Raw genomic sequence first — 72,089 nt, 5'->3', positions numbered from 1 at the left:
ATCTATAAGCAAACATGAAGCACACAGCATCCAAAGAGGGAGGAATCTCAAAAGATTTAAAGCAGCTGTATAATCCTTCATATCATCAAACTTCATAATCAACCGACTGGTTGAAAATGCACATAGGTAAAAGCAACTTAGTCACAACAGAACCTCCAGAGGGGTTTCAGCTGATATCTCGACAGATTCATTGCAGGACAGGAAGCAGGGACAAGACACAGACCAAATTCTGAATGAGAAAAAGCTGTAGTCTAGTGTGGCCTATGCCACAAGACTGCCATTTAAAATACTGGACAATGTAGGGAAATTCACAGACTGACCAATCGTAAAAGAATACAGCAGTTCGAAATTTATCCTAAAAGAAAGATTGAGAATCCTACCCTGAATAGAAAACAAGGAAGATGATCTGGAAATAAGAGAACCATCATTGGAAATGCAAGGGGTGCAATGAGTTGCAAAGAATAATCGAAAAGTAAGCAAAGAGGACGTCAAAATCCTAAGAATGGGAGAAGGAAGCAGGAAAACATAGGTGATTTTCAGCACTTTATATTCCGAATCAGCTTATGTGACTCTCTTAATCAAACGGAGTGCTAGTTGGTGTAATGTGTTTGCAAAACAAGCAAACAACAAACAAACAAACAAACAAACAAAAGTTCACACACCAAAAGCATACGGTTGACTGACATATATCCGAAGGAATGAAGAAAATTCAAAAGAAAATACTCAAAATGATGTCAAGGACCATTCAGCATGCTCTGACACAGTTTCGCTGCATGCATGTACACAACACACTTGTATTTAGAAAACAGATGCGTGCATTAATATTCGTAAATATTGATTCATAAGAGCACATCGTGACCTAAACCAAATGACTATTTTCAATAAAATGGATCCATAGTCCATGATATAGGGTTACAAGCCATCCATCAGGAGGAATGAATGGCATATTCAGGCCTACGGAGAGAATAAATGGCATATGCCTACAACAAAGACAAGCTGCTCTGCCAAACCACACTAAGAGCAAAAGAGACAGACAGTAAAGTGTATATTGGGATTGGTTTCGTTTCTAGGAAATTCAGCTCCCATGAAACAAATGGATCTATGTTCTGAGAGTGTGGGTGCTTCAGCAGAAAAGCAACAGACAGATATGCATTCTGGGTGAATGGATATGACTCAAACATAAGATTCCTGTTGTGGGTCTTTGGGTACTGTTAACTGTTAGAAAGTTTAAAGACACGTGAATCCATAAAGTTAACATGGACATACTTCCTCCATTTGTACTGTGTATAGAGAACTGCACACAAGGAAAGAGGAATGGAATATAAGAACCATGGGGCACTAATGGAGAGAAACACACTTACCTTAGGAAACTCTTGTCTGATGCAGCCCCTCCCCCAACACTGACAAGATGCAGCGACCATCGGGGATGGCAGTTACCGGTTGAATTCCAGGTGGAATGTTGGTGTGTTCCGAGTGGCTTGTTGTGGCTGGTGGATCCAAGGTAACTGGGCAGAACCCTGTGGGTGGATCAGTGTCATGGAGGGGCTGCCGCCCTCTGTGAAGCTTGGGTTATGTCTCCTGTTCGGGAAGCTGTGTAAGTTCGAGATACTGCTGCTGCCCAATGGCCTGAGTTCACGGGTCTGTTTCCAGGACCTGAAAGGTCAGACAGTGGAATTTCTGCCTGTCTTCAGCTTACTGGTGTGACTCCGAGTTATTTTGAGACATGCCCAGTCCTGTAGAAGTCAACTTTATGGGAGACTGAAAGAGAAGTTTACGGAAAAGCTGGATGCGTTGTTTGAGGGGTGATGCGAAAACATTCATGTGTGTGGTTCTGCTACAATTGAGAATACTGGCATGGAGACTTCTGTACAGAATGCTAGGCTCGAAATTCTTTCATGAGACATACTGATCCTCACTGATATTGGCCTAAACCTGTGGAGGGTCAACGTGCACTTGAGGAAAGTACTCAATTCAATTTTACAAGAACAGTTCCAAGATTCTGGACTTCTAAACAGAGGAAATGGCAGAGATCATAAAAGCACTCATGTTCTTGGAACAGGTCATGAGAATCCACATATCACAAGGAGCAATTACAAACCTCTAAGACCTCCAAGCACCAAGCCCTGGTAAGCCTTCTCCCAGGGTTGTGCCTTGCTATGAAGCACTTTCTCTTCCCTCCCCACCACTGAGGCATCCATTTCAAAGGATCAGCTCTGAGCTGAATGAATCCATTTGGAGCAGAGTAAGCCCCTCCTAGAATCAGAGTTCAACCACATTCACATTCTGTGCACGAAAGTGAACTCCTCCATGGTCAACTACACTCAACTAAAATAGAATGGAATTGAATTCTGAGATCACAGCCTGAAATGGTAACCTTCCCGTAGATTCAGCAAATGCTAGGGTTATGTCTTCTTTGGAGTGAAGGGAGTGTGGTAAGTGAGGGGAATCTTTGACTGAACTTTAATATGTATTAGGCTTCAGTTTTTCAAGACAGTATAGGTAGCTATTATAAGTCAGTTATTGAAATGACCTGTAAAAGTCACCATAGACATTTAGGGACACATGTTTTGTGGGTTGTCTTTTCCCTTCAGTCAAGTCCCAGGTGCAGGATATCATGGTGGTACAGTCGTGGATGGGTTAAATCGCTTTACCAAACATGATCAGATGATTAAGTATTCTCATGGTTGATAGAAGAGCACCTGGTTCTGCATAGACTAGCAAAGCTGCAGCAGTCTTCTCATAGCTATAATGCCTCTAAGTGCTTTTGGAACCAAGCCTACATATAAATATGTTGTTTGGGTTCCCTTCTTTTTTCCTAGAGAGAAAAGTTGCCCCTTGAATTACCAACATTGGCCAGTACGTGTTAGTTTTAGGAAATTGCACCACATGCAGAAGGGAAATCCAGAGTGGTGGTTATTTCATGGTTCCAATATTCATATCATGGTTCCTCTTGTTGTTGAAGGCGTCAACAGTAAATGGTTCACCTGTCCCCTTCACCACTTTGGACTGCTATTTTACATTGTTTCTGTCTATTTTTCTCTTAGAGTTGACAAACTGGTATCTGAAAATGACAAGTCTGGTTTGTAGCTTGATTCAGTATGTTTCAAAGATTAACTTCATTTTCATACAAATTCCAAAATATGTAGATCAATTCCATTAACCATTTGAAAGACTGCATCTGAGGTATCAACACAATGTCAAAACTGGAGTCTTCAGACTATCCCTCCCACCATGGCTGTACAGATAAAAGAGCTAAATAAGAATCACATATCTGTGAGTTATGTCTGGAAAGTGTTGATTTATCGATGTCCAGTTGGAAGAGAACAAGTGCAAGCTTCGCTTACTCGCTGCCATGTACACAGCAAGATAAACTTCGACTCACCCAGGCCTTGGCTCAGGACACTTGACGAAGAGTGGTCTCTTATTTCCGAAGACAGAAAGAGACCTCCCAAAACCTGAAAGGAGGAGAAGGCAAAGTAGAAAATGGAAACCAGTGCAGGACCTGGCCTCTGGTGAAGGAGCAGCAAAGGTGAAACTCTGCATTACTTGGACACACACTCTCAAGCGGACAGGACGCATGGGATTGAAAGCACTGCACTGAGTGTTAGGAGAGTGCACAGCAGATGCTTGACTGACAGAACTTAAAAATTCAGCCAGAATATCCCCACCATTGATTCCCAGACCAAGAACTGAGCTGCCAAGTTTGAGCTAGCAGAGGCTGTGCAAGATGTGGGACAGGGGTATGGATGATGGCACACACTGAGTCTCACTCTGATTACCTCCCAATTCTGTGAGCTCTGTGAAAGCCCTGGGCCCAATGTGGAAAGAGACTCAGAAAAATGGGGCCAAAAGGGGCTAAGAAAAATGTTTCTAGTTCTCTATTACAGAGAAGGGCACCGAGCAGAGAGAGGGCAGTGTCCAACCAAAGTCACAGAGGAGGGTCTCAGTGAGCCCTCCCATGGCCCTGTTACTAGTTCTCTGTTACAGATGAGGACACTGAGGCACAGAGAGGGAGCAGGGCCCTGCTATAGCCTTGGCCCCACAGCCTGTGTCCTTTATAACTAGCTCTATGCTGCCAGCAGGGGTGTGGGCCTGGAATAGACACTGAAAGCAGCCTGACCCCCAGGCCCCCTTCATACACAAAGTCAGTCTCAGGAAACACCCCTCAAGACCTACTCTACACCCCTGGGATTGGGACCTGACTGCTGTTCCTGGAAGCTGGCTGGGCTTCCCTGTGAATTGGCCCAGGAGATGCCTGGGACAGCCACAGGGCCCCTGAGGCTTCCTGTTCCTAGCTGAGCAGCTCTGGTCCCCTTGACTGTCCCTGGCAGAGGCTTGATGACACGAGGTGTTGGCCGGGTAGCCAGGTGTGCTGTGGAGATGAGGAAATGGGGCACCATGCAGGTACATGCAGAGGTTCAGGTATTCACTCAACAATCATTGATTCAGGCCTTGCAGGGTGGCTGGCCTGGGCCCAGGCCTGGGTGTCCAGTAGTGAATACAGTCAACCCCTTGAGCCTTCTGGGAAAGCAGTGCTCAGAGAAATGGGCCCTTAGTGCCCCCATCCTTCTCCCCATGAACAATCACACTGAGATGAAGCTGCGGCCGTGGGTCCCAGTGGAGGGTGAAGGGAGGGGGGACACCCAGAGTGGGCACCAGCCATGAGCCTGAACACTGGAACCAGATGGCCTGGGCTCTGTAACCTGGGGTGGTCACCTCACCTGTCCTTTCTGTGCCTCAGTTACTTCTTCTGCAGAAATGGGTGACAACGCCCATCCCTGCCCCACAGATTTCCACAAGGAGTCAGTGAGCTTCTCTTTTTTAGGCGTGTAGGACAGTTCCTGGCCATGGGTCAGGATCCTGCTCACCTCACAATAGTCTGTCCCACTTTAAAGATGAGAAAGCCAAGGCTGAAGGGGTTATGAGACCAGCCTGGGCTAGCCCCCTCCTCATGCTCTGCTGCCCAGCTCTCCTGCTTTCACATCATCCCTCTGCCCCAATATCCACCCAGCAAAATAGGTCCTGAGAATCTCTGAGAAAATCAGATTATGAACGGAGGCACGCCCTCTCCCCATCTTGGGCTCTTGGGGCGGTGGGCAGGATGGGGATATTGGGAACTCCTAGACAGTCCAAGAGGCCCAGCATGTCCACCACCTCATTTCCACTCAACACGGAGTAGGTGTGTGGCCAAAGGCCAGAGGGCACTGGAATAACCCAGGGTGGGTGTGTGCCAGGTAGATGTGGGAGGCACAGAGTGGCCCCTGGGAGACAGTGTCCAGGCAGCCAAGGTGCGTAGAATGAGGGTGCGCAGAAGTGTCAGAGGACAGAGTCCAGCCTGGACATCACCCCCTGCTGGACCCTGAGCTGGGGTGAGAATTGGGACAAGCCAGAGCCCTGCTGGGACTCCTCCTTATCCAGCAAAGAGGTGAGGAAAAGATAAGGAGACAATGGAAGCTGACCCCAGAGTGCTCCCTGAGTGAGGGCACTGCTTCCAGGATCCTGGAGGTTCCTTAGAACCTTGCAAAGTGGCTGCTGGTTCCAGCCCCATGTGGGCAGAAGAACTGAGTCAGAGAGGACAGAGTGACTCAGGACAGAGCTAGGATTTGGCCCAGAGTGTGTGCTGGGCCTCTCGCTGAGATCAGCCTCTGGGCATCATGGACTCAGGAAGTGTCTTGTCTTCCCTCTTAAGGCTCCTGGCATGTTAGGCAGGAAAGGTCCCAGTGCCCATACCTGGGCCTCTCTGGGTGATGCTGACATATGGGATCATGAAGGTCCTGGGAAAGGAGAGAGAATATGGGCTGGGTGTCAGGTCTGCATCAGACCCTAGTGATGCCCCTAATGTTGTGTGACCCGGAAAATTTCCCTGACCTCTCTGTGCCTGGCTTTCCAGCCCTGACCCAGATGACTGCTGTGTTTGGCACACAGTAGGACCTCAATCAGAGGGAAAAGCCAGCCCTTCCCCAGGAACCTCTCCTCTTGCACGCCCAAAGCTAAGCCCATGTGCCACACGTCACCAGAGCTGAAACTTGACAAACAAGGCAAGTGAAATCCAGTAACTCCTCCCTCCTGCCTGAGGCCCTTCCCTCCTCAGTGACAGTGGCTCAGAGCAGGCCTCTGCATCCCAGAAGTCTGAACTGAGCCTTGTGACCTGGGGGAGTCCCTGTTCCACACAACTTGGTTTCCAGGTCCTTCCAACAAGACACAAGAGCACCTGGTCAGTGTCTTAGCTGCAAGGTCCTCCCTTTGCAAATTGCCCCATCACATCCAGGCTAGATGTGAGTTCCAGGGCACATGACCATCCAAATGATGACTTCAGGGAAACATCCCTGCCTACACTGCACTCTTCAGAGACACCTCCTAGAAGAAGGGGTAGTGACCCACGATTATGCACAGTTTTATCAGAACACAGCCCTCACCCACCCACCATTGGAAACACATGAGAAGCAGAGATTCCCAAGAGCCTGGACCCCTGTCATCCAGAAAGCAGAGGTCAGGGTAACAGACAGAAGGGGAGAAAGTACTTTCAGACCATATATCTGATAAGGGGTTAACACCCAAAACATATAATAACTCTTACAACTCAACAGTAAAAAACAAGCAATCTGATTTAAAAAGTGGGCAGAGGAACTGAATAGACATTTTTCCAAAGAAGGCACACAGATGGCCAACAGGTACATGAAAAGGCGCTCAACATCACTCGTCATCAAAGAAATGCAAATCAAAACCACAGTGAGATATTCCCTCCCACCTTTCAGGATGGCTGTCATCAAAATACAAGAGATAACAAGTGCTGGCGGGGGTGTGGAGAAAAGGGAAACTTGTGCAACTTTGGTGGGAATGTAAACTGGTGATGTCACTCTGGAAAAGAGTAAGGAGTCCCCCCCAAAATTTAAAATTAGAACTCTCATATGATCCAGCAAGTCCACTCCTGGGAATATATCCAAAGGAAATGTAATCACTATTTAAAGAGACAACAGTGTCCTCATGTTCACTGCATCATTATTTACAATAACCAAGATATGTAAACAACCTAAGTGTCCATCAACAAGTGAATGGATACAGAAAATGTGATGTGTGTGTGTGTGTGTATATATATATATATATATATATATATATATATATATATATATATGGAATCTTATTCAGACATTAAAAAAATGAAATCCTGCCATTTGGTTCAACTTGGATGGAACTTCAGGGTGTTATGCTAAGTGAAATAAATAAGACAGAGAAAGACTAATACCCATGATCTCATTTATATGTGGAACCTTCAAAATAAACCAAAACCCATAGAAACAGAGATCAGGTTGGTGATTGCCAGAGGTGAGGGAGGGGGTGGTTGAAATTGGTGAAGATAATCAAAAGGTACAAACTTCCGGTTATAAGACAAACAAGTCCTGAGGTCATAACATACTGCAAGGTGACTGTAGTTAACAGCACTGCGTTGTGCATTTGATAGTTAAGAGAGTACCTCTTAAAATTTCTCATCACAAGGAAAATAGTGTGTGACTATGGGTGATGACAGACGTCAGGTAAACTTAATGCACTGATCATTTCACAATATGCACATGTAAAAAGTCATTATGCTGCACACCTAAAGCCAACAAAGTTATGTGAAAACTGTATCTCAGGAATACTTATGTCAGGAAGCGGGGGTGCGAGACTGGACTACCTACTGCAGGAGCTGTCTTTGCCCTCCAACAGCAGAGGGTGGTAGTTGTGACAGGGACTGTAGGTCCCTCAAAGCCTAGAATGTTTACTGTCTGGACCTTCACAGGGAGAGAGTGCAGACCCTGCCCTGGAAGACAGTGGTCATGGCAGCAACAACGGCCTGCCTGTATGCAGGCTCAGCCCAGACAGCTCCTGTGCTCTGCTGTCACCGCATTTACTTCCCTCCACACCCTCAGAGGGAGAGGCTTCAAAGTTCTCATTTTACACATGAGAAAACTGAGGCTCATTTGCTTTGAATTATTGACAAAGCGGTGGGGGAAGCTTTGAACTCCAGTGTTCTGATTTCAAAGCCACATCTCAGTCCTGATTTTTAGAAGGTGGAGGTCCAGGCACTGGGGACCCTCCACCTTCCTCACTTGTAGTCGTACTCCAGGGCTGCCACCCCCAAGGCGTCTGGGTGAACACATTTAATCCGCTTACTCTGCACCAGCTGAGCCCTTGGCTGCCAGTCTGTTGTCACTGCCTGAAACCAGCTGAGGTTTTGCAAGTGAACCATCACCCCCTGCCAGCCCACCTGCCCTGCCATGTGGGGCAAACCCCTCCTAGCCTGGACATTCTAAACACTTAGCTCACACATTTGCACAACTGCATCAAAAGGGCCCTACTCCCTGTGTGGAGATATCGACAAGGGGAAGGGAGGGGAGTTTGGGGTGGCCGCTTACTGTGAAGGTGACACATGACAGGGACATGTTCATGTTCATAATGACACTCAATTTGAAGCTAAGAACATGGTCACAGCGAGGGGTAAAAGCTGAGAGGCTACAAGGCTGCCTAGAAAGGGGCTTGACTATTGAATTGTAAATGTGTAATTTAATTTAAAAATCAGCCCCCTGGGTGATAAGAATTTGCCCCTAAGGCCAGAATTGGCCACCTGAGCCCTGCGAACCCCTCAATTCCAGGATGTAATCATCTGAGCATGAAGGGGGCTTAAATTGGAGTGTTGTCCTCTCAGTCATGGTGTACCTGCCCACGTGTGCACCCATGATCTGCAGTGCTCACACATCAAGGAGGTCCAGGTCATAAGGAAGGGATGACAGACTGTGAGGTCACACGTGTGCCCCTGCAGGGGTGAATGTTGTATAGAGAAGAGCCCCCCACTCTCACCTCCAGGAGGGGTGCTGGAGGGAGCAGGACTCCTGAGCCCCTAGGCTTAGCAAGCATCCTGGCTGAGGGTGGGGAGGCTGTCCACTCTGAAGTCATAGGTCAGATTGTAGATTGGGGTCCCACCCCCACATCTCACCAGTGAGACCGTCTAGTCTGTTTTCTCTGTAAACTGGAACCCAGTCACCCTCACCCTCAGAACTGGGGGCAGCCTGTGTAAATTACAACACAAAGCCCTGGGCTGTTTCAGGTGCCCGGGGGTGTCCAGCCCCCCTAGGCCCGGCAGGTGGGAGAGGAGAGGTGTGGGTTAGCAGGTGTGATAGCAGAGCTGAGACTTGGCTGAGTGCATGCACTCTAATATCCAGGAACTGGGAGCTACCAGTAGCAAATCTGTTCACTGAGGCCATGTGTACTCTCCCTTGTCATTTACAATCCCCTGTTTGAACAGAGGCCTCTGGAGTCTATTAGCTACATTGTTGCCTGTCACCTCACTGTTGCAGTTCCAGGGTCTCCATTTAGCCAGCTTGAAGGAATAGTCAATCTTTTTCTTAAAACCAGTGACAGAAAACCGAAGTGGCTTAAGGAAACAAACAGGGCAGGAGAGAATGACTTACCTGAGGCGTCCACAGGGAGACAGCTTCAGGCAGGGCTGTACCTGGTGCTCAGTGACATCAGCAGAAGTCATCCTTCCCCACCTCTGGGCTCTGCCACTGGTGTCATCTTCACATCACCCTGCCTTTATGAGAGCAAGACAGCCACCAACTGCCACAGGCTGACATCACCACCACTCAACTCCCATCTGAAATAGAACTTCTCTTCCCCCAGGATTCCAGCACCAAGGCCTGACATCTGTGGAGCCTGATTGGGCTGGTGCCCAGCCGTGAGCCAATCACAGTGGCCAGGGAGGATGGAAAATGCTGATTGGCCAGATCAAGGCCATGTGACCATCCTCTCCAGGAAACCTGTGAGCTGTTCACCTGTTTCCAGGTTGGGAGAGTGTGATGTCTCCCAGAGGATCCTGCTACTAGCACAACCTGCAGGTGGCACAATGAGCTGGAATGAGCCTGTCTGCTTGGTGACAGGTGACAGGTCACTTAGTGGTTCCCTGCTCAAGGGAGGGAGGCATATCCACACAGTATTGGGGCTTCAGGGCCAGAATACAGCAGAAAAGTCTCCCAGTCTCCCAAAAGGTGGGAAACTAAGCAGTGACACTGGAAAGGCACTCCTCCCTGTGGCCCTTGGCTTTCTCCTTGTTACAGTGGCGAGTGCAGTGCTGCCCCTCACAGCCCACCTCCCTGCTGGGAGGCCTTTGTAACAGGTGGAGAGTGCTTGGAAAAGCCCACTTATTCTGAGGAACTGTTGTTGCTCCTGGTGGGATTATTATTTCATGTCATTTGTGAGGTGAGCCCCAAGGGGTCCCTGATCTGGGGGCACAGACACCTACAGAAACTGGACCCAGTATTGCTATTCATTAAAAAATGACTTACCTAACACCTTCTGTGTGCCAGATTCCCAGGGTAGAGCAGTGATGTTGACAACACAGTCCTCTGCCTCTCCTCCTCTCTGCATCCCAGGTGGGGTCACCAATCAGAGTGGGAGTTCAGCAAGCCCAGGACGTGGACAGAGCCTTGTGGGAATCCCTGGGGTTTTCCTCTGTGCTGAAGGCACTAGCAGAACACCAATTGTGGGACTCAGTACCCGCAGGACCCAGCATTGGTGGGTAAAGGAGAGGGGCATTTCTACAAGCCCATCCTCACTAACCCCAGGCTCCGGAGGGCAGCTCCACTCTACTCAACCCCAGGGGGCATCTTCCACCATCCTAATCACCCTCTGGTCTGACTCCCTACTCAGATGTAATTTTCCCTGTGGCAGCTACACTCAGAAGATGTGTTTGTTTCTCTCCCATGTGGTTAAGTGGACTTCAGATGCGTGATAGCGATGGAGTGGCTAAGCCTCTGGGCAGATTGCTGGGTGACCCGCGGAACTTGCTGCACATGGTGAGCTCCCTTCTGCTAACAAATGGGCCAGGCCCAAGCCACTGTTCTATCTGTTCTATCTCACTTAATCTTCACAGACACTCTGTGCAGGACATCCTGTTATCCTCCATCTCTGCTGACATCGGGTGGACAGAGAAGGCTTGGGTTTGAGAAAGTTGCCCAGGTCACATGGTTGACAAGTAGGGAGCTGGGGATTTGCACCCTGATCCCAGGAGTCTGGATCATGGAAAGGCCTGGGTGGGCAGCTTATTGCAAAGGGAAGCCCTGCCCCAGCCCCTCCCATGACAGCCCACCCACCCGCAAATGTAGCAGAGTCAGCATTTCCTGGACCAGGTGGACAGAACCTCAAAACTTCTTTGCAAACAGATTGTTTCCATGTTCTTTTGCAAACACAGAAAGGCCACAGGCCAGGGAAGGAAAAGGCCAAGAGTGTTTTCATTGGGGAGAGTGAAGGACAAGTGTGAAGACACACAGCACTCCCAGCAGCCCTCTCGGCAGAGCCTGCCACTGGGTGAGCAGCTACTGTGACTACCTACCATAACCCTGTGAGGTTCATGCCTGTACAACCCTGCCTGTGAGAAGAGCAAAGTGAAGCTCAGAGAGGTGTGGGGACATTCCAAAAACAAACAGATAAGGTGGGATCATCACCACCATGCTGTGCTGGGACAGGCAGTCACCTGTCACACTGCTCATGCATGGCCTGCTGGGAGTAGTGAAGGCCTGGTAGGAGCACAGAAACACTGTGGTGGAGGTGATGTTTCTACCTGGGACAGCTGGTACCGGGGACTCTAGCTGATTCTTCATTGTGCCTGCTTTGAGTGTCAGCATGTTGCAGCCTCATGCAGGGGAATGGGCTGTCTCCTTTCCACACCGGTGCACAAGGAAGGGTATGTACACACTGGCATCACCATAGACCACTGGCAGGATCAGGATCTGGAGCTCAGAGCAGAAACTGCCAGCACCTTAGGAACTGGTGCTTTAAAAATATATTTGATTAGAGGCGAGTGATAAAGAGTTGATCCGTTCAAAACATTATGTTATCTGAGGAACAATAGCACCTGCGCATTGTAAGAGCATAACTCAGTTAGTCGTCAATAACCATCACTATAGGTATGAGAAGACAGAGTGTTAGGAGTTACAAAAGCGTCTCAAGATCATGCAGGTCAGAACTGAGGACTGTCCAAAACATTGTCTGCATGATAGCCCCTTTAAGCTACCTGAGGCTTGGTCTGCTCCTGACACAGGGCAGATGATTCTGAGAAAACCACACTCCTCAGAAGACCCCAGGCAGTTGCCAGATTTGAGTTTGGGTTCCTGATCATCTTCTAAGTCAGGTATTTTGAGATTCTTGGGCACCTGTTCTTACTCCAGAACAGAATATGATTCAGGCGGGATTCCAAGGACTGAGGCATGTGCCAGGCAAGAAAGCAGGCATGGCTGGATGACAGCATCACCAGTGCCATCAACAAAGAGGCCAGGGCACTGAGATTTCCAGTGATTTAGCATCTTAGCTGGGAGGGGTCACGTGTTCTACAGTGAGTGCTGAGTATCCTGCACCGCCCTCGAGGGCCTACAGGGGGCGCGCGAAGTCAGCATGTCTTAAGTGGTGGTGCGCATGCGCAGTCAGCGTCAGCAGCCAGCGTCTTCCCTGGGGGCGGAGCTTGTTTTCCTCAGGACGGAGCGGGGGCAGCCATGGCGGTTCCGGGACAGCGCGGCCCGCGTGTCTGCGGGAGAAGGACGCTCCCCGCCCACTGTCTGAGGTTATGCCGGTTTCCCGCGGCCTGAGCCCGCTTCCTGCCGGGGTTTGTGTGGACCTGACCGAGCTGGGACCCCGGCCGGGCAGGAGGTGACGGGTGTGCTGTCGGGCCCGCTTCGACTATTCTCATCGCCCTCCGGGAGCGGGTGAGTGTCCGTGTCCATCCGGGCCGCGGGGGTGTTCACGCCCCTGGTCCTCGCCGCCCGGGTTCCCCCTCCCCCGTGTGATCGGAGGTGTGTACAGCGCGGGTCAGGAGCGGGGACGCGGGTGTAATGAGAAAGGGGCTGAGAAAGTAATGAAAGAGTTAAAGAGAAGTGTGTAAAAACACATTATGTTAACTTGTATATTTTAAGTGTGTCGAAGTCAGAGTTTATTATGCTTTTACTTTCCTGTCTTTAAAGGAATGTAATCATTTATTTTATACGTAAAATATACTTCTCAGCTTATCTCGTTTTCAAGTCAAAATACTGCCACGGTTGACGTTTTCTCAAAATATAGTGACAATCTTAAATATGTGTAAATATAAACTCATTGAAAAAAACTTGCAGCATTCCAGGGTGAGTAGTCTTGTTAAAATAATATCCAGGCCACTACCAAATTATTAAAAAAAATAATTAAAAATTTTTTGAATCACTTTCAGAAGTTCCAAACACAGTAGTATTTTTAAAAACACCAACCACTGCATAGTGCTTAAGACCATTTAAGATGAAATATATTCAAACCTAAACCTTCAGAATACTGAAAAGGCAGGACAATAGCTGCTTTTTCATTGCAAATACATTTTCTCTCCATAAGCGCAAAATACGAAGGTATTCAGCTTAATGTATATCTTTATTCAAAAGGTGACAGACTATAATCTCCTTATTTTTTATTTTAAGCCTATTTCCCATAAAATTGATATTTTTATCTGTAGGATCTTAACTGTCCATTCGGTTTTTCCTTTGGTTTATTTTCTTTAACAGAGAGTGCATTCTTGTGTCTTGTCAGAGTTTTTAATTCTCCTAACCTATTCCAAGTGACTTTCTGACACTGATAGTAAATAAGGAAAGAGGCCTTATAGTAACTGTGCATCTTTTCATGTAGTCAGGTTTTTTTTTTTTTTTGGATAACTTTTTTTACAATTTCTACTTGGTTCACAATGTTATCCCATTATGATAACTCAATAAAAAATTGTAATCTGTTTACACCAAGACACATATCAGCACAGTGCTTTTGCTGATACAATTTTACATTAGATTATAATATAATGTTCTACTTGATTTATATATATACCAATACACATTTTATGTATGCACACATATATGAATATCTGCTAAATGCCATTAATTTGCATGGGGTGGTAACTGATTGCATGTGATCTTTCTGAGCATTGGCTATTCTTATGTGTGTCTAACTCACTTCTTAGAACAGATATTAGAATATCACACTTCTCATTATACAGTATTTTAAAGGTTATATTTTAAATTATAGAAGCAGAAATGTCTGTCAAGTTTATGAAATGATTAAGTCACAATTTGGTGTAATGATATTCAGTGGAGGAGTGATAGCTTCTACATCTTCATACATCTGCCACAGTTGCTCCTCTATAGTATCTGTGACCATAAGCATTTTTATGTCAACATGATCTTTTTCCAATTCTATTTTTTTCCTTTTATTTTCAGTACAATCAGTAAAGCTTTCCTTTGTGGTGATGGTATTTTTTTTTAACATGAAGATACCTTGTCATCTGACGTATTTGTACATGATGGGCTACTACTCATGCATAGAGCAAGGAAAAGCATTTTCATATCTCCATCTGTATTCCAGATCTAACCTGAATTCTTCAAAGCATTGTATAATTGTTGTTAGTTATTTTAATTGTACTAAACACAGAGGAACAGATCACTTTTTATCTTCACCTACCTCATCAGCTAAATGGACACGGACATTATAATAACATGAGTTTAACAAAATTGGGAAGCATTCCAGGGTTTGAGCTTCAAGTTTTTAATGAAACTTTCTAATAGATAATTAATTTCTGGCATAAAATGTAGCAACATCTATAATCACATACAGGATCATCTGCCATTTTGGGTTCTCTGATTTTGTCACTTTCAGCTGTCACCTAGGAACTGGTGAGTTCAAATATTTTTAAAAACACTTCTGATTAGAAAACACCAGAAAGAAACATTGAATCTTTGTGTTCAGGACTCTGTTATCATTGTTCTAATGTGCCATTTGTGATGGCTCATATTTGATTTTGTTACAGTAGTGTGAAATGTAAGCATGGGAACAAAAATTTTAAAACACATTCTGGGAGCCATTCACAATGAACTATTAGTCATTATATTTTTATTTTATACACAGGCCATTTGAATATGTTCACCCATGAAGTGAAACAGACTACCTGAAGTCTGAGTCCTGAGAGACATCTCCGGTGAAATGCTTCTTAGACAGTGACCCAGGACACAGCCCTAGCAGTAAGTAATGTGGCGACTTGATACACATATATGTTGTGAGTGATTTTCATAGTAAGGCTGCTTCCATAAACTCACCTAATTCCCTTTTGTGGTGAGAATTTTTGAGATCTGCTCTCAGCAACTTTCAGATAAATAATACAGCATTGTTAGCTGTAGTCACAGTACTGTTCGTGAGATTTCCCAGAACTCACTCATCTTAAACCTGGACACTTGTGCTCTTTGAGCATCTTCTCACTTCCTGACTCCCAGGCCCTGACAACCACCACTCTGTTCTCTGTTTATGTGAATTTGGCTTTTTTAGATTACATGTGTAAGTGAAATCATGCAGTTCTACTTTTTCTTCTTTCAGTCTGCAGTGTGTTGATTTGATCCACTTACATACAGCAATGTGACCACAAACAGCTTTAACTAACACCTCTCACATGACTCACAAGTAAAATTTTCTTTATTTTTTATGACAAGAACATTCACAAGATAGTATCTTAGCAACTTTGAAGACTGATACATCACTGTTTTCTGTAATCACTGTGCTGTGCATTTGATCTGCATGACTTATTTATCTTCAGGTTGCAAGTTTGTACCCTTTAATGTCTCCACAGTTCCTCCACCCCAACACCATTCTACTTTGTTTCTAAGAGTTTGTTTGTTTTTTTACATGTATACCTGGTATCTTACATTTATCTTTCTCTGTCTAGTTCATCAAGCATAAAGCCCTCAATGTCCATCTGTAATATTACAAATGGCAGAATTTCCTTTTCTCAATGCAGAATAATATTCCATTCTGTATAAATGCTACTTCTTCTTTATCTGTTCATCCATTGTTGTACACTCAGGTCATTTCCATATCTTGGCTGTTGTGAATAACATTATAATAAACATGCAAGTGCAGCTATCTTTTCAATACCCTGTTTTCACTCCCTTCAGATGCTCACCAGGAAGGAGGACTGCTGGAGCATATGGTAGCTCTGTCTTTAAGTTTTGGGTAACCTCTGTAGCTTTTCCATAATGGCTGAGCCAGGTTACATCCCCACCGACAGTGCACAGGGGTTTCCTTTTGTCCTCATCCTGGCCAGCACTTGTCTCTTGTCTTCTTGTTGATGATCATTCTGACAGGAGGGAGGGGATATCTCATTCCAGTTTCGATTTGCATTTACCTAATTGTTAGTGATGTTGCACACCTTTTCATGTACCTTTTGTGTATTTGGGTGTCTTTGGAAAAATATAGATTTAATTTTACTGCCCATTTTTTATATTGGATGTTTGGCTTTTTTTTTTTTTTTTTGCTATTGTGTTGTATGAGGTCCACATATGCTTTGATATTAACTCCTCATCCCATATATGATTTGCAGAGATTCTGTCCTACTCTGTATTAGGCTTTATATTTTGCTGATTGTTACTTTTGCTGTGCAGGAGCTTTTTAGTTTGATGTAGTCCCACCTGTTGATATTTGCTTTTCTGACTTGTGTTTTTGGGGTCATATCCCAAAATTATTGCCCAAGCCCGTGTTAAGTAGCTTCTCCTCTATGTTTTCCTCTAGGAGTTTTGTAGTGTCAGATCTTACCTCTCAGTCTTTAATCCATTTTAAGTTATATTTCTGAGTGGTAGAAGATAGCTGTCCAATTTCATTTTTCTGCATGTGGTTTTCCAGTGTAACCAACATCATTTGTTGAAGACACTAGACTTTCCCCTTTCAAAATAGCCTTAAAACCAATAAAATACTTAAAAATAAACTTAACTGAGGAAGTGAAAAATTTGTACTTTAAAACCTATAATTAGACTCTTATGGAAAAAATTGAAGAAGTCAAAACAAGTAGAAAGATATACTGGACCAGATGTATGGTTAATGGACCAGAAGAATTAATGCTAAAATGTCCATACTACATAAAGGCATTTATAGGTTCAGTGCAATTTCTATCAATATTCCAATAATATTTTTCAAAGATAGAAGTCCATCTTAAAATTTTTTGATGTGACCACAAAAGACCCAAATACCAAAGCAAGCCTGAGAAGGAATAAACTGGGAGCCATCACACTTTCTGCTTTAAAACTATATCATAGTGCTATAGTCATGAGACACCATGATGCTGGTATTAAAATACACACGTAGTCTAACAAAGGAATAGAACAGACTACCCAGTAGTAAACACAGGTATAAAATGTCAATGGATATTTGAGATGGGACTAAAGCACATTCAGCGGCCAAAGGACAGTCTCTTTGACAGATGGTGCTGGGACAGCTTAATACTACTTTTAATTTTTGGCAGAACCTCCAAACTGCTTTTCATAGTGGGTGTGGTAATTTACATTTTTACCAACAATCCACGAGGATTTTCTTTTCTCCACATCCTTGCCAATACTTGTAATCACTTGTCTTTTTTGACTATATCCATTGTAACAGGTGAGAGATGGTCTCGTGGTTTTGATTTGCATTCCCCTGATGATTAATGACATTGAACAGCTTTTCATGTTGTACATTTGTATGTCTTCTTTGGAAAATTTGTCTATTCAGAGCCAGTATTTTTAACTTAGATTTTTTTTTGGTTGTTAAGTTGTATGATTTATTTATATACTTGAGTAACTACCATTCATCAAAAGATGGTTCGCTAATAGTTGCTCCCATTCCATGGGATGCCTTTTAATTTTTTCAATTTTTTTCCTATGCTAAAGATTTTTACATTGACTTAGTCCCACTTGTTTCTTTTTGCTTTTGCTTTTGTTGCCTGTCCTGTGGAGTCATATCCAAAAAATCATTATTCCCAAGACCAAGGTCAAGGAGAATTTCCTCTATGATTTTTTAGGAGTTTTATGGTTTCAAGTCATACAGTTGACTCTTTAATCTATTGTGAGTTAATTTTTGTGAATAGTGTAAGATGGAGTCCAGTTTAAGTCTCTTACTTTCATTCGACTGTACCAATTTACATTTCCACCCAAAAAGTGCATGAGTTACCTTTTTTTCATATTCTTGCAAATATTTGTTTTTTATTTTTTATAATGGTCATTCTAATAGGTGTGATGTGCTGTTTCATTGTGGTTTGGGTTTGCATTTCCCTGATGATTAGTATATTTTCAATATCTGTTGGTGATTTGTATGTCTTTTTTTTTGGGAAAAGAAAGTCTACTCAAGTCCTTTAACCCATTTTTAATTTGAATTTTTTATTTGATTGCTAGTATTTTATGAGTTACTTACATAGTTTATCAAAAATGTTTTTTTGGTTAAAAAATGAAAAAATGGTTTGTGTATATGTTCTCTGTTCTGCAGCTGCTTCTAATTTGCTGATTATTTTGCTATGAATTTTTTTTTTAAGTTTGCTGTAGCTTCAGTTGCTTATTTTTGCTTTTGTTTCTTGTAACTTTGGTGTCATATCCAAAAGATATTTGCCAAAACCACACTAGGGAGCTTTATCTTTATGTTTTCTTCAAGTAGTTTTACAGTTTTAAGTCTTACATTTAAGCCTTCAGTCCACTTTGAGTTAACTTTTGTGAGTGCTGCAAGAACAGGGTCCAGTTGTGTTCATCTGTAGGTCATTATCCAGTTTTTCCCGTGCAGTTTATTGAAAAGACTGTATTTTCCCCATTACTTCTTCTTGGCTCCCTTGTGAAATATTTGTTGACTGCATTTGGATGGGTTTATTTCTGAACTCTGATTGTTTCATTGGACTTGGTCTCTGTTTTTCGCCATTACCTACCATTTTGATTACTATAGCTTTGTAATAAAATTTGAAATTAGGGAGTGTGATATGTCTAGATTTGTTCTTAACCAGGTTGACTTGACATTAGGGGTGTTTTGTGGTTCCATACAAGTTTTAGGATTGCTTTCTCTATTTCTGTGTAAAAGTCATATGAGTTTTGATAAAGATTGCATTGAATCTATAGACAGCTTTGAGTGGTATAGGCATTTTTCAGTATTATTCTTCAAATTCATAACCATGGAAACTGTTAACATTGTTTCTGTTTTTCTCAGTTTGCTCATTACCGTTTTGTCATTTTAGGTGTATGGATATTTTATCTACTTAATTTGATTTATTCCTAAATGTTTTATTTATTTCTAATGCCATTTAAAATATGATTGCTTTTTAAGTTTTTTTTTATTGAGTTATAGTCAGTTTACAATGTTGTGTCAATTTCTTGTCTACAGCACAAGTTTTCAGTCATACATGAATATACATATATTCATTTTTATATTATTTTTCACCATGAGCTACCAGAAGATCTTGAATAAATTTCCCTGTGCTATACAGTGTAAACTTGTTTATATATTCTATATTTACTTGTCATTATCTGCAAATCTCAAACTCCTAGTCTGTCCCTTCCCACTCCCCTTCCCACTGGCAATGACAAATTTGTATTCTATGTCTGTGTGTCTGTTTCTGTTTTATATTTATTTGTCTTCTATTTTTTTTTTTAGATTCCACATATGAGTGATATATGGTAGTTTTCTTTCTTTTTCTGGCTTAACTTCACTTAAAGTGACATTCTCCAGGAACATCCATGTTGCTGCAACTGACATTATGTTGTCATTTTTATGGCTGAATAATATTTCATTGCATATCTGTACCACAACTTCTTTACCTGGTCATCTGTTGATGGACATTTAGGCTGTTTCCATGTCTTGGCTATTGTAAATAGTACTCATGTGAACATTGGGGTGCAAGTGTCTTTTTCAATTAGGGTTCCTTCTGGATATATGCCCAGGAGTGGGATTGCTGGGTCATATGTTAAGTCTATTTTTAGTCTTTTGAGTAATCTCCATACTGTTTTCCACAATGGCTGCACCAAACTGCATTCCCACCAGCAGTGTAGGAGGGTTCCCTTTTCCCCACAGCCTCCCCAACATTTATCATTCATGGACTTTTGAATGATGTCCATCCTGACTGGTGTGAGGTGATACCTCATTTTAGTTTTGATTTGCAATTCTGTTACAATTAGTGTTATTGAGCACTTTTTCATGTGCCTATTGGTCATTTGTACGTCTTCATTGGAGAAATGCTTGTTTAGGTCTTCTGCTCATTTATGGATTGGGTTTTTTTTTTTTCTTACTAAGTCATAGAAACTGTTTATATATTTTCAAGATCAAGCCCTTGTTGGTTTCATCTTCTGCAAATATTTTTTCCCATTCCCTAGGTTGTCACTTTGTTTTCTTTATGGTTTCCTTTGCTGTTCAAAAGCTTGTAAGTTTAATTAGGTCCCACATGTTTATTCTTGCTTTTATTTCTATTGCTTGGGTAGACTGTCCTAGAAGAACACTGCTGAAATGTATGTGAGATAATATTTTGCCTATATTTTCTTCTAGGAGGTTTATTGCATCTTGTCTTATGTTTAAGTCTTTGATCCATTTTGAGTTCATTTTTGTGTAAGGTGTGAGGGATTATTATAACTTCATTGATTCATATGTTGCTGTCCAGTTTTCCCAACACCATTTGCTGAAGAGACTGTCTTAATTCCATTGTATGTTCTTGTCTCCTTTGTCAGAGATTAATTGACCAAGTCTGTGGATTCATTTCTTGGCTCTCTGTTTTGTTCCATTGATCTACATGTCTGTTTTTGTAGCAGTACCATGCTGTTTTGATTACTGCAGCTCTGTAGTATTGTCTGAAGTCTGGGAGAGTTATTCCTCCAGCCTCTTTCTCTTTCTTCAGTAATGCTTTGCCAATTCTAGGTCTTTTGTGATTCCATATAAATTTTATGAGTTATTCTAGTTCAGTGAAAAATGAAGGACTTTTATTTTTAACTTACCAAAGAGGTTACAAAGGTTATTTTATCAGTTAAGTTGTTTAACAAGTGTATTTGAAAACATGGAAATCTGTTTCCTGAGGTATGTTTAAATATATTCTGTAATGAAGAAAGTGCTTTATTTTATTAATTGATAAACTTTTGAATTTTAAAGCAAGATTTCAGTGTAAGAACACCTGTGGCCAGCATGGAGATTTATCCTGCCCCTCACCCACCCAATATATAATAAAAAGAAGGATGTAAAAGATATTTACTTATCACTTTGATAACTGCTAACTATTGGTAAACCTGTAAAATTCTGTTGAATTTATTATTGAAGAAATTCCAAACCATATATATTCACCTATTTTCCTTTGAGGGTGGCCTGCAGTTAGTGACTTGAGTGCACAGAATAAAGTAGGGAAAGTGAAATGGAACTTTCAATGAAGAAATCTGGTACAGAGGTCCATGACCAAGTGATCAAGTTTAATGTCACCAGTGGTGTCATGTGGGGACTCTGACTTGATATGAAGAGTAGGGTGCTTCAACACTGCTCTTCCTCCCAAAAGTTTATAAGCCCAAATCAGTCATAAAAATATAAAAAAGTTCAAAATTGAAGGACAGTTACAGAATACCTGACCAGTACTTCTCAAAACTGTGAAGTTCATGAAAAACATGGAAAGATCAAAAGGATAGTAAGGAGACATGACAATTGTGCAGTGTGGCATATGGATTGGATTCTGGAGTAGAAATAGGACATTAATAGAAAAACAAGTGAAATCTGAATAATATCTGGAGGTCGAGAGTAGAATGTACAATCTGAGTTCTTAGTTTTGATAAACCATGAAAATGCAAGAAAATAACATTAAAGAAAATTAAAACTTGGTGAATGATATATCCTTTTGGTACTATATTTGCAACCGTTCTATAAATCTAAAAATATTCTTAAATAAGATTAAAATCTTACTAAAAATAGTCTGTCAATAATTGAATGGTCAAGGAAACTGTTAACATGTATACATTGCAATATTTAGTAGAGGCTGAAAAGACATTCTCTTTATATACTAATATGGAACAAGGTTACATGTTGTATTTATGTAATGGAACTACAATTTAAAAAATAATATACTTATAATTGTACTTTTGCAAAAAAACCCACGTAAACTGATGATTCTGTTGCAGGTGGCGTGGTGATGTGTGGAAGCCTGATTCAGACCTGCGTCTCTGAATCCCCATGGCTAGTACTGCTTTTCTTCTCAAGTCTGCTCTATGTCCATCTTTCAGAGGTCCTGGCCTCTCTTGCCTACTGCCTGGGGAGGATTAGCCCACACACCTGAAGAAGTATGTGAATTTGAATCTTATGAACATAGGTAGCTTCGTCCAGCAATTTCTGCACTGAGTTCTTCAATACATATCTCTGCAACACAGGACAGGGAAAAATACCTACTTAACTTCGGATAAAGGGGCACAGGAAATCACACTGCAATAAACATTAGGGTGTATGTACCTTTCCTAGTTGGTGGTAGTTTCTCAAATACCCAGAAGAGATGTTGTTGGATCATAGGTAGATGGGAATCACATGGCAGTGGCCTAATTCACATTTCTGTTACATAGTATCCCCCCATTTTCCCATCTGATTACACTTACATTTAATGAGCTTTTTAACAGTGATACAGCATGTTTTTATTCATGACCTTGTACATGTATTAATTTACTCAGATATATTTCCAGCAGGCAGGTCTTTGCTATTTCTTTGGAATATATCTATCCATAATGTTGATATAAACCTTCTTCTAATATATCAACTACATGGAAAGGCCAATAGTAGGTTCTGAGTTTTAAAAAAGAGAAGTATAAGGTGTGCTGAGACCCTACAACAAGATGGACTCATTTAGTCCAGAGGTTAACAATAATACCATGAAGGAGATTTTAAAACTGAGATTTGATGAAGGAGCATAATTTATAAGATGCACAACAAGGAGAAGAGAATTCCAAGTCTGCTCTTGAGAAGAAACCTGTGCTCTTGCCTTAATCTATTAAGCTGGGGAAACACACCCAAGGTCTTCTGTTACCTCCAGCCTCCCTCAAAATCAAGTGAAATACCAAGACATAGAATAAAGATCACACAGTGTTTCAAGAGATATTATTTTTATTTAAAGAAAATGGAATTTAAACAATTAACATATCAACCCTTTAAAATCAATCAATACATTTCACAAAGGAAGGTGAAGTTAAAGAAAATCAGGCAGGCACTAACTTAGTGATCTCAGTCATTGACATTCCTGATGCCTATGGTCAGATTTCTCACTTGTCCCTGATCATGGGTGTCCAGAGCAAAGAAAAGGCTTCAGAGGAGATGAGAAGGAGTATGAGAAAACTACAAATGAGGGAACTGCTGGCCACATTGACAAAGCTCACCACACCACCTTCATAATCTAGGAGCACCCCTATGTGGCCGAGAGGCCTTTTGACATATTGAGGTAAATACTGAGGTAATGGTGGGGAGGAGGTGAGGAGGTAAAGAGACAGCACTGATTGTTCTCTTTGATACAAAAAAGGAGAAAAATTCCCTAAGTCAACCACCATGTCATACTTCCTTGTCCGAGAATCATTACAAACCCCAATTGTCAAGTTATCACAGTCTGCCACCTCCCAGTAATGCTGACCGGAAGTGAATGCCTCAGCTCCCCAGGCAAGAAAATACTTAGATCTTGGATTGTTGGCAGCATCAGGATGATCAGGACCAGACAGCAGACATCTCAGATCTTCACACAGAGGGACCTGGCAGGTGACTGCTTCATCATCCAAGGCAATACACACTGCAGGAAGAAGGGGGAAAGTGTATTAATGTGTCATACATTTCTGATGGGCCTGATCTTTACATAGTGCCTGGGTTTCCTAGTTTATTACTAGAAATAGGAGGCAGGACAGCAAGAGAGATCTAGGTTACTGGTCTGTCTTCATAAGATTTTAACCAGACAAAATGGAAAAAAAATCATGATTTTTAAAAAAATATATAAAGAAGAGACATATTGCTAAGTTTTGGCCATGATTTTCCATGGAACATTTGAAACTGGCATTTAATTAACATTTCACGGTCAGGAACAAAGTAGCCTACTCACCTCCTCAGAAGATGTACAAGAAAATTAACAGTAACTCTTGAGGAGTTTGTATTTTCATAACATAAAGATTTTTTATTAAAAACTACAAAGTTAAAATACAATGAAAGAAAAATTACATTTTTCAAGTGGTTCTTTGTGAGAATTTTCATCCCTTCCTTGAAAAGGGTGAAATCTAATGTTATGGGTTGTCAGCTTACTTTGCCAATGTTGCATATAAACTGTGTATATAATTTCATATTGTTTCTAATAAAATTGGTCATACTATATTTTTACATCATGTGAATAAAGTATGTTCTTTGTAAAATGGATGCATTACAGGGAGTTTTACAAACCAAGTTACAGCTCTCTAAGCATCTCACAACCAATGATAAGGTCACTTACCTAGAACTTGGAATGTACTGAATGTGCATGCAGATACCTGCTCCATGTGAACGGCCAACACTACACCTCAGCGAGCTGCAGGTCATCAGTTATCTTTCCCTGTTGCTTACCATCCAGAAACCTGATTACTACTGACCATAAATGGCCTTTTTCCCAGAAAACAATTAACTTTTCTTCCATACTGACCAACCTCTGCAGCTACACCCCAGTCTGGTTGGCCATCACTGCCCTTCAGCTCCACGTATGGCTTCTCATGCACTCAGATGAGATCTTCATGAAGACCATCCAAGAGAAAAGCCAGAAGTTCCTGGGAGTCCTGTTGCTGGAACCCATTAAATTGGGGAGCATATGTTGCTATGGTCCACTATAAATATAAGAGGAATCAAACTCATTACTTGCTATCTCTATATCTCTATATATGTATATATCTATATATCTATAAAATTTAGAATGAACATGCCCATAATTCAATCTGAGCATTAGAAGAAGGTAAATAGTATTTAGTCTGTGTCTATTTCAGCAAATATATTTTAGATAATCATGAAATCTTTCTAATCTTAATCTCAGATGACCCCTCTTCTCCCTCTAAAAAGTATTATGGCCAATACTGGGTTCCAGTTTAGTATCATGTGAGCAAACATTTCTTTAGGTACACAGATGCTACTTAAGACAGAAATATTAAAATAGCATTTTCTCACACCAAAAGATCCCTTATACTATTTCTTTTACAGTTAGCTTTGCTGGTCTTGTTGCATCCTAACTTTTATTATTAGAGGCAAGATAGCCTTGTGTTTACCTGTGGGGACTTATACTAGCTTGCAGCTTTGGACAAGCTATTTAAACTGCTAAAAGCCTGTTTCCTGAGCCACATGGTGAAGATAATAACACTACTTTATATTATAGGGTCATTTAGAAGATTAAATTAGTTAATATACATAAAGTAATTAGAAAAGTGGCTGGTAAGTTGTAAGTAGCCAATTTTAACCTACTATGATTATTAATTTTTGACCTAAAAAGCTTTTGTCTTGCTTTTAAAGATAAAAAATAATGCTAATTTCACTAAAAGTCACCATATATGATACTGATGTCAAATTTCTATCCATTAATTACATTCTTTCTGCTACATTTTACCCTATAGATAAAATTAATTATCTTAGTAATGTTAAAAATGGATTGAGAATCATTAGACTCAGAGGTCTACCTTACAGTTAGAACACTGTAATAGTCAAGGACTAAGAAAGGAAGGTTTCCTGTACATACAAGACACTTGATAAATTAGTAAAGTGAATGGCATTCTAAATTTAGACTGTACTTTTGATCTTTTTCTACCCACTACATCTGTAGCAGTATTTTGCATATATGTGAACAAGTAAAACTATCTGACATCCAGTTTATGCCTTGTGAAGGACCCAAAAACATTAAATTAAAACTAAAAAGCTAACTATAAAAAAACATGTAGAGAAAAATAATTACTTAACCATCTAGGACTTAAAAGTAGAGAAAAATAATTACTTAACCATCTAGGACTTAAATACCTTTATATTACTTTAACATGCTCATCTGAAGCTTTCATGGGGTGACATTCTTTTGAGTTCCACTCCAAAGCTCCTGTACTAAATCCCCATAGCATTTAGCCATATGCCCCTTCATACCAATGGGATTTGTCCTAGAAGTTTGAGAAGAAAATTTGTTGCCAAAGATTTTTAAATTACAATCACATGGCAGAAAATTACCTAGCATCTGTTTTCTCACATCAAAATATCTTTTCAAAATGAGAGTAGTAACTCTTGGTCCTTATTTCATACTAAATAGAGCCAATAAGATTAAGACTTTTCTCTCCCAGGGTGAAGAAAGAGGAGATTTAGATAATATTGGATTTATAACAAAGTCACAACAGTTGAGTGGTCAATGACTCAAGAAAATTACCTGTTGAGTTCATAAAGACGTCTCCCTGAGAGAAAATACTGTGTCAGTGGCTGTATGAACTAATACACTGGATGCTTGAATCCATGAAGCATGTGTTTCCCAGGTTACTCAGACCATTGGCTCCCTTTTCTTTCAGAACTGGAACAAACAATATGAGAACTGATGCCTAGTTGTAGCTAAATGTTATAAACCAGTTAGCTGTATTCAGTGCAATGATTTTTATGACTCTTCCAATCAGCTAAATGGAGCTAGCATTTCTCTATCTGGTCTTGCAAGGCTAAAGTAGATGTTTTTCATGGAGCATCATTGGCAATCATAATATCTATACTTATTTGTAATCTAGAAGCAGCAATGATTCTAGCTGTTATAACAGTTTTCTAACATTCAAACAATTCTCTTCCAGTATTGTATCTTTAAAAAAATGTATACTTATTTAGTTGCAAGGTTAAAAAGAAATTTGATGCCTCAGGAAAAAGAAAAGAGGAGGCCTAATCACTTTTGATCCAGAAAGCCACAAGTTGTTAACACCTCAATAGTGAGAGAAGGAAAAAAAAATAAAAGAATGATTTTAAGATAATTTCTTTAAAAAGAATACACTGGAGACTTACCCTTGTGTCTATCTATTTTACTACTGTTTGCTATAAAGGACATTTCCTCAGGCCAACTCATATCTTTATTTCAAACTGGAAAGACAGAGATAGCAAAATGTTAATTTCTTATCCATTCAAATCACACCCAATTACTTTTAAAAACAAAGTTCTTATTTCTAAACCAGAAACTAGAGAAGAAAAATCAAGTTAATTTTAGTAACTGACTCTGAAACCATTTCAGTTGTTTATACTGGAGACTTTATAGCCATTGATAAGAATTAATTAGTAAGCTAATACATCAGTTACGTACCTTAAGTAAAATACTTAAATGATGGGGGGTACAGCTCAGTGGTAGAGCGCATGCTTAGCATGCAGGTCCTGGGTTCAACCCCTAGTACCTCCATTAAATTTTTTTGAAAATATTTTAAAAATTTATACCCAACCATCTATAAGACTAATTAAAGCTCTTAAATTTAGTACATTAGAACTATTACAATTTTTTCTTACCTTGTGACACATGCCAGAGTAATTATTAATTTTAATACAAAAGCTGTTAGCAATATTTCATGAATCGTGATAAGAAAAGACACACCAGGTTTTCAGTGACATGTGCATGCCAGTGTGTAAATCTGTGCTTATACAAGTTAAGTTTTGTTGGTGAGTGATCAGTGTTGATTAATGAAAGCCTGCACCATTAACTATGCAACAAATTTAGTCTCCTTATTTTTTGGGGGGGAGGGCTAGGGGGTAGGGGTGTGTGTGTATATGTGTGTGTGCATGTGCTCTATCACTGAGCTATACCCTCCTTGCTAGTCTCTTTAACTTAAAGAGGCAGCTTGAAATTTTTAAAAAACTTTGTAAATTTATAACTGAATTCACCTGTTTTTAACTCCTGTTCTCACAATTGCCAGCCAATCAATGTAGACATATTTATCTTTTCAAGCAATTTAAATAGTATTACAATAGGATCACATAAAGGTTTCATGGTTTTCACTACCATGAAAAATATAATGATCTAATAATAATTGGAAAAATTATAAAATGGATTATCAGTGAGTAACTAAACCTTTAAATTCTTCCCCTTCATTTGTACCTTCAATTACCAGGTGCTGCTCATCCTGGATTTTCAGATATTCCAATCTATGATCCACATCATCCAGAAGAGTGAGGCAATTCTGTATATGGAGGAGGAAATGGTTTGTTAATTTAACTACTAATCTTGAAACAAATGCAGATATAAAAATGAATGACAACTAAAAATGTCCTTGTAGTTATATAACTCATGTGACATATTTAGCATATTACAGTTATTCAGAAATACTTGTAATTCTGGTCATAAAATGATGGAAGGAAAATGTGTACTTTGTAAACATAAGCTCTGTGTCTCTAAAAGAGTTATGTAGGATTATGGGGAGATCAGAAAAGACTTAACACATATCAAACCAAAATTCATTGAGATTTAGATTTTTCTGAAGAGCTTACAGAAAAATTTTTTTAGTATGTAGTATGAAATTCAGTAAGTGGGCTTGTGATCAAGATGGAACTTGACTGCTTACTAGGAACTGAAAATGTAAAACCAAATGTCAAATAGAACTATACATTTTTGTTGATGCTCACCCTGTCTAAGGCACTCACAAAGTTAATTCATTTAAATCTTAAAATGACCCTAAGGGAGAAACTATTATTTTTCTCATTTACTCATAAGAAAACTGTGACAAGAGAGTTAAGTGACTTGCCTTTGGTTATTCAACTAACAGATGTCAGAGCCAGGATTTGATTCTTGGCAGCATGGCTCCAGGGGCTGCGCTCTTAACTCATGACACTACACTGCCTTTCTACGGTGACCAAAGGAGGGTACAGTAGAGAAAGAACTAGGGACTACAGAATTGGTTAAAACTATGTATAATCCAAATTCACAGTGCAATGAAAACCTACTGCATGTGTCAGAAAGAATATAAGCAACTGACAGCACTACCTCTGAAGAGAATGGAAGACAGGGGTCAAAAGATGGGAAGGCAGAATTTTCACTATATACCTTTGTGTTGCTTGAGGTTTCTTTTAACATGTGTATGTTATTTTAAAATAAATCCAAAATAAACTCTATTAAAAAAAGATATTTGCTGTTACTTTATAATAAATTTCAGGTGACAAATATCTAACTGTGCATACAGTACTTTAAAAGTTGTAGTTTCCACTGAGATCCTAGATATGGCTTTCAGCATAATTACTGAAGACAAAAACCCCAGACACATGAAACATGGCTTTGACACTCAGGTCTTTTCAGGACCCTGAGATCCTCTCACCTCACTGCTATAAGCCACAGGTGCATGCCCTTCTCTGTGATGCACAGCCTCTGAGACAGATATTCATGACTTTCTTTGATGGTCTGCATTTGACTAACGCAGCCTGTACAGGCTAAGACCTGCTTTGACAGCGCACTTGGAGAGGGGACATTTCCTATGGTCACAGTGACCACATAAGGAAAAGGGCAGATATGAGTATGACAGCACCCCTCTCAGTAATGGAGGCCAGGCCACTTTAGTAAATAATGATAGGAAATGAGAATTATAGGTTTAATAGTTTTATAAAGAGACTTTAAAAGCTTTAGAATGAAGGTAGGTGGCTCAGTTGTCTTAAGAGTGAGACTTAACTTTGAAAGGGAGAACAATGAAATCATAGTGGCCCAAAAACAAAAAGCAGTATTTGGATCCCCTGAAAAGTGGCAAATGTCAGTGGGCATTGGTGTCTTGGCTGCCTTCAGCTGGGTCACACTCAACAGCAAAGCCACAACTCAGTGTAAGAATGGGGGAGCTAAAATGGGACTGGACTTGAATTTCAGATAGTTAACTGGATTTACCTGATCTGCTTTCTTAAACTGTCTTTGAATTATTAATCCCATCACTCTCGTTAAGTGACCCAATTACCTGGCACACTGGTACAATTAACACAGGAAGTTTTTACTAAAACTTGAAGTTGGCATAGACTCTAAATGGCCAAATAGACCTTTAAAGTGAAGCCAAAAGGCTTCCCATGACAAAAAAAAAAAAAGCCCTATTAAAAGGTAGTGTGTGTTGGGGGAATCATGGCCTGCAATAAAAGGACAGCAGATGACCTTGAGCTCTCAAAGGGCCCAAGGTGGAAACAAAGAGTGGCAACATGGGGAATGAGTAAAGACTAAAGGAAGAATATATAAAGTCTAACCACATCCTTCAAAAGAGAAGGCAGAAGAAATGACAACAGATTATGGAAAGCAAAAGTAGGTTGTTAAGAAAATCTGCTAAACCCTGGTTTCAGCCAACATCTAGAGACAAAAGCTGTAGTTTAAAATGGTCATCTCTACCTTCGGAAGGTTATAGTTTACTGAACAACCCAAAACAAAAGCACATGTAACATATCAATATAATGCATCTATCTAGGGTACAATTATACACTCTAGGTAATTTCCCACCTATTTAATGGTGACTTAGCTTTTTTCCTTCCATTAAATGTGCTTTGAGTCTTCACCTACTAAAAAATAAAAATGAAGTATTGGCATCATCTGCTTTTCCAGAGCTTTCAAAAAGAATTAACTCACTGAAAACTGGCTGAAAAATCATCTAACAATGACTTTTGCAGCCTTGTCTGTTGAAAAGGCTATGTTTAAGTCAATGTAACTGTGGCAAGGTTTGTATACCTGTCACTTCAAAAGGAATAAAACAGCCTAGTAAACAGTTGATAAATAAGAGTAATGAGAAAGATGAAAACTACGTTATGGAGAACAAAACACAACTATGATCAATTTTTAAACATCTAACAAAACAAGTCATTTACTATTGGCAACCAGAAGATAATCCCTGAAGAAAAGAGCAAATTTCTCCAATTATACATCAGAGGATTAGTTATAAGATTACAACAAGAAAGCATATTTTTTATAAACTTCAAAATGATTAATGATTGATTTCACAATGAATTAGTAAGAAATAAAATTTCAAATTAAGAACAAATTTTTACCATAATTGTAATGGAGAACAAATCTGACTCTATATTGGATCTGTTCCTTTAGTTTTAAACACTGCTCTCTGTTTTCTAGGCTTATTCTTCCTATCTCTGCACCTTTTGTAAAACAATGTTGCCTTTAGCCTGTCTGGTAAATAGGAGAGCCTTTTCTCAAGGCTCTGACCTTTAAGGATATTAACACTTCCGCACATAAAGATAAGTTGCAGAATAGAAAATAATATTTGTTTTGTTGGAGGTTTACAGGGACACCAGACCTGACCCACATGGATAGCTGCAAGAACAAAGAATTCCGACAGCAAGAAGTTTGCAACAACCAACCACACCCCCTCCTTTTTTTTTGTATAAAAGGAGCCTATATTCTGACTGGAGCAGCATGATTCTGCAAAACGTTGGTCTGCCATCCTCTGTCTGCTGGCTTTCCAAATAAAATCGCTATTTCTTGCCCCAACACCTCATCTCCTGATTTACTGGCCTGCTGTGCAGTGAGCAGGATGATCTTTGAACTCAGTAACACAGTAACAACCCAGTTCTAGGATTCAGAAGCATTTGCAAGTGTAGTGTCCAATTTCTATTGTCCTAAGCCACATAAGAAATGTATTTGAATTCTAGACACTTTTTGTAGCATCACTCATTAAGCAGGCAGCCACTTATTATACATAATTTTGTGCATCTTAACAGCACCAACAAATCTAGTGGAATTTACAGAAGCAGCAAAAATTTAGGCTCAGCAAGAGTTACAAAGTATACTTGACTTAAAGTGCAACAACACATCTTGCCTCTCCTGTTACCTTTCAAAGAGAATTTTAAAAGATATGTGCTATGGGTACATGAAAGCAATGTAAAGCTATTATTCAATAGAAAATTAAACCAAGAGTGTTTCATAGAGATTCTTAATTCTCTGTTCCATGATTTTGATGTGTTCGCTGAAAATGAAGTTTAGCTAGGCAGAGTCTACTGCTCTCCTATAACTCTTACCAAACAGTGTAAAGAGTCTCCATATAATATCTGAACATAACCTTTAAGACATAAAACAAACCCTATTAAATTTCAAAGGAAGGATTCCACTTACAGGGTTGGTTTGGGTCCATAGGTAGTTCTTGCATACTATTATAATGACATTCTGGCACTAGTAACATGAAGTTTTTGTGTAAATGGATGAACTCAGAACTACTTCAAATATTTGCAAGGCAAAAGCATTGAGCAAGTCCTGCCATAAATAAAATTTAACTTCAGAGAAACAAAAGGGAGATTTTTGCGTGTAATACATTAAAATGAGAACTTATTTATATGTTTTGATAGGTTTGATATTTTTCAGAGGAAATGTGTCATTTTCAAAAATATATCCTTTGTTTTGTATTATCTCTTTTTAAAGGCACCTTGGACCTAGCACGAGGAATATATCATGTTTTGCTTAAAAAAAAAAAAAAGATGATACTGCCCAGGAAACTACTTCTTAGAAATCTGAGTGGACATGAGTAGTCATTGACTGGCAGACTGTAAGTTAGGTCAAGCACATAACTTATAATGGCTTGTTCTCAAGGAAACAAAGTATGTATAATTTACTTCTACTCAATATCATTGTATGTTCACAAACCAAAATGGGACCATTCTCAGTGTGCTGCTGAGATTTTGCCTCTATCCCATCTAGTCTTGTGCATGCCCACAGATCTAAGCCCCACAGTGATTTATTGATTCTGTGTGAAAATAGATAGAAATGTGTTATTAGTACAGTGGCAGCAGACTTTGAGCACCAGACTTTGAGGATTTTGTTTTATATTTTTTAAAGGAAACACATGGTATTCTTGCTGCATTCTTAAGTTACCTCTTGGTAAATGTTGAGGAAACATTCTCAGGAACATCATACACATATTCATCCAGATGTTAGACTGCTGTGTCCAAGCGGCAGGCTGCTGTCATAGGAAGAGAAAATATTGAGGAAATAATTCCAACTCTGGGGTTTCTGTCTTGTTATTCTTGACCACCTGTTGTTTTAAAAGATAAAGTGATCATTATAAAAGAAATAAAACTTGCCATTTTTAAACAATTTCTGAGATTTATTTTTAAACAACTGTTCAATAGGTTCACTGCCTATACTGAGTTAGATTACAGAAATTCACAGGTTTAAATTACATGGCTTTGAAGACTCTCAAGCTTTGCTTCCAAGATTCAGACTCCTGTGGGTATTTTATCCCCTGTCATTTAAAAGCAAGTAACATCAAAACTAAGGGGAAAAAAATCTTAAATATTATCTGCAATTTAGTACCCTCACACAATAACTCTTCACTTTGACATATTTCATACATAAAAAATGATGGTCTTTGAAAGGACAAGTTCTTACGACTGACATTACAAGTAAAAAAGTACAGAAGTATTCATGTCATTAACTATTTTAAAGTCATACTGCCACCCAAAATGTAGCAAGTTGCAATATTTCCAGAAATATATGTGTATTACTTTCATAAAACTTTATCATTGGACATCACTTTAAAACACCCCATTTCTTTAATACACATAAAGAATACTGTAAATTTGATTAAATTGTATTTTTTGTATTAGTAGAACAAAAATGTTTCCATATAAAGTTTATTTGTGTTCTGTATAACTGAAGTATTTATATATTTTTTGTCTATGATTAAAACAAATTAGATGTACAAGACTGGGATTCACATGGTTGAAACCGGGTTTTTTTTTAATAACTCCTCCAATAACTTGCTTGCTGGCCCAAAGACAGAGGAAAACATTTTATCATCAAAATAGTGCTTTATGAGTAGCACATTATCAATTTAATATTCCTAAAGGATAGCAGAGTTAACACTCAAACTCTTTAAAACATAAAATCTTACAGAATCTTTCATAGCCTCAAGTGATTGGGCTTTATTTCATTTCCTTTTGCCCTACTAACCAAGGTATTCTGCAATAGAGCATTTTCTAACATCAAGAGGGGGCAGTAAAGAGCCAGGTAAAAACAATGCTACAAATCAAACCTTCAAGATTATTCCTGCATGTTCTGATTGCTGTCATATGGCACTAGAAAAGCTCCACTTGGGAGTTTTTCCAACTCTTATTTAAATGGTAAACAATAAAAGGAGCTCTTCCTGACACTAAGACCACTGGATGAAAACAAAGTCTGACCACTTCTAGACAGTCACTAATAGCTGCAAAGCCAACAGTAAAAATTTCTTATGATTTCAGTTTAAATGTGATTTTGGGGAAAGATTAATAATTCTGCATCTGTAGTTGTCGGGTTACCTAAAAACATACCTTTGGCAAAATCTGAACTGAGTGAGGTAATTTTTATAATATGAAGCTTGCTTTCCAAGTTGAGTGACTTTGTGAGCAAATTATAGATTAACAAATTCTTCTACACACATGCACAATCATACATAAATACATACTAATTTATAGTTTAATTATTCTTACCATAATGTATTAAAATGGGAGAAGTAAAGATTATAAACTACAGATAGCAAGGGTTGTGTATACTTAATTTTTATTAAATGGCTAGCTTATAAAATATAATAAATGTTTTTATGTAAATAACACTTAATGGAGTTGTTTAAAGATGGAATAGGCTTTCCTTTGAGACAACTTGGAGGCATTGTAACCACAGGTCCAAATAAGCATTTAGCAGGGATGATGTAGAAGAGATTCAAGTATGTATATGTAAGGTATATATACCAATTCAGAATATAACGTATATCTAGAAAAGAATAAATTAGTCTCTGCTAGACTCACCTTTGTGGTGTCATGTGCATTCAATGTGTCTTCTACAATGTTGGATAGATCCACATGTAATTCCTTTAAAAACAGAAACCCAAATCAGTAGTTAGGAAAGAGCAGGTATCATTTTTATTAGCCAGTAGCCAAAGTATAAAATATTTTTGGTCAAGTATGTATATATATTTTTTTAAATACCAGAAATAGATTGCTTGTTTGCCTTAAAAATTTATGAGAATTTTCCTGTGGTTTCTTTTTTTTTAACGTAATACATTTAGTCTATTAAATTTTCTAAGGCAAGTTCTCTTCCCAATTTTGCATCTTTGGCCATGAATATTTTGAGTAGCATAATATAGCAACTAGAAGTAGTAAGAAATTTTTTCTCAACCTCTTTTGAAAAATTCTTCACTCTATGTTCCTGTTGAAAGTTTACATGCAAGAAAATGTATACAATCAGACTTTACCAGGATATCATCAGTGCTGTTGTCCATCCAGACCTCTAAATGTGCAACCACGTGTCTCTCAGTTCAACCTTAGAACTCCATCACCGTCAACATCAAATACCTTGAAGCAAACTAAAGAAAAGACTCTTACAGAGGAAAATTACTTTTATATTCTGATGTATAATGCATTTTGTTAGAAGCTGCCCTAGTAAAATTATTTGGTTCCTCAAACATTCTGGATTAAGTTCTTATTTGGAGGAGACTGTGTCATTAAAGTCCTTTGAACTTGTAGGAAGTCCTGTACACTTCACAAGTCTCTCTCCTTATATCATTAGCCAGGTTAGAGAACACTATCCTTCACCTAAATCTAAAGTTAAATTTCTTGCAAACTGAAAAAGGCCAAGTTATTATACAATATCTCACAGATTTTAAGAAGGTAATTCAAGCCTTTAATTTCTAATATTTAAAACTGATCAGAGTTGATTCTTATAATGCTGAAAATATTCCATCTACTTTAAGAATCAACAAAAAGCTGGTACAGTTAGCCCTCTGTACCTGTTACAACCACAGACCAAAAAAAAAATTTTCCCAGAGACTTCTCAAAAGCAAAACTTGAATTTGCTATGTACTGACAACTATTTACATATCATTTACATTGTATTGAGTATTATAAGTAACCTACAGATGATTTAAAGTATACAGGAGGATGTGCATAGGTTATGTGCAAATACTGTGCCATTTTACATAAGGACTTGAGCATCCATGGATTTGGTATCTGAGGGTGTCTCAGAACCAATCCTCAGCAGATAATGTGGGATGACTGTATAAAGAGGGTCTCCAATGTAGTTAACGTGCACCCAATATTTTTGCCAAAGAACAATTTCAAATCTTCAACGAAGTTTATATACAACAAGCTAAGAATCCAAAATATCAGCACTTTGTTAGTTAACATCAATATCGGCAAAATTACTAGTTAGTCTAGTTGGTTAACTTCTACTAGTCCACTGGAATAAATAAATTAAAGAAAAATTAAGGCAATAATTAACCTCAATTGAGAAACAAAGACTTCAGCCTCTTTAATATCAGAACTTTAATGTGAACAAATAATCTATCACAAAGCCAGGTTAGAGTAATTGTATACTATCAGGGAAGAAAAAAAATCTAAATTTTTAAGATTAAATAATTATCTACTTCATACACTCCTGTAATAATTATGCTATTAAATTAACTGAGTGCATCACTGTACAACATTACTAAAGAATATCAAAATATTAAGTATCATACCCAAAATATGCAATATTTGTGAAATTCTATTTTAGAAAGATGTAGAAATAATGACCCTAGTGAATATATATGAATTAGGTTCCAATTAAATGTAAACTGCTGCATTTTCCCAAATACAGTTAAGATTTATTACTGTAATATGCTTATAAATTACACTATAACATTTTAGCTAGGTTTAAAAGACAATTTTAGTATTTAATAAAAATGTTTTATCATAAATTTAATTTTGCTAATAAAATATCAGTACACACAAGTGATAGAAAATAAGCTGGAATTCAAGTTAAGCAAGACAAATTTTCTATATAGACTACCAGAAAGTATTTTCTATATGCTTTAACATTTTCAAACACATCATGACTGACGTAGTTCATTTATCATGAATTATACATTCATCTGGAAAATCAACCATTATTAATAACAAAGATCCTAAATTACTCCATAGTAAAAAAGAATAGATGATTGAATCTTCACACTGACCTCAGTAAAACCTCAGGAAGAGATTGTTATTTGTCAAAGTGATGAAAATTCATGCCTTAATCAAATGATTTTTTACATGAATGAATGCTAATTTTTTCTCTGTATAGTTTCCAAATTTTGTGATGTTTAACACACTCACATTTCTGTCTTTCAGCCAGAGGTCCTCTGCAACAGGCTGATAACCCACAGAATATCTCCTTAAAATCTATGTGGCTGTCATGATTTTCACCAAAGGCATTTAATAAACCTGTAAAATAGGAAAACACACAATAAATCACAGCCAACAAAGCTCCTGTTAATAATGGCATGCTTATGAAAGGAGGCATGACTCCCGTAAACTGACTTAATTTTTAAAAGTTATTAGTAGTTTCCACTATCTTAGGAAGTTTTTTTTTGTTTTTCCTGGCATAATTATAACCAAAATTTAACTTCCTAGAAGAAAATACTACCATTCAGTGTTTGGTTTTGTCTGCCTACCTGTCTCTATCTTATATTAGTTCCAAAAGACAAAAATGATTGTAGTATTTAAAAAACAAAAAACATTTTAAAATTTTAACTGGAAAAAGTCAGAGACCACAATTATCCTAATTTGGAAAGACTAAGAAGAAAAAGGAAAATAGAAGAAAAGTTGAACTCTATTAAAGATATACTGTGTTGTTATTAACAAGCTTCATACAGCTTCTTCATGAAGCAAAGAAAACACACTATAAGAGAAAGAAATTCTGTACTGCAGTCTTCATTGTACCACTTAATCTGTATAAATATATTAAATTTCAGAAATAAAGGGCAATTTATAATCTAATCCTGTGGTTTTTAAACTTTTCATAAAAAATAAATGGAATCATTTTGTTTCCAAATGAAGTGATTTCTCAATCTCCAATTCTAAAAAGGTAAAAACACAACTGCACTGCGGAAGTGGAAGCCCTATCTGTTCTAGCTACCCTAACAAGTATTTCTAAAACACACTAGAAATCTGAAGAATACAGACTATTTCAAGAATCTAATTCTGTGCCCTCAAAGAGCAGAAAATTGAAGTTAAGAAGTAGTTAAATGACTTGCTAAAAGTAATAGGTTTTTTTAAAAAGGTCTGAATCAGAAACAGAACTCAAGCTTTCAGATTTCAAATACAGTTTTTGTGATTATCACCCACAACTACTCTTTGTAAACCTCATTTGAAAAATATATATATAGCAGTGAAAAGATCAGAGCTAAGTGGGGATCTTAGAGATGGTCTAGTCCAGTACTTTCCTAATTTTTTAAGGGTGGGCAAGGATACAGCAGTGGAAACTTCTTCTATATAAAAGAAATACAGTAGAGACTCCACAGCTGAGGAAGAGCTGGGGTCATGTGTGCAAGCTAGAGCTTTGCCTATTCAATGTCCATCACCCTGACCCCTGCACCAGACGCTGAGGCACCACACTGGAGCACAGTTTCATAACGACTGTCTTGGTCAAACTGAGTTTATATATGAGAATATTCAGGTGCAGAAAGGTAAACCCACTTACACAAGGCTCCAAAGGTAGAACAGGGCTCACGTATTTAGCAAAGAACATTTGTAAAAAATAGAAGGATTCCCACCTTCACTCAGAGATGGATGAATTGGTGGTGAAACCAATGGGCCAAATGTCTCTAAATCAAATCATCCAGTTCGTGATTGAGCCTTCAGCAACCAACAGCATTTCTCCAGATGAATGATGTCTGATTCCTCCACTAACAATCAAATCAAACAAGATTATAAAATCTCACTCTTCTCTTCTGGACAGTTACTTCATCCTGATAATGTAACTTCTAAAGATACATTTAAGTTTCCCAGTTAAACTGTTAAAAAAAACTACCTAAAACAAAAACTCTGAAAGACAAATACATTATATCTAAAGTGGCATGAAAATTAAATTCAAATTAACATAAAAGAATGGGAAATGGGAAAAATTTTTGCAATTTCCCATTAAGCAGGCTGTTTAATTCCAACGTGTAAAATGATAAACTGAGACATTTCTTTCTGGCTTCCCACACCACTTTTATCTGTATTCACTTTGGTGATTTTAATCTCTATCTTAGATTTGAAAATTCTTTATCATAGTCTCTCCTGGCTACACAGTTAACACCCTAATAGCAGAATCTATGTTTGATTCATCCTGTCACTATAGTAACCACTTACACATTTAATACTTATTGAATAAATGTACAAAGGGGATAGACCTAAGCTTCTTCTTGGCCCTAAAATTCTTACTACCCCTCCTATAAAGGCAGAAGCCTCCTCTGTAGGACAGAGTGTAAATGTATCTCCTGAAAAGGATTCTCCAACAGGGACTGTCTTTACAGCGTGCTTTTAGATAAGATGTTTTTATGGGACATTTCAATAAAAGGATCAAGGACCTAAGCTTCCCAGTATGGTGGGGGTTGTGATGGGCATGGGAGGATGCTCACTTGGGAGGATGAGATGTTAAAGACACAAACAGTGAAAAGGACAGGGCAAGATGAAGGGAGACTGGGAAACAGGACCTAGAGATGTGACATCTACTTCCCACTGTCATCTAAGTGATACCTACTTGAAAGAAACATTTCTACAGTTAAATTCTATAATGGGGGATTATTTAAATGAAGCACACATATACTCAATGAGGGATTACATAATTTTTAGAGGTTCAGAGTGCAATAGAGTTTTCAGAGTACTTTTTACATAACTAGTAGTTATAAATTCCTGTTTGCTAAATAAGCATGTGGAATTACTTCCATTTTACTTTTAGACTTACTACAGCTTAACCTATACACTGCACTGATACAGAGTAATCTTTCTAATGAATAAATATGATAATGTACAACCTTGTTAAGGATTCTTTAATTTCTCCACCACCAGATTTATGAACATTTAGGTCTATGTGTCAGGCCCCATTTCTTACCAGCTTTTCACCAACACCTTACATTTAGGTTATATTGCATTACCCAGAGGTCAGGAAATATGTTCTTTCACACATCCACATTTATTAGGTCCTGTGTCCTCAGAGGAGAAACCTTCTCTCCACTTTCACATCCTTCCATTTTACAGCCCAACCACTAAATCTTCTGTAAACACCTTCTAATGCTTCCCACCCTCACCAGCTACCCCAGGGTCTTAGCTTCTCTCTTCCATAATTGTCCTCCACTGTATGTAGTATCCACTATTCAAGTGAAGCATGAGTCCTCATTTACAGGTCTGTGGCCTCTCTGTATTTGGATTCAGTAACCTTGTACTTTTATCACTGTTGCTGCTAGAGTTCCTTTCATAGGACCTGATACATAGTAACCACACAATAAATACTTGCTGAATGAATGAATGAATGAATGAATAGCCAAGGCAATCTTCACAGCCAAGGCTTCCCCATTCCAGCTCAGTATTCTGTTATATCAAAAAGACTCTGCCCCATGAAACAATAGACCCTGCACGTTATAACAAATCTATACAATTATTAGGAACTATTATTCAAAGAGAATAGCACTACTGTTCTCATAGTTATGTCACATAAGTAGTGTATTAAGCTCATTCTGATTTGTTATTTATACAAATCAGCTATGTCTGTCACCAGTTTAAATATAAGTGATTTAGAAAACAAAAGTTTTTGATTTATCTACTCATCAGAAAACATTATGACAGATCAATTTACATACCTCTTTTGTCAGTTTATATACCAACTGGAAAAGAAGGGGTGTACAGTCCACTCTGAGAGTATAATTGCCTGCAAATTAAATAAGAGAGTATTTTAATACCTCCAAATGGACTTCAAACCTCTATTTAATTCTAACTTTATTTTCTAATTATAAACAAGATATAACAGACTTCAAATTGAAGGCATCATTCCTGGAGAATAACAGGGTGGACCCTAGAGAGTAATCATATTAAATGAAGTATGTCAGACAAAGAAAGGCAAATATCAAATTATATCACTTATATGTGGAATGTAAAAAAAACAAATGATACAAATGAGCTTATTTACAAACCAGAAATAGACTCACAGACATAGAAAAGAAACTACGGTTACCCAAGGGGGAAGGGGAGAGATATATGATATATTAGGAGTTTGGGATTAACATATATACAGTATTATATATAAAACAGATAAACAACAAGGACCTACTGTATAGCACAGGGAATTACATTCAGTATCTTATGATAACCTATAATGAAAAAGAATCTAAAAACAATGTATATGTATATATATAACTAATAACTTTGCTGTACACCTGAAACTAATTTTACAAGTCAAATACACTTCAGTAAAAACAAATAAATAAAATTTTAGAATAGATAGCTAGATAGGTAAATAGATACATAGACAGACAGACAGACAGACAGACAGACAGACAGACAGACAGTCTGGCTAAAACTAAAACACAAAGGTGGAAATAACTCTTCAGGAGCCAGAGAGGCTGCAGCACACACTCGGGATAGGAGACTGTAGAGGCGGACTCTGCTGCTAAGGCTGCAGCTCCCACAGTAACAGTAAGGGTCATTGCTCATTACAGCAGCAGCACTTAGGGGTCTTTGGCAAAGGAAGCAGTAAGGCCATAATGTTCATTTTTTATTCATTCATTCAATTCAATATCAAGACATTAGACTAGAGCATGTCAGTAACTAACATGTGTCCTGTGACAGTTACCTAGAAACAACTGTAATACGATGAAAGCCTACAGATACACATGCCACATGTCAGGGTTAAAAGGAAGTCTGTAGTGGGTGCTTATGTCAGAGTCATTCCAATACATACAGGAAGTATTTCTGTACGAAATATTTTAGCCCAACTTAAAAATAGCTCGGCAGGAAGAATGTGAAAATTACTAAAGTTTTAAGTAGTAATCCAAGATAGGCAAATGGTACACAGACTAAAGAAGTCAGGATCAATAGCTTAGTTATGAATCATAATAATTTTCTCTCTGGTAAAATGGAAAAATGGAGGTATTATTGAGGCATCTCATAGAAAGAGGGTAATCTTAGTTTATGAGTTGGAGTTGATAGACTTAAATGCTGGTATACTATTTAATGACAATCTGAAATAAAATTTACTTTCTGTGGATGAGTTTGCATTGACATATGTAACCCCTCTCTCCTGGAGTGTTTTCACATTCTCCTGTAGTTGAAGCAAAGTGGTCACTTAACTCACAGCATTTACAATTGTGGAAATACAAACAAAACAAATTAATTCAATAAAAGAGTGGTCTGCAGATACCATTATAAATCAAATGCCTATGCCTCTGACCATAATTTTAAGAAAATGCTATTAACTGCTTATCAATATTAATGCAATTAAAATAAGAAAGAAAATATTAGTGATGCCGTAGCCACTGTTCATAGCAACAGCAGGGAGACCCAGAGGAAAACTGTCCCTGATCCCCTGCATCATAATATGAAGGGGGAAGGCTTGGAGATGCTCAGCCTCACCCTGTATCTACTGGATAAGAACTGCTCAAAGTAAGACCTGGAAATCTGTATTTTTAAAAGGTGTCCTTGGCAATCCTTACATACATTAAAGTATGAGATCCCTTGATGTTGGGGATCCAAGTAACTTTACCATATTAAAAGTGAGATAGCTGGAAATTTGATTTATCCAGAATTTTTTGAAAAAGAAGATACTGATGAAGAAAGAAAAGAAAAAAAAAAGAAGAGGATAGAGAAAAAACTAGAGGGAGAGAAGAGTGGCTATTAGGGCAAAGACAAGACATTTCTCTCTCACACACACGTGCACACACATTCTAGAAAAATACAGCAGAGGAAGACTAACGTCATCACACACAGACGGGAATATGCGGAGAGAACTCTTTCCTTCTCTTTCTCTCTCTCTAGCTTGCTACCTTATAAGAGCAGTTACAGTAAAAACATTTAAAGCTGTGAGTGGTCATCCCACAAATGAGGATTCTTGCCTCTGCACATGGGATAGATGACAGCTGATTCTGCTGAGAGTTTCCATTATGACAGAGTTACAGTAGAAATAAAGAAGATTCCTTAACTATATGTAAAGAAAGTAAGTGCATTGCTGAATATGATCAAGAAGCTAGTAGAAAATGGGAAACAATATTCAAATCGTCTTTTAACTCACATGAATTTAAATTAATGCAAGACATATTATCTTATATCTTGGATTTTTTTACCTATATTTTAAGCTGCTTAGATTATAGAAAGACACATGTATTTCTATATACATGTATTCACAAGAAATTACATATTTCTAAAAGTAAATGACCTTAATGAGTAAGATCTGATTCATCTAAATAAGTGTATTATGAAATGCATGTTCGTAACACCAACATAATAATAAGACTTTGCCATATAAATAGAATCAAATGTGATACAAGTAACTGTGATTTTATTCCCATACTTATTTGATTCATATTATTATTTTAAAGTATGAGGAAATGATTCAGAAGGAAAGCATTTTAAAAACCAGACACAATGGCAAGAAAGATATGACATTCTTTAAATCAATTCTATAAAATTTGGACTTCATAAATGATGAACAAAACAGAGGATGGTCAAAGGAAAGTGCTTTTTGGTGCACCTGCCTTTAAAAAAATGCACAAGCCTACCTTGAACATATAAGAACTCAGAGTTACTGGACAGAGAGCCTAAGGGAAGAAGATGAAAGAAGGGGGCCTATGAGAGACACTTTAAAATAAAGCATTAAGAGCCAGTGACAAATGCAAATTAATCATAATTGAATTAAAAATAAATCCTTGAAATATTAGAGTAATTCAATTTACAAAATCATTGTATTATACTCCCCAATCACTTTTGTAAATGGTAAAATATACTTATGGTTACAATTTAGTATGGAATCCATAAAGGAGGGACTATAATCAGAGTATAGTCATCTTAAAAGAGTATGTTGTTTTCCTAAATAGAAGAAATCCAAGGAAACTGTTAAAAACTTGAAAATTAATGCCAAGGATTTATATCAACTTTTTGATAAGCTAATTCACTTGTCAGAAGCAGCTTCCTAGGTTTGACTATTTTCTGAGCTTACAGATTTTACTTATTTATCACAAAACAAATACAAATAGAAACTAAAATATTTTAGTAATAATGAAAAAATTGGTTTGTGCCCAGTAATTAAGAGGTTGTTCTGTTTTGCCAAACTGATGTAAAAGCAAAAACAAACTCTATTTCTTAAATTTTCTTGAGTATTTATACAAATTAAAACCACATCAGGTAATGGAACACATCTGTGATTACCCTGAGATACATGTTGACCAAGAAAATAAGAAGTTTTCTATCTTAGTTACCTCAGCCCATTTATGGAACCCAGAAGTCCAAATTCTTCTGCATCCCAGCTGGCAAACATGGTAGTTCTTCTCAGTCTCCAGCCTGTAATCATTGTTAACATACATGGTTAGGTACACCAGCCTAAAAACAAAGGAAGATTCACTGAGTCACTTTCTGTCATCACTTGCCAAGGAAACATTATTTACCTCTACTAATCAGTTTTCCAAAATTCTAGACAACTTCTTTCAAACCGGCAGCTCCACTGGTTGGGTCAATACCTCCAAATAGCCAGGAGTCCTGATGATCTCCCAGAATAACACACCTGTCTGGAAAGGAAGGCATTCAAAACAATGACAACTTAGAATGTACTATAAAGAACAGTAATTTATGTTTTTAAATTAAAATTTCTCCTGCTTGAGTTTCCTCCATAGAAAACCACCAAGGCAGAGTCTCCTTTTAGAATTTACCTTTTTTTTTCCACATTTAATTATATCACATCAACCAGGAAAAAAATATCAAGAGTTGATTAAAATTCACCTTCTCTTACTCCTGTAATCTTTGTAAAAACAAAATGTTTTAAGACATTTTAAAAAATTCACCAACTCACCAGGTTTCACAGCTCCTCAGATAGTTCTGATTACATCATAAATGCTTGTGATTTTCTTGATGTTATGAACATGCATTTTAATCTTCCTAGAATTTCACAAAGGAAACAAATTACTTCACATAGAGCATTATGTCTAACAGATTCCTACCAATGTTTTATTATGATAAATCTCAGAAGTACAGAAAACTTTTTAATAGGATGATAAATTCCCATATGCCCACCACCTAAATTCAATCATTGTTAATGCTGTTGAACCATTTGCAAGTGAGCTGCACACATCATGACATTTCTCTCCTATGTACTTAAGAATGCACCTTAAAGTCAAATTAAAAAAAGTGTCAGTATTTTATATTTTTCCTCCCTCATAGCTCTATTGTTGGTATTTATTTAAACTTCAAAATACTTATTATTCAACGTGACAGAGAATCTTGTTTTTAGCAATTTTTTTTTTAAAAAATTGTGTATTTGTCCATTTAGAGCTCAAATCAATTAAGGGATATGAGCCCCAGGTGCTTTTTTTTGATATTTTGACCAGGGAAAATTTCTGTTTCTGAGTTTTCCCTTGAACTGTTACTGAAGCTACATGCTCTTTGTTTTCCCTGTGTCTGTGTGTCTGTTTATAAATCAGAAAGGCCTACACTTTTCATTGTGTACCTCTAGAGGGTGTTAATACATGAGATAATAAAGTCTCCTAAGTTAAAGGAACTCTGTTCTAATTGAGTTAAATAAGCACTTACATAAATCTTTTTTAAAATTCTTATAAAATAAAGTTGAATTTCTAATATCTTAAGAGTTCTGAAATCAAAAAAAAGCCTCTTATAGAACTTATAATATACTTGCAGACTCCAAATTCACATAGCTAAGGCTAATCATTGACCAACAAGACTGATTTAACCATTTTAGTTTAATAAAAACAGCTGTATCCTCTCTGATTCATCAGTGTGAAGTTTCCCATTCCCTCTACATTTCAAGCCAGTCAAACTAAAGTTCTGATCATGCCATGCTGTTTCCCAACCCTGCACAAGCTGTCCTCTGCAGCTGGCATTTATTGCCTGTTTTGATTCCATGGAAATCTTACTGTTTGTGTAAAATTAAGCTCAATGAGCACATGTTCCGTGGTCATACCTCCTCTATACCAGTGCTGTCGGGGGTTAGTAAGAGTAATGACTATAATAAGTATATGGAGCCATGTGACAGTTACCCGCTCACCACTGTGACCATCTAACCCACCCCCACAGGAAGTGACCCGTGAACTTCGCTCCTTTCCTCTTCTCTCCTACTCCCTCCCTTAAGTTAACCTAGTGTTTTGCATGCATAGCGTTTTGACAATTATCTGAAACACTTTCAAAACTTCAGTTGAAAAGGGAAGATAAAATCTCACACCTCGACCCAGGAAGAGAGGGGTGGGGAGTGGCCCGGAGGAAGCCGAACGTGAAGCGTGGCCTAGGCTCACAACACAGCCCTGTTCCTTCCCGAGTTTCGTAGCCGGGAAAGCAGCGGCCTGGGGCCCGGACCGCCTCGGGGCCTTTGGGGGAGGCCGAAGAAGGGACACAGACCCGCGCAGGATGGGGGAGGGGCATGGGGACCGCGGGTGGGCCTGCGGCCGTGGGGTCGGGGTACGCAGGGACTCACCGTCTGTGCAGCGGCTCCTGGGCCACGGCCGGGCGGGCGGCGGTGCCGGCTGAGGGGGCTGAGGCGGCGGCGGCGGCGGCGGTACCGGCTGAGGGGCCTGAGGCGGAGGCGGCAGTACCTGCTGAGGCAGCGGCTGCGGCGGTTCCGGATGAGAGGCCTGAGGCGGCGGCGGCGCCGGCTGAGGGGGCTGAGGGGGCTGAGGCGGCCGCTGCTGTTGCTGGAAGGACTTGAGGGACTCCAAGGCTTTCACCGGCTTTTCAAGGGTCGCCATGGCGGCCTTCCGCCCCGCGGGGACAACCCCTGGAGTCCCCGGGCTGACTGGAGGCTCCGGTCAGCAGCAGTGGCAGTGAACGAGGCTCGGGGCCGCCAGCAGGTGCGGACCCCAAGAACCCGGCCATCTTGGAGCCGTCCCGACAGCCCCCGCGGCCCTGCGTCCTGCCACGCTCCGCCGGTGAGGCGGGGCCGGACCGCAGGATTGACAGCCGGAGGCAGCGGCCTCCGCCAATGGCTGCCGTGCTCGCTCCTTGGGCTCAAAGAGCCGCCACGGCTGTTTGAATCACTGCGTTCTTCCCGGAGAGGGGCGAGGGGTACCGCACGGAGATCGGGAGGGCTGCTCGGGGGCGGGGTTGCATGGCACGGCGAGAAGGGTGGGGAGGGCCGGGTGACTTCGGATTGAGGGTCTCTCTCGGCAAGGGGCCTCCTCTCTCGGCAGAAGCCCTTCTTGGATATGGGCGTCCCCGGCCAATGCCTAGCGGGTGGCAGGGAGGGCGGGCAGTGGGCTGGGAGCCCGAGACCCCTGCGGGGCCCTTGCCAACCCCGCGGAGCGGGCGGAGGGTGGGCTCCCTGGACAGCCTGCAGGGGAAGGAGGGGGAAGTGAGCTCGCCCCACGCGGAGCCAGAGGACCCTCAGGACGGAAGCCCAGGTGTGGAGGGAGAAGGGCCCTGAGGGGGGCGAGTCTGCAGCCAGAGAGTGACCGGAGGGAATTAGGGGAGGCCTTAGGTCAGACGTGGGTGGTAAGAAGTTCCCTGGTCAGTACCTGCTGCCAGAGAGGCTGGGCAGGTGCAGCGAGAAGCGGCTTTGACCCCTGAGACGCACCTCCCAGCAGATAGGTGCTGGCCGAGCGTTTCCGGTCTCTGGACCCGTGTGGGGCTCTGGGCTTTCCTCTGCGTGAGCCCTGGCCTGATAGCTGACTCTGCTTCTGACACTTGAGCCGCCCGCCTGGGCGCCGGCTCTCATGTGCGCGTCCGGCTGACGTGGCCAGTGGTGCCATGGAGCAGAGTCCCTTTGCATCTCTAAGGCTGGGGTACTTCCTAGAGAGAAGTTTGGCTTGCCCCGAAAGTACCACCTTCCCCCATTCCCACCCACAGCCATTCAGAAGTAGAGGACCAGCATTTAGAGTCTAGGATCTAATAGCCATGCTTTGCTTCCGTTACCACAGCTTCGGTGAATGTGCACCAGCTCTTGTCCCCCACTGCGTATCTCTATTAGAGTCCTTTCATCACAAAGGCAGCAAGATGAACAGTGGGCTGGACTGTCCCTCCTGATCTAGCAAAATATCATTTCAGTTTTTCGGACCTCTGCAACCCTCTTGGACTAAACAGATTTCCACTACTTAGCAAGAGGATATTCCTTTGGGCTCCAGGAAGGGACTGTGGCATTTCCCACAACTGCAGTTAATTTCTCACACATGTGGTTAGTTAATTAGCTTCTGTCTTTCCTGCGAAGCTGTAAGTGCCTTGAGGGCAGGGACCCATCACTTGATGCTACTTTCAAGGTAAGGCCAGCTCCGCGCTGTCACCTGCTGGCCCACATGATTCCTCCCCTCCTGCCTAAGGGCCTTTGAACTTGCTCTTCACTTGGCCTGCAGATCTCTTTCCCAGACACCTTCACAGCCTGCATATTCCCCTCACCTGCTGTCTTTTTCCCCTTAGCACTTACCCCTGTGTAACAGATTGTACATTTTGCTTATTCTCTTGCTTGGATATCTCTCCCAACTAGAATCTTTAATGTCCCTATGTTTCAGGAACTACAACCTTGAACAAATAATTAGATATGCCAAAATATTATTACTATAGTTCCCTACATGTAAATTTTGGATTATTTTTGACATAATGTGATTAAATAACAATCTCTTAACTTTCAGGTACACAGTAGGACTCTATTCTAAAATTATAATAGGCTCACCCTATTTGGAAATGGATATGGCCCCAGGTTTTATCAGCCTGATATTACTAATGTTCAAATTAAAAATTTTCCTTTACTCACTCTTTGGATGAAAGTTGGCTTTCCTTATACACCAGCCTACATGCTTACAAACTCATAAGCTACAATAACAATCATAACTGTCACACATACCAGAATATTCCTATCAGCCCAACTCTTACTGATGCATATTTTAGTCTGTGTGACAGTTACAATTCTAACTGTCCATTAGTAAACTGGCATTCTGGTTTTTAAAAAATAAGTTACTTTCTCATTCACCTTTGTTCATCTTGCCATGAAACCACCTGGAGCGAGTATCATCTTGCAGCAAATGATACATTGTTTCTTGTGGGCTGACACATATGGTGGCAATGGTGGGAGCAATTAAGGACATGGATAAAAATTAGGTGGCTTGGAGAAGGCAAAATAGGAGCAATAAGGTTATTGGAAGACACTCCCATCAGGAGACGATGAAAAACAATATGGTGCCCCATTAATTCTTTCACCACCATGAAGAACCCAGGAAAGCTGAATCCAAATTCAATTCCAAAATCAAGTGATCTTTAAAAAAAAAATCAAATGCTGGATATTGTCCATAGTTCAGAAAAATAATTTGCAAATTCATCATAGTTTCTTGGTAGACAGTTTGTCGAGGTTGGATTACACGTTCTCTGTTCAAATGAAGCTACTAATATTGAAACAAGTGAAAAGGTTTTTGAATTTTGATGTTTGAATTTCATGTTGATATTTTCAATAATAGAGACAGATTCAACCAACATTTCGATGTTGACTATAACTGTAATTTACTCATAAGTAGAACTTCAGTAATTGTCTCCAAAACAACACTTCAACTGAGTGCTAGCAAAATGTTGATTCACTTCTGAATTGTTTTTTCCCAAATGAAGACTTTAATTCTTGTCTTTCAGTAAAATATATAGTCAATGCCCCATTTTCTCTTTTGTCATTAATCATATATGGTATTCCATTATGTACTAATGACAGGTAACTTCTGGAAGTTACTGAATTTTACAAATGACTGTTACTAAAGGAAATAAACAACTAGGCTATGGCATCACTATCCTGCTATTGTAATAAGTAGATATATTTTAATTATGATATTTTGTAACATGCCAGGAACTGCTTTCTAGTGCTTTTTGTAAAGCAACTAAATCTTGGTAATTTTATAGCTGACTATCATTCCTTACTATTAAGCTGGTCACTGGAAATGTAAAGTGATACTGCTGATGGGATTATGAAAACTAGATTTTGGGATCACTGAAGTTTGAGCCATTGTGTGACTACAATTTCTGTAATTAATTATACCACAAAGAATTTCATTTTGTTATATGCTGATGTCACTGCTTTTGTGTTGCTCCCTGGAATGACTTTTGTGAACATGTTGGTCATCAGTGAAAACCAGCTGCCTATTTTTTTAAAATTGAAACATAGTTGATTTATAATATTATGTGTATTTCAGGTGTACAGCATAGTGATTCAATATTTTTATAGATTATATCCCCTTAAAACCATTAAAAAATAATGGCTATATTTCCCTGTGCTGGATCTGTACTAATGAATGGCTAGTTTGAGAGGAATACTAGCTCTCAATCTGACAGTAGTCACTTGTGTAACCTTGGACAAATAATTTCGGTTTTCTAGGCTCTTGCTATTCAAAGAAGAATTCAGTTCTACATTCTTGCTGATGTCTGGTACTAGGTCCCCAAGCCAGAGAATGCCCCACCTGATAATACAGACCCTCTTGACCCCCCATTTACTTATAAGAAGCCTTGTGGTTGAGGAATTCTTCCACAGTCATCCCTGGTGTCCCCAACTTGTACCCCTCGGTTCACTACTTGTTATTTACTGTCTTAGGCTGCTATAACAATGCTGTAGGCTGCGTGGCTGATAAACCACCATCATTTCTGCATATGGATTTATTGAATCCCTTACACACTGCTTTGACTTCTTACATAGTGTGGTAATGGGCTCAACCCTATGACATTTGTAGTCCTCTCATTTTCAGTGTCATCCAGAGGTAGATGACTTTTTAGAAGGATGACACTGATCTTATGACTCAGCTATAGTTATGATTCTGGGATACTGTCTTGAGGGATGCAATATATATTCTAGGCCTATAGCCCAAATATATTGTCATTTCTTTAATGGTCAGAATAAAAGAAATCTGGGAAGCCGTCTGGGTAGGTGGAGCTGGTTCTTCTCATGAACATACTTAATGATTCATTTGCAAAGTAACTGCTTCATGGCCAAGATTTTAAACTTTATTGATTGAAGACTTTAGTGCCCAAAAGAGGAATTTTTCTTCCTAGAGACAAATAATGATTCCACTGCATTAGTAGGCAAGTCTTCCATATGCTGTTTCAGGAGTTGGGGGGTGAGGGGACACAGATCTTTGTTTTGCTAGAGTATTTCTCATAGAATGGGGAAAATATGGTTGCTACTTCCCCACAAGATGTAAGAGGAATACAGTTGAAACCTAAGGAGCCTCCATAGGGCACCTCTGTGTACTGTGATGCCAGCGGTAGAGTCAGAAGACCACAATTATCTTATACGTGCAGAATCTCAAGGGCCTTTGGGGAACAAACTTGTCTCTGGTTCTAGTCTCCTCTTCCCTAAATAGAAGCAACAGAGATGGGGCAGGGAAGGAGGAGAGGGGTTGTAGTTCTCAGACTTAGGCAATCATCAGAACATCTGTAGGGGTTGTTAAAACACAGACTGTCGAGCCTCATCACAGAGTTTCAGATTCAGTAGGTCTAGAGTGTGGCATGATAATCTGCATTTCCACCAAGTTCCCAGGTGATACTGATTACTGGTAATACTGGGACCACACTTTGAGAACCACTGCTTAGGGCCACCTCTTCCTAGACTCCCAGATATGAACATGATAAAATCCACTCTACCCTCAAATTCCTATCAACTGATATGATGGTCTCCTTTCTTCTGAACTTTGGTCTGAGAGAGAAATTGGGCAACTTGAGTTCCATTCCAAGCTTCCCTTAAACGTGTCTGTCTCCTCACAATACCTGTGGCCAGAAAGGGTGGACTTGCAGTTAAATCCTCCATCTCTCTTGGGCTTTTCCTCTACATTACAGAAGAAAGTCTATGACTCAGAGGTGGCCACACTGTTGATAGGCTAAAGGTGGATAAAGGAATTCAGAAATCTCCACTGTACCACTACAGAGGCCAGACTCTAGATTACTAACTGAATGGAAATGTCCAGAAAATCAGTTCTAAGACTCAAATTTAATCTATGATTCTGGCTGGCCTCCCTGTTTTCCTTTCCTTTGAGCAGTTAGGTTCCGCTTGGACTCCATGGAAGATTTCAGAGGGAAGTTAGATTAATCAGTTTAATTTTAACCAAATAGCAGTTTATATCTGAAAATAGGAGAAAGTAGGGTGGGCTTGTGTGAATACAAATGCACGAGCAAGAGCAGGAGCATCAGGAGCTATGTGGTGGAACACAGTAAATGGTTTGCTGCCTGACTCCCCCTCTGAGGGAGGCACACTTTACACAGAGTGGGGCCCCAGGAGCTATGTCATCAGTGTTTCCACACTTCCCAGCCAAAACTGATTGATCTATATCTGACCTAGATGAGCTCATGGGATTCTCTCCCTCAGAAATGTAAACAGAGACTGGCTAAACCTGAGCTTTATTAATGTAAACCCTTGTAGAAAATAATCATGCAATCCTACTGCTGAGAACACCAACACTGCCCTGATATTTCTCTGCCCAAGACATAGCAATAACTTTAGATTTGAGAGAGACAGAGAGACAGAGACAGAGAAACTGTAATAAGTTGATTTTATGTGAAGTTAGCTGCAATCGGTTTACTTTTCTTATAACCAAAATTATATTATCTAATATACAGTTCCTATGTCAAATTCTTTACAAAAATTATTATACTAAATCATGACTGACTAGCCCCTTGATGGCAGGAATTATCCTCATTTCATAAATGAAGAAATGAGTTTAGTTCCTGCATTTGCACAACTAGAGAGCAAGGCCAACCTGAGACCTGGTCTTGGGTCTGATGGACTTCAAAGTTCTTAGTTTTTCTACTGCTTCCCTCACTCCTGAAGGAGGTGGAGCTAGGACCCTAATGCCATCTAGACATCTAATTTTAAGCCATCTGGTTTCCAGGACCTTTAAGATCCAATGCCTCTTTTTGGAGTTTAGGTAAAGTATGATTGGGGAAATAATTTTTTTTAAAGGAAATAAGGTAAAGAAGACCACCAGCACCAAGATAGTGTCTCATACTACATAAGGAGAAGTCAATACATTTGCCTAATTTCTGAATTATAAATTCTTTAATGAAGTGTTATGATTACTTCTAAGTACACAATGGAATTTGAACAAGGTCAAGAAACAATGTCTAGAAAAGGTCATAGTTTACTAATGAGTAGGCTTTATAATTACTGTATCAAAAGAGAATTCAAAAGGCAAACCTCTGATTACATGCACTTATACTGTAAAAACTAAAGCAGATGCTTCTAAAGTTGTTAAAAACAATACTCTAACATCATTAAGGACTGTCTTATAACTTTATTTGCAGCATTAATATTTTCTAAGTCCTTTCAAATACTTAAAAGACTGGTCACCATCTACCCAGGCCCTGACTAGATTATCATAAGTTCCAAATTAATCCAACTTAAGGAGATCTTATTTTAAGTTCAGCTTTTCATTAGCTCTTCACAGACATCTCTGGACATAAACATTGGAAGCCCTTGTAATTTATTAATACATTGTAACTTTTGACTAGGCTATCTTCTGATCTTTAGCCAAGTTAATCCTGAAATGAAGCTAACACAGAGGAACAAAGGAAACAAAATCATCTTCAAAACATCTAAGAAATTGTGTTCAAGGACACAGAGATGTTCTTCAAGAGCTATTCACAGGCTGTGAATTATTGATAAATTGAAGAAATGAACAGATAAAATTTCAAACTATTGGATCAGAATAAATAAAACATTATTGCTGTGTTGATTAAATATATGACAGATGATTAAAATATTTCCCTCTTCTAATTACCATTCATTGTAAATTGAATTTTAAAGCCTTACACTGCTAATTGTTTTATTTGTTTTTGTTTTTCTTTAAATAGACTATAAGCTCTTTAAAGAATTAGGTCTCACACTCATGCTTCCCTGCAATGCCTAGAACGGAGCTGAGTAAATAAAGTAGGAATAACAAATGTCTTATTTCCCATTTCCACTTTAGTGGCAGTGTCTGTCTAGGGAGAAGTACACAGAGAAAGATTGTGAATTCATGACTAGACTACACCAAGCAAGACAGCAGATGATTGATTAGTGATGTCTGCTGTGAGCTCAAGAGGAGAAAGTACAGCATGCATGCCACCTGTTTTCCAATCTCACTTGCAGACATTCATTTCATACTTGTTAAGTGAATAAAAATGTACACAGGAGAAAAGGATGACATCAGGTAAATTTTCCCATTGAGTTTCATCTTTATCCACATTCGATAAAAATCACACTGCATGTAAGTTCATTATTAGGCATGGAATAAATAAGCTTTGAAATGTAAAGGAAAAACAACTAGCTTACAAAATCATGAGATACTTTGTGATCATATCAGATCTATTCTTTCAGATTCTTTATTCAAAACTAATTCACTTGAAATCTTCACACCTCACACTAGTGGCATCAAGGGGCCACCTGCTTTGACACCTGCCAGTGATGGGGAAAAGCTCAGCATTGTCTTCGTACATGAAAGCTTCTCTCAATAAATTCCCCCAAAGCTCAGAAAAACAAACAAAAAAAGCCCTCTATCTAGAAAATGACAAAGCCAAGGATTCTCAGAGCTAAATTCATATGAACAGAAGTGTACACACTGAGGCTGGTTCAAGGGCAAAACATGCGAGCAAATGGGCTAGTTGATCAGCCTCAAATCACTATGGGAGTTCTTCTTGTCTTCATAGCTGGTAGTACTTCCAGTAAGATCAGAAGAGATATAATTACATCTATCCCCTCACACAAACACAGCATACATTCATCTACCCTGACTATATACCTCTAAGCCACACCTATATGAATATGCATATCTCTAATATTTGTAGAAGTTTCAGGGAAAGTCAAGTCCCCCATTAGCTTCTCTCCAGTGAGGTGTATTTAAATTCAAATAGCATGTCAAAGAAATTAGGAAATAGTTATTCCAGTCACAGTTGTGTAAAACTCACATAGCATTTAGGCTAAGAAATACAGCAAGTTAAAACAGAAAAGAAATAAAACAAAAAAACATTGATGAGTCTTATAGAAAATGATTAAAAGCCATGAGTCCACCCATAGCACCTGCTACCTGACACTGGGAAGTCAGCACTCGGTGAGGTGGGTGGTAAAAAGAATCCCCAAGGCCACTGGGTTTGACCCCAATTATCTTCTATTGTAAATAGGCCATATGGCAAATTCCAGGATAAATTGGAAACATTTGATCTGTCTCCTATTCCTAGATTAATTTTAAAAGATTCATTTTCTATTCTTACAGATTCTTTATTTGGGCTGCTTTACCCTTATGCTTTAAAGAAAAGACATCTTATATTTGCCTTTGTATATTCAAGAAGCTTCTCTTTATAAGAATAATTTGGGAAGAAGAGAATTTAACAGTCAGACAGATTTTGGAGGAAAAAATGGCAGGAAATTAGCATACCCAGAATTTAAGGTAATGACTGTACACTGAGTTTTTCATAAGAATCCATGTTAACTAAGGGGGAAAAATATCTAAGAAAACATTTATTACCATGCTTAACAGAGTTGGCTGCTTTAACACATCTCCTCATTTCCCCATGCACATCATTGCTATATCCATGCAAACCAACACAAATAAATTTATCACACATGAAAAAAAACAGTCCTATGAGCCTTTGAGGCATGTTTGGGAAAAAGCTTCCTTAAAACAGACTATTAAAAACAAAAGCAAACAAACAAACAAAAACAAAGCATAAATACAGGACAGAAATAGACTCATGGACAGAGAATACAGACTTGTGGTTACCAGGGGGGTAGAGGGTGGGAAGGGATAGACTGGGATTTCAAAATTGTAGAATAGATAAACAAGATTACACTGTATAGCACAGGGAAATATACACAAAATGTTATGATAAATCACAGAGAAAAAAATGTGACAATGAGTGTGTATATGTCCATGAATGACTGAAAAATTGTGCTGAACACTGGAATTTGACACAACATTGTAAAATGATTATAAATCAATAAAAAATTAAAAAAAAACCAGATTATTAAACCTCTGAAAAGATCCTGATTTATTCAATAATGAAAATAATATTAATGTAAACCAACATGGCCTACAACCAAATAGATTCTGCATGAGTGATTCATGACAATGTGATTTTCATAAAACAATTTGGCATTAAAACTAAACAGCATAACAAAATAGAAGCTACACTGCCCATCCCCCACCAAGTACTCACATTCCTAAATAACTTAATATGTTCTTCTAAATTTTGCACACAAATAATCTATTGGAGAAAGAAGTTCTGTAGAAACCAGTGCTTTTTCTTCAAATTAATCAGAATGAAATAAGATTTATTTAAAGTCTAATTTTAAAGGGTTTTATCTAGTTAGTAAAATAACCCTGAAGTTACAGAATCATAGACAATGTGTTTTTTTTTTCTTTTTCTTCTTTGGAAAGATGAGTCCATGGGTGTTAGCCTAATAGATGAATTGCCCTTGAAAGCATGGATAGCACCACCTTTGTGCTCATTCGTATATGACCAGGGTTCTAGTTCTAAAATCAGAGATACTGTTTCTACTCCACAGATAACACAGCAACAGCTTCAAGCAGTGGAAAGACAAAACAAAGCAATAAAGAGCTGAATGAAGAAAGAAGATCTTACTGTAATGGAAAGAAAACAGCCTCCTGCTAGTCCTGTCTGACCTTGGCTTCTACTTAATTTTGAACTTTGTGTAGTGATACTGAAGGAGCGATGAGAGGTAACTGGTGAGGCAAGGGCCTCAAGTGCCCCTCAGGTCATGCTCAGGTCTCTCACACACAGCTCCGCTGACCTCTCCTTCTCACTGTCCCTCTGCCCCTTTCCCTCACATGACCCCCATCTCCCTCCTTACAATGCACTTCTTCCCCAATGGCATTCTTTATTCTCTCTAAAGCTCTAAAAGAGCATCATTTTATGTTGTGAAAACAGCTAAGAAAGAAAATGTAGAAATATTTATCTTAGCCTAAAAATACATATATTATATATACCCATATGCGTATACATACGGTCTAATGAACTTTCCACCTTTCCACAATAAAGCATTAATAAGACTGAAGCAAGATCCTCAGAGTATCAATGATCATTAATGATGTATCCATTGCCAATAAGTGTTGGTGTCACATCGATGATGCATCTATAAATACACCCAATTACAATATTAAATAGCTGGCATGTATGATTAATTTACTTTCCTCAGCATGTATACATTAAGAAATTGTTTCTAGAAAGTTTTTAATGACAGTCTCTTATTACAATGATATACAAGCTTTAGCCACATGAGAAGTTCATCTACACCTCAGACTGACTCTTAGAAAAAGAAAAAAATTAAACTATTTATTGTTCGTAAGATTACTGAGAAGACCTGACCACACTCAGAAGACAGAGAAAGACAATAGCTCCCTAGACTTCTATTTATATATTCAGCCAAGCTTCAGTTTTCAAATATAATCTGAAACATATAACGTATGAAAGGTGGTTCTCTGAAAGTTCAGGGAGAGAGTGAGTTCTAATGGCCATTGTTACCATCCTTGCCCCCATCACCAGCTCTTCGGCCCAGAGAAGAAAGTACAAACGTGGCCTTCAGGGCAATCTCAATTATGCAGCATTATTATACACATCGTGACCTTTGATGAGCTTCCTCCACATTCCGGGAAATGTCGTAGAAATGGTCACCCCAACTGTAAGCTAGAAATTACTGCTCGCCCACATGATACCCCACCAAAGCCACCAGGTAACCATGGGGTTTTAGACAAATCACCCTATTTTTTGGGTCACTCTTGCAGCCATGAAATGAAGACCCCTAAATATTCCTGGATTCTAAACAGGTGTTGCTCAATGGAAATTAGGAAAATTAGTCCGAACATCTTTTCTACATAATCTAGTACTTATAGTCAACTTAATCAGTATCTGAATCTCCAGTTTTTGAACACTGATGGCTTTTCTTGCGGGTATTGTTTCTAGTTTCTTTTATAGTTACATATTTTCCTGACACTAAGGAAAGAAGGGTTTAAGACATAAAGCATATCATTCCACTGTTTATAACAGAACTCCTAAAAGGTTTAGTATGGGGAAATGTTGAAGCTAAATGTCCTAAAATGGGGCTTGGGGATTTAGTACTCCACTTATCTGTATCATTAACTTGTGTATTTGGGGACATTTAAAATTTAATTGTACTTACGGCATTTCTGAAGTGATCAAAGCACATATTGGGCATAATCTAATAAACAATTTTAACTTCCTCAGGAAAGAAAAGGAATGAATTGCTACATAATATAGGAAGAAGAAGAAAAAGAAGGGGTGAGAGGAGGGGGAGAGGAGGCAGGGAGAGGGAGAAGAAAGAAGAAGGAAGAGGGGAGAAGAAGAAAAAAATTACTGGGACATTGTGCTGTACACAAGAATTTGACACATTATAATTGACTGTACTTCAATTAAAAAAAAAAGAATAGACTAACAAACAGTAAATTCCAGAGTGATACATTCCATCAGCTGCCCATATTACCCCTACAAACAAAGTGCACAAATCTATAAAACTATTTATAAACCAAGAAGAAGTCTAGAACCTGAGGGCTCTACTTTACTTCAACCCAAGCTTCAGGGTAAAAACATTCCTTCACTCTGATGAGGGACACATGTATAATAGTATCTTTTTAACTTATTTTTAAGTGTTAATGAATCTTTAAAAGGAAGTAAATCTTATAACTTTTTTGTTACTGTTTTGCTCCATCCCCTAAAATACAGGAATCCTCCCTTCACTCAGACACAGTTATCATTACCTCATTTCCAAATACAAATGCATCTGTTGAGTACCTGCCATGCCCCGAGCAGTGTTTCAGGCACTGCATATGTTACAGAGGTGAGCAGTTTAATTAGGGAGAAAAACAGCAAGTGGATTACGTTGAATGGAGCATTGGGTGCAGGAAACTGCCTGCTGGAAGGAAATGGAAAAAAGTAGGCTGGAAACAAAGCATGAAGAACACATCTTCTTTGAAAATAAAATGGACATTTTGTTAGGCAAAGGAGAATTATCAAAGTTGTGTGTGTGTGGTTTTGTTGTTGTCTTTGGTCAGTTGGTTGGTGTTGTTATTGCTTGCCTAGAAAAAACATGATTAGATGATCTGAGCTTTGAGAGAATGAGTTGGGCGTCCACGTGCAGGATGGAACGGAAGTAGGAGAGACATGTGGTGGAGAGGACAGCTGAGTCATATTGAAGGCACAAACTAAGACAAGGGTAGTGTAAATAGGGAAGAAGGGAAACAAGATTTAGCAAGTCTGAGACATGTAATCACCTGAACTTGGCAATGATTTTGGATGTAGGCATGATAGAGGAGGTATTGAAAATAATGCCTCAAAGCATCATCTCACTTTAACTGAGACAGGGGTCTTTGAAAGGGCCGTGGAGGGCCAATTAAATATGTTGAATCTGAGGTCCCCAAGAGCACCAGATCTGGCATAGATTTGTGCCAGGAACCTAGACATGCATACCTGGAGCTCAGAAGAGGCTGAAATGAGAAATGTGAATCTGGAAGCCTTGCCAACTGAAGTCCTTGAATTAACTGACATGAGTCACTGGTGAGATATTAGAGGGGGAGATGGAAGTTGGGAAAGTAAAGATAGTCTGAAATTCCTATTAATCACAGATGCTGAACCCAACCTATCTCAAATATCACCCCCATTCTTTCTTCCTCCTCATCCCCATTCAGTTATCCTTTTTCACCACCAAATATATCCTACCCTCTGTCATCATCACTTCTTATATTGCCTTCATTATTCATATTCTTAGCCAAAAGAAAGAACTCTTGTAAGTCAATCTTGACTTTCCTTGGTCCTCAAATCCTATAGATCTTTCTCTTTAAAAATCTCTTTCCTCTAGCACTCTTTTCGCCAAACTAGTTCCTGAGTTTTGCGTCCTCCTTATGTCTGATTTAAACTATCAAGACCTATTCCTATCTGGAAGCTGTCTCTGGTCCCTGCCTGCTCTGTCCTTTCTCCAAATTACCCCTAAGAGGTATCTTCCTGAGAGATCAAACTGATCACACCCTCACCCTGCGTTAAAGCCTCTGAATGCTAAGTCTGCACAGAATGACAGCAGCATCCGGGTGTGATTTTTAATGCCCATGTCTACCTGTAGAAATGCTGATGATCAAACATCATATTTTCTGTGAGCCTTTCCTTGTTGGTCCCTTCCTTAGTACTCTCCACCCAGCACTGAGGTTAACAATTTTTGTGCTATCTACTATATCTACACCAGCTGTGAAGGAATAGTGAGAGACGCTGAGGAATCATGAGGCCAGTGATTGAGAACAATCAACAAAAGAGAGGTTGAGGTTCTGATGAGTAATGGTGGGAGATGGTAGAGACTGGAAAATGGTGACCCAATATGATAAAGGCCAAAATCCTTAAGGTGGCTCTAAAGGCCTGATGACCCTACTCCTGCCCACCTCTTCAGACTCATCTCAAACCATCCATCTTGGTCTCTGAAGCCACCTCTCACTGACCTTCTTGCAGTACAACCTCTGTCCCTTTGACGTGCTGCTCCCTCCAGCGGAATCACTCTTGCTTGCATCTGACCTGCTAATCAAGATCCATCCAATCTCCATTAGAGTCTCCCTCCCACAGGGACCAGGGCTGATCCTCAGGCTAGGTCAGGTGTCCTGCACATGTTCTTGATCCCTGAGGTTTTCCTTGACAGCCCTTGATGTTTGCAGGAAAACACTTATTGACATGCTTTCAGTGACAAACACACAAATGCACACACAACCCTGGAAGATCTTTGTAGTTAATAAAGTAGTCACACATCTAGTTTATTTCTATACGTTATTGAATACATGATTAACAATCTCTTTTGAAACACTATCCTTCAAAGTCCAAAGACTGAAAGAGCAACAAATGATTAACCTAATGTCAGCCGAGGGTGGCTGAAGAGGGATTTGAGGAGGTGAGCTGCCCAGCTGGAAGAAGGCGCAAGGAGCCGACATGGAGCAAAACAGCACTTTATTGCAGTACAAGCAGGTGGCATGCATGCCTCAGGTGCACGCACTTATACTTTTATAATGCTAGTGGCACATGGGTAGTGTTCATAACGCTGACTCATGCACTTGCACATGCATATTATTCATAATGCTGACTCATGCTACTAGCACATGCATACATTTACCTGTTACCAGGTGCAAGCTATTGTGAACTTTGGCCTGGGCCCCACGGCCTACTCACTCAAGGCTGCCGACACCTAATATAGCTTTTCAGAAGGTAAAAGCAGATTCTCGAATGTGTGCCCCTGTTACAGACTCAAAAATCCAAATCAATTCTTATTAACACTCAAGACCTGTCAACATTTATAAATTAAATTCATTTTTTAATGATACATGGAACACTTGCCTGTACATAGGCTGGGTGAGCATGTGAAAATTATATCCAGCTGAATCCGTGAGAAACACAGATATGGATGAGTGAACAATCAAGCCTGCCAATCTACACTTCAATAGAGCAGGGAACAAAATTACCAGCTTTTCTCTGGCCCTGTTATGGTAGGCAGACAATAAATATTTATTAAATGAAGGAAGGTGCAGAAGTCCTTGAGAAATGGGCACTATTGAGTCTTTGGTAGCTGAGAAGGATGGAAAAAGTGTGGAAAAATTGCACAGTGTAGACTTCCCAAGAGGAGAATGAGCAATTGTGGTTAAACAATAGCTTGCAAACAGGAATAGGGAGAAAGGGTTTCAATAGCAGGGAGCAGCACTGTTTAGCCAGTTGAGGAAACAAAACAAAACAAAACAGAAAAAGCTCTAATTATGTTTAAATGGGAAACTAAGGTGGAATTTGGAGTGTGGGGTTATGACTCAATTTTTTAAGCCCAGATGTAGACAGAGGATTTTGGTTTTCCAATAGTGAACTGACTATGGGATATACATGCCCCTAACATTGAGGGATGTTGTAGCAGTCCTCCAGATCCTGTTTGTGCAGCATTTAGCTCATTCCCACCCTCTTTCCTCCCTAGACAATAGCTAATGAGGAATTGCCAAGACTACCTTGGCAGACCTATCACCACCAAAATCTTACTTCAGTTTTAGTTGGTTGAGAGAATGGCTTGTTTTCTGAAAAGTGCCATTGAGTTGGTGTCTAGCAGAAGCTTAGTATCTATTAAGTCTTTGGAGATGCCTGAGTGAAAGGTGCTATATACTAAAGTTATTAAGTTTCACCATATGCTTCTAGTTGCTCACTGAGGTGAGAAACAGCTGGTTCATCTTTGGAAGGCAAATTCTTAAGTCCCTAGAATGAACAGCTTTTAGGAAACATATTTATCAGTTGTAGAATTCACTTCTGATTTTTATTCATAGTAGCCAACTATTCTAAGCTATTTATTTATCCACTCATACCTACTTCATTCTCTAATTGCATTTAAAATCTTTTGGGTAAAAACTATTCTAAAACACATCCTTGTTACAAAAGGGAGCCATATACATACAAGTTAATGGCATACTAATTTATCAATATCTAAAATTATTAAGAAGCTATTTGAAAGTACCAGATTAGTACCAAAGTTTCATTCATTCATGCAATGATTGATTGCATATACTTTGTAGAAATGGATTCATATTTCTGAATACATGTTACTTTATATCCCTCAAAGAGAAAAATACATTTGCACTCAATATGCATTTACAGGATAATATGACACAGGTGTGGTGATAGTGGAAAAGAGAAAGTCAGCTGTAAAGAAGAAAAATGAAAGCTTTTCTAAGGAAGAAACTCATATTTCAGAATGGAGCTGTGGATTTGGAAAGAGGAAAACAGCCAAACTTGAAAGCTGTTTTTCGTATTACAGGGAAGCTCAGTCTACCAAAATTTCACAAGCAAAGGTCTTAGTAAAGCATGTGATAAGGCAAAATCAAGTTTATGAGAATGGAGATCTTGATTTAAGCAACTGAGGCTCTTAAGACAAGTTGAACAGGAGGCTGCTATGCAGCATGGGGCTAACATGAAAAAGATATGCAGAGGAGGCAACATAAAGTATCGGAACATTCACCCCCCTGTGGAGTTTCATGTTCCTGATGTATTAAATGACACACTGATGTTGCCGAATAAGGATTCAGCATTGACATAAAAATTTCAATGTGTCAGTCTTTACGGTGGACACAAGACTTTTATACACTATTACATTTATGTACATTTTTATTATCAACACTACTTCAAATTAATTTTAAAAACTGAATTCATAGCTTCTTAAGATCTGGTCATTCCTAATACATTTTTGGACCTTGCAAGATGGAAAAACAAATCGTGCTAGATATCAAATGTTAAAAAATTGACCAGAACAGCTTTCTGCTGACACAGCTTAGAAACTATATACCTCAAAATACCTGTTAACTGTCAAACACTGTGGTTGGAAATGCCAGAAATTTTTATTTTAGAAACAGCTGCATACTTTTGAATAGATCTTATGATGATAGTTAATGTGAAAGACAACTGGGAGTCCATTTATGGTAAATGTATCTCAGCAACCAAGTGAAAAGCCAATTAATGATAATGGTGAGGATAATAATAATTCATCTGCTAACATTAACTGAACACAAAAGTGCTCATCTAACTTAACGAGACAATTCCATTTATATGGACTTTGTATTTAATTATAATAATAAATCCAACAAGCAGATTCCCTAAGATGTATTTCCAGAGAGTTTAGCCTAGTAGTTAAGCATTTAAGAGCATAGCATGGATACTGGAGTGAGATAGGGCTGGTGCTGGTTACACCCTTAACTAGCTGCATGACCTTAAGCAAATTACTTAACCTCTCTGTGTTTTTGTGTCTTTCATCAACAAAATAGGAATATTAATGAAAATTAATTGCTATAATATATGTAAAACATTTGAAATAGTGCTGATAGACATTAAATGCTCAAAAGATGGTAACTATTATGATTATCCCTGTTTTAAAGATAGGTAAACTGAGGCTGAGAAGATCAGAAACTTGCAAAGGCCACACAGCTAGTGAGCAGCAGATCTAGGATTTGAATTCTAGCAGTATGTTCCCAGAGCCCAAGCTTCTAGCCACATGCTATCATGAACACAAAAACTTGAATTTGTTCTTATAAAGAAAGAACTTGCCATTCAGATTTTATATATGGTACATGTTAAAATTATTTTAAAATTCTCATCCATATTTATATAGAGATATAAAATTATGATCCATATTTAGAGTAGTCATTGATTTGATTCAGTTAGTCATAGAATTTTCAATTTTAACCCATTCTTAATTCATCCTATGACCTCCCAACATCCTATATTTAATTTCTTTAGTTTGGAAAACATTGTTGTTCTACTAAGACAAAATTGAAAATGAATTATTTTATAAATCGATTTGAATTTATAAATCATAGAAACAAAGATTTTTAGTGTTTTTAAGTTAAAACTTTTCAATCATATATCTAATTCAAATTTGTACCCTTGTAAAATTTCAAATCTTACCAGACTTTTAAAATCTCGTGAGAAATCTAGTACCTAGGATGTCCAAAGAGTTTGAGGATAAAATAGTCTTTTGAGCATTTCATTTGTTTCTTTGGTCTATTTTTTAACTCACCAACAGTTAAAGACTTCCCAAATGAACTCAAAATCACCACAATCTTTTACATTTCTTCTAACATACCCTGAAGACCACTAACCTGCAGATGTTGGATGCTTTTCACTATATCACAAGGCAGAAAAATTATAGCTTCCCTAGAACTTGAGGACTTTTTGTTGCTGATGTTAGAAACATCTTTTATTACAAGCTTTATTAAACACTGAAGGGCACAAATTACAGAATGGGAATCACCTCCATTCACTGAAAGAACACTGCGCTGAACACAGCTTGAAAGTAGCCTGTACTAGATAATTTTAATTAAAAAAAAATTACTTACCAATGAAAATGCAAAGTCACTTCTCAGGGCCAAATAGATTTCTAATAGAATTACAGGTCATCCTAAGTAAAGCACAAGCAGGTGAATGAATGACCACGATAAGAAAGGGGATAGAGCCTTTCTGAGACTGTTCTAGAAGTCCATGTGAGGGCATCAGAGAATCACTGTCTTCCAGGCACCTCCCAAACCTGATCTGAGTCCCTTTCCCACAGCCCCTCTGTGGATCGTGGTGCCCACAATCTCTGCTCATTGCACATTTCTCTGGGAAAACGTACAGTCTGATGTCCAAAATATATTCCTCAGACACCAGCCCTCTTTAGTGACACAGAACTCTCTGACCCCACCACTACTGGACTGGGGGTACTTTGGATTGACCAGACAACAAGAGTGAAGGTCAAAGGGGCCCAGCCTGCCTGTCTTTGAGATGGACACTACTACCAAAGATGAGGGCTGCCAGGGGAGAGGCAGGGTTAGATGGGAAAATAAACTGGAGATGAACTGGACGTATGTGCTTTGAGTTTAAAAAGCCTGGATGCATATCCACAGATTTTTTTTCAGCAGTCTCAGGAAAGACTTTGTAATTAGGAGAGGAATTGGGGTTAGAAAGCCAGATTAAGGAGTCATCTGTTTCGACATGACAGCCAAAGCTTTGGGCCTAAATGAGACAAGTTGGGGGAAAACGTAGCCTGGCAAACAGGAGGTCAGCACAGAACCCTGGGAAACACATGCCTCTGAGGAACAGATGGGAGACAAGGAGCCAGCAGTGGAGAAGATCTAAAGGATGGAGGATGAGGGGGCTGGAGGAAGGGTTGACAATGTCATAGTTTGTACAAAGTCAGCTCACATGGGCATGGAGAGACTGCAATGCATCTGATCTCAGGGAGCCTCGGGTAACCTTCGGAAGAGCAGTTTGTCTGAAGAGCTTGGAGAGGAAAGCAACATTTAGTGGAATAAGTAACAGCTTAGAAATACAGCCTCATCTCATCAGAAGTCTGGATATCAAAGAAATCAGAAATGACCATTACATGTCTAGGAAGGTTTTTCATTGTCGCTGTTTCTTTGTTTTTAATCTTTCTTAAGACATGAAAAAAACAAGATGTTTATGAGCAGAAGGAAAAGATAAGCCAGTGGGGAGGGAAAGATTGTGGCTACAAGAGAGAAAAGGGGTGTTTTATGGGGCTGTGGAGTGGAAGACAATTGGAAAGTTACCATGGAGAGTGGGGTAAAGGGCGTCCCAGGCAGCAAGTGAGCAACAACTCAGGTTTCAGAGAGGATGGTGGGGAGGAGTGGGGAGGAGACAGAGCACAAAGACAGCACAGGAGAGAGGAGAAAGCAGGGAGGCGTGGAGCTGGGGCCATTCGGGGTTTATGCTGAAAGGTGCGTTAAGCACTGATCCTTTGGGGGATGTTCCTGGTGGACGGTGAGTAACTGGGGCAGCATGAAAAGGCACTGAATGGCACAGTCACAAAATCCCTTTTTTGTCTATCTTCATCCCCTGCAGATAAAGACCAGGAGCAGCTGAGATTGCTTGCAGGGGAGTCTCCTGGTGGAGACAGGAACTGCACATCTGCTTTGACTCCCTTCAAACTCAGCATGATTTAAAATGAAAAGCTTATACAGTATTTACTTGAAGGGCCAAAGTCAGATGGAAAAATCTTCAATTATAAAATCCCATCCCTGCCAGAAGAACTCAAAGCCCTGAGGAGAAATACAAAGGCCACTCCAGGCCCACAATAAAACTCAGATAAAATGGGGACGTGGGTCCCCCTTTAATTTGGTACATCTCTCCATGTTTCTGCCATCAATGTTTTGAGAAAGAAAAAGTAGTCCTTTTCTTAAAGAAAAAATATTTTGTTTATTTTAAGCCAGTTAAGACCCTATCAATATGTCATACACCCAGGCTTGCTTTATTTTAGGATTGAAGGTGTTATGAACTAAACACAGAATGGTGGATTTATGGATCCTTGACACTGTTAACACTGGTAACATTTCTAAAAAAACATTCACTTACCCTCCAGAGAGATACTGGCCTTCAGAAATCTGTGCACTCAGTCTATTTAGATTTATGTATTTAAGCTTCAATTAATAAGCTATAATCTCTTGCACTAAAAAGAAATCCCATTTTTGTCTCCTGGAAGAGTCTGCAGTGTGTGTCTTGGGGAGCCCTAGTTCACTAGTGGTTCCCTTTTCTGTTCTTATATGTTAAAGTGACTAAGAGTCATATTAGTCCAATGCTGCTTTTTCAATAACAGAGTATGGTTTTATTTAAGACCTACTTGCCTCTTACCTGGTTTACTGCTACCCAACACGTGATATTCTAACCACAAGGAAGGAGTTTTCCTCTCCAAAAATGTCCCAACTCTCCACCCCTGGATTTAGCATTGCCTTCCTTGGAATCTCCATGGCACTCGGCTGTTACACCTCCTAAGACATTTCTCATCCAGTACTTTGTACAGTAGTTCTTTCCACACTTGGGGTGTATGCCCCTTGTGCCCTCCCACAGAAGCTGCGTACACAGGTGAGGAGCCTGTGGTCACCTCTGCCTCCCCTGCAGCATCTGGCCCCTTTGTAACCAATCCATACCGAGGTGACAAGATGAAGAAAGGAATCAAGCAGCCAGCATGAGTTCAGCATCAATATAATTTGCAGGCAACTGGGTGTGCCCTTTACTCCGGAATTGGGGCCATCTCGCACAGGAAATAGCATCTCAGGGGTAGACAAGCAGTGTGCTAATACTTGCTGCCAGTCAAACTCCAATAACTTTTCTGCCTGTTTTTCCAAAAACAAAATAGAAAATCCTGAACAAAAAGATCTAGAGTTCCCATCTCTACAGCCAAAACATGTACAGTAGTGAGCTCCCATAAAACCATGCTTCATGTGGTGCCAAGATATCTGACCAGCTTGCACAGTTATGGAAGGAAGTCTTTTCACCATCCTCAGGCACAGTTTGGAGACTGACATTTCACAGATAGGACCACAACCTTAGAGTGATTTTCTGCCTCTAAGGCAACCAGATGCAGCCCTGTTTGGGAGATTCTTTTTTTTTTTTTTACATTTTTATTGATTCATAATCATTTTACAGTGTTGTGTCAAATTCCAGTGTTCAGCACAATTTTTCAATCATTCATGGACATATACACACTCATTGTCACATTTTTTTCTCTGTGATTTATCATAACATTTTGTGTATATTTCCCTGTGCTATACAGTGTAATCTTGTTTATCTGTTCTACAATTTTGAAATCCCAGTCTATCCCTTCCCACTCTCTACCCCGCCCCCCCCATTTGGGAGATTCTAAAGAGAGCAACTTCTGAAATCCATTCTGCCCAGGCTCACCCAGAGGATCATGGAAAGAAGAGAAAGGTACTCTTTGCCACATACATAACTCATTTTAGACAGCTGAGCCCTGACCATGACTATAGAAGATTATACCAAAGCCCTGCTGGCAGATTCAAGGAAATAAATGATTCAGTAATTTATTCAGCACCTACTCTTGGCCAGATATTATGTTAAATGCCTTATATACATCACTGCTAATCACTATATCCTACAAGGTGAGCATTTTCCTCACAACCCGATAGATGAGGAAACTAAGGCTCAGGGAGTTTCAGTAACTTGCCCCAGAGTCATAGCACTACCAGAGGCCCTAGCCAGGATTTGAAGACAAATCCCACTTTGGAGTCCACTTGACCCCAAAGCCCACACCCTTTACATTACATCAAACTCCCTTTATGAAATACAGACTCTAAAACAGGAAAAGTCATCTTGAGAAACTATGATACTCATTCATTAAAACCAGAAAATGTAAGCATTCACACTACCTGACACTGAATGATCATGATGGTTTCTAGGCAGAGAAGCCCCCAAATGCTAGCCGGCTATGTAATGTAGGGAGTAGGAATTTGAAGTCCCAGGCAGGCCCAGCTCAAATCACAGAACCGTTTATTAACTCTCCAAGTGCACCAAAAAAGCACTTGGAACAACCTTCCATCTTTGTCCATCCCAACATTCTAACTCCATCAACTTCTCAGCGGAGGAGCTCAATCACCCCTCCTGCCTTCCTCCCTTCCGGACATGGCTGTGTTTGGGCATCTGCAGGAGTACCATTGACAGCCTTCTGGGATAAGTTGGTCAAGAGCTACAGTTCAGCCAGAGCAATGGTTTTGACACTTGTAGGAGTACAGGTTCAGGCTGCTCTGTCTCCTTCCCTGCAAGAAGTCACCCTCATTCCACTTCAGCATGGGCCTTCAGTGCAGACCGACATGGTGTCAGCAACCTCCACTGGTAGAACTCCTGCCAGGACAGCTTATTTAAGACTGAGATGCCTGCTTCCTACTCCCCTCCCCCACCCACCTTTCCCTGGTGCAAAAAGTACATTCCTGTTTTTAACGGAATGAGTGCAATAGCTGACTGGATCCAAATGGGCTATGCAGAGAATTTTTTTTTAGTTGATTGATTTTTTTAGTTGTTCTCTAATACTCCAAAGTTCTGATTCTCAGAAGGCAGTGTTCATTGCGGCTTGAGCCGCCTCAGCCGTGGGAAGATAGAGGGCATAGTGTGAATCAAAGTGAGAGGGCAGGCAGGGTGGCCACACAAGAGAGGCAACAACTGCACTAAATGTTAAAAAGTGAACAGTAGACCAATAAAATAATTTCCAGAGAGATTTCATTTAGTTTGGAACTGCTCTGTTATATTAGATGTGAAAATTTTAGGAAAGATGTAAAAATGAGATGCTCTCTGGTCACTCCATCAAGGCTGGCGTTACTGTGTTATTCACCCCCTGGTCACTAACCACACCTACTGCACCTTGTCCTATGTTACAAGGGGTATTACAGTAAACTGTCTTGATATTGGTCAACTGCACTGTGATTTCTATACCACAAATTCCCTGGGGTTAATTGAATATTGAGGGTGGAAACCTTACTTTGTTCATTCTTATCACCTCCCAGCATCCAGCACAGTGTCCCTGGAACAGTTTAGGTCTTTAATCAGTTATGTCGAGTTGACCTGGACAATCGCTGAGTCACTTCAGGAATTCTAAGTCAGTCCAAGGCCACTCTCCAGAAGGGTAAATGGGTATCATCAGATTTTGATAAGCACAAACCATTGCTTCTTAATATTTCATCTTATGATGCCAGAGGGCATCAATCCCTTACAGACACTCTAATGTTTATGCATTCTCAAATTTGAGTACTGCTGGAGTTTCAGATTCTATATGAAATTAGCTCAGAGAGGTTTCACTCTGCAACTCCACAGCCACTTCTGGATTCACATGCTTACAATGGTATCAGTGATAAGCACATTAAAAGCTTTCTCCCTGTGGATCAGAGAGCATTCTTAATTATGTCACTGTGTCCACAGCACATACTTTTTTTGGATTACTTTAATAGGTATTAGTAACTACTTATTTGCATAGTAGGAGCAAAGAAAACCAGAGTATCCAGGTCATCTGTGCAGACTGGTCAAATCATAATAAGTTAATTTATTTCACAGAATCCCAATGGCAGATGTCCCTATATACAGTGATGAAGAGATATCTGAAAAACAAGTGCATAAGGATGTTCAAGCTGTTCACCATTCATCCATCCATGGGGTCATCTGTCTACAAAACACACTGCTCAGAGAAGTCTGATCAGCATTCCAGAGAGTAGTCATTGTGCTTCCAGGAGCACATCAGGAGCTGGTCACATGACCGCTCTGGCTGGAAGCCACATCTGGGGCCTAAAATTAGCTCTGATATTTGAAAGATCACAGGGAACTTAGCACATGCCTGGATATTTGGCAAAAAGAGGCAAAAGATGCCTACTTTAAGAATGAACCAGGGAGCCAGACTAAGAAGCCCTATACATTATACATCTACTCTAGAAGACAAACCCATCAGTCCTGGAAAGCTCTCCATTAGAATGACTTAAAGTACTCCAAAACAGATGATAATATTGACTTAAAGATTCACTTTATTTCTTTTTGGTCTTGAATGCTCCAAAGGAACACTTTTCTGAGCTTGATCCCCCAGTTAGATTACTCATTCCCACAATAGCTTGTATGTTCTTCTTTGTAGCACTTGATAGAACTACAGTTTGCAGTGGACTTGACAATTAGAATGTGAACCCTCTTGGGGCAAGGACCACGTCCACCTTGGTTGCCTTCATACCTCTAGGACCCAAATGCCCACCCAGAGTCAGACTCTCCAAAGACATCTGCTGCAGGCACATATGAACCTTCAATAAACATGTATTGACTACATACATGAGCTGGGAACCGTGCTAAGTGCAGATCAAGCCAGCAAAATGAATCAGAAGCCAGCAGAGCCAGGCCAGCTGAACCAATTAATAGCAACATCTACAAACTTGATGAGAGAGCTGAAAAACTCCGAGACAAACAAGAGCTACTTCTGGATGCCCCCTTTCCCTCCTTCCCTTCCCAAGACACAATTACATACCGCAGTTATGGTGATGCCCCTGACAGTTCTGCCAATTCCATTGAGGTTACAGTGGTCCAGATGGTATGAAGTGAAGAGAGCAGTTGGAAGGGCATGTGATGCGGCTGCACCAAGGAGCTTCAGTGGAGTTGTTTACAGGTGACTGAGTGGTCACCAGGTGAATAAAATCCTTTCTTAACTGCCATCAGGTATTGGCTTTTTAGCTGCCCCTCCCAAAGCCTCATTACAGCCTAAAGGCTCCATCTTAGATCTACAGGATGAGACCCTACTGAGGAGACCCCACAAATCTTTTTCACAATGCTCTGACTTTTATACACACTCCAATTTGAACATCGCAGTCTCTGCTGATTTGAGACAGGACTAGCCTAGAGAAGTTTCTCTGGCAATAAGGGACTGTGATGACAAGATCATCCCTTGTTTGTTTGACTTTGGGCTAACAAACAGGACTCAGCAGAAGCCTGGAAGGACGTAGAGGGGAGGAGGAGGAGGGTATTTTCACCTGGAAATTAAACAGTGGAAAGAAAGGCAAGCCAAATGAAGGAAGAAATTAGGTCATGTTTTTCAAATATAGATAGCACTTCATGAATGAGGCTCCTGGAAACTGCCCGGGACTTTAAGATTTAAATCCTGTACTAATGATTTGCCAATATAATAGGTGATCTTACCTCTCAGAGGGCCACCAAATTAAAACTTTTAAAATATCAAGCTCTGGTCAGGGCTTGGAGTTTTGAGCACTCTCAGACGCCTTTACTGGGGAGTCAAAATTGGGGCAGCCTTTTTGGAGAGAAATTTGCTAATAATTATCAAATAAAAAGTATACTTTCTTGTTGACTCAGTATTATCACTACTAAGAACCAATCGTGCACATTTGTCTAAATCCACTGAATATACGACACCAAGAGTGAGCCCTTAGGTGAACTGTGGACTTGGATGATTGTGATGTGTCAGTGTAGCCTCATCGTTAGTAAAAAATGGACCATACTGGCGAGTGATGCTGTTAACGAGGAGGCTATTCTTGTGTGTGGATGTCCAAACTCTAATCTCTGTACCTCCCTCTCAATTTTATTGTAAACTTAAAACTGCTCTAAAAATTTGTTTTTTAAAAAAAACCTATGCTCATTAAGAAAGAAAG

At 39.4% G+C, this 72,089-nt stretch overlaps 3 long non-coding RNA genes across 6 annotated transcripts; 1 reads left to right on the top strand and 2 right to left on the bottom strand.

Moving 5' to 3' along the window:
• The first annotated feature begins 12,489 nt into the window (after window positions 1–12,489).
• Window positions 12,490–31,216, top strand: LOC140692114 (uncharacterized). Of its 4 annotated transcripts, none has more exons than XR_012067668.1 (5): window positions 12,490–12,731; window positions 14,932–15,044; window positions 21,936–22,094; window positions 27,879–27,968; window positions 31,012–31,216. It is a non-coding gene; the product is annotated as an uncharacterized lncRNA (long non-coding RNA). The 4 variants fall into 4 exon arrangements; XR_012067666.1 differs by having other exon boundaries at window positions 31,004–31,216; XR_012067667.1 differs by lacking the exon at window positions 31,012–31,216 and adding an exon at window positions 28,692–28,886.
• LOC140692117 (uncharacterized) lies at window positions 23,388–25,924 on the bottom strand. Its single transcript, XR_012067671.1, has 3 exons — window positions 25,792–25,924; window positions 24,443–24,620; window positions 23,388–23,572 (listed from the first exon to the last, which is right to left on the bottom strand). It is a non-coding gene; the product is annotated as an uncharacterized lncRNA (long non-coding RNA).
• Window positions 26,182–32,730, bottom strand: LOC140692115 (uncharacterized). Its single transcript, XR_012067669.1, has 4 exons — window positions 32,591–32,730; window positions 27,866–27,947; window positions 26,791–26,865; window positions 26,182–26,320 (listed from the first exon to the last, which is right to left on the bottom strand). It is a non-coding gene; the product is annotated as an uncharacterized lncRNA (long non-coding RNA).
• Between the last annotated feature and the right edge of the window lie 39,359 nt (window positions 32,731–72,089).

The sequence above is a fragment of the Vicugna pacos genome, unplaced genomic scaffold (genome assembly GCF_048564905.1).
Source record: "Vicugna pacos unplaced genomic scaffold, VicPac4 SAC-SAT, whole genome shotgun sequence".
NCBI classification, from domain to species: Eukaryota; Metazoa; Chordata; class Mammalia; order Artiodactyla; family Camelidae; genus Vicugna; species Vicugna pacos.
This window is presented reverse-complemented; position numbering and strand designations above follow the sequence as displayed.